Below are 72,089 nucleotides of genomic sequence, written 5' to 3' on the forward strand. Positions count from 1 at the left end.
CAACAGTGGCTTTTATTCCACATGTCACAAAGAAACCAACTTGTACATTATTTGATTTGCCCTAAGTGTCTAAACACTGGACTGAAAATCACCATAGACCCCCACCAACCAGGGATTGTGTAATTCTGTCATGATAGAATGTGCACCCTGAGAAGGTGATCGTGATGCATTTAGGAGGAGTGTTTCCACTTCCTCCAGGCTGCAGGAGGGCTCCAGGGGAGATGTGGCATTTTATATAAATGTGAGGATGGTTCTTCTAGCACACGAACTTGGACTTGGTTATGCAGCTCTAAAGAAAATAAACAAAGTCCTAGGGATTCCTTCCTTGAGTCACAGCTCATATCAGAGACATGACAGGAGAGTGACAGGTCAATAAAAAGGGAGAGTAGCCCATTATTGTCAGGTGACTTGCTGTGTATAAATAATATTTAGTAGCCAACTGGGATTACTGAGAAATTAGCTTTAAATAAAGTAAATGCATGCTGATATGCTAATATGTACATAGGGTAACATGCTGATATGCTAATATGTACATAGGGTAACATGCTGATATGCTAATATGTACATATGGTTAACATGCTGATATGCTAATATGTACATAGGGTAACATGCTGATATGCTAACATGTACATAGGGTAACATGCTGATATGCTAATATGTACATAGGGTTACATGCTGATATGCTAATATGTACATAGGGTAACATGCTGATATTTAGTCCTGCAGTTATGACTGTAATGTCTACAGACATCATAATAAGTACTCTTTCCCCCCACTTTAGTAGCAGAGATTCAGAGAGGGCAACAGCCAATGGGGAGTGCTGCAAAGCTAATTAGAATATGCAGATATAGACCCAGACATAGCAGAGTTGCTGAAGGAGGATGAGGATGCCATCATAGACATTCATGGATCCTTTGATGGCTCTTGGAACAAGAGAGGATTCACTTCCAACTACGGGATAGGTGTGTACATTGGTGCTGGTACCAACCAGCCCTAGAAAATGGTGAAGATCCACCCAGTCGCAAAAAACATGGAGGCCATACATTCTTTAATTGAGAGGATGCACAGAAAATGGTACCTGTATATCATAGGATGTCAAATGAGTGAGCCACTGCTATATCAAATGTGCTGGACTAATTGTGTATTGGCAGCACTTTGGTGACACTGGAAGCAATCAGAGAGGAGTTGTGAGAGCTGATGCTGCTTCAATGGAGTGTGACAAGGGGAGGCGCAGGTCACATGACACAGTCAAGAAAGTAAAGCAGCACCAGCAACAACTCAAAGAGGGCCGTACATATGGGGCAGGCATAGCTGATTACTGTTCTGCACATTTCAACAGCCATACAAAAGCCTTGGATGTGACAAATTGAGCAAAGTGATATGAGAATTTGGCCAAAACTGCATATTTGCCCTACAGACCAGTATTCAAAGCATATGCTCTATTGCTTGAAACAAATGTATTAAACATGCTGATGTATTTGTAAAAGGTATATTTGATGTTTATTTGTCAGTTTAGAAGTGATATATGAAAAAGAGATTACTTTAATTTGACGTAAATGGTCATATTTATGGAAAGTACATTTTTAATTGTAGTCTGTGGTGTTTGGCATTACAGTTGTTCTCAATTGCTAAAACACAATTTCTGAAACCTTGCTCCATTTCCTGAAAACATTAAACACAAAACCTCATCTTCAAGCACTATTTACAAAACCTCTGACTCCTCTCGCAAAATAAAACATTCGCCCTTAAAACAGTTTTTACCTGTGTTCAAAATCAAACACTGCTCTCAAATCATAAACAAAGTGATCAAAATGATAAACACTTTCAAGCAGTCAGTAAACAATACACCGAAAAATAGAAAACACATTGTTCAAAACATACAGTTCTCAGGGAGAAGTACATTTTAATACTCAAAACAAATTTCATATTTTTCAGTCATTGTCTTTTGATGAACGAAAACATGTTCTGTCATAGTAGCTCAAAATTGATCAGAAATTACTACTCTGCTTTGCTCTTTGCAATTTAGTTTTTTGTTCTTCCTCCTCCTTGTACCCCTATTTTTACAGTACTGTACCCTGCATCTCACAAACTTGTCCTTTGTCTCTGTGAAACTGTAATTCTTGTTCTTTGTTGATATGAACCTGCAACCAGTCCAAATCTATTGAGCAGTCAGTACTGTTAACAAATGGAAAGCACAATGTTCAGGGCCATACAATGTGTCCATTGTCCAGTATACAGCCTACAATGCACTGTACTACAGTATACAATACTAAAAGGGACACAAATCAAAGGAGTAAACATGTGATCAATGTGCTTCTTCTTGTCTTTGGGCTGGGTCAGGCCAGAGCACTTCGTCCACATCACAAGCAATATTGTCCCTCCTGAGGCAACGTGGGAAGAAGCCTCTTGTGTGCCGTATCCAGCCCTGACATGATTCCTCACCTGTATCACCACAGGCTAAATCCATGGCTTGCAGCAGATTTACTCTGGTGTAGGGTTGTCTATCATACACTTTCCATCTCCAAGAGGAGAAAAACTCCTCAATCGGATTCAGGAAAGGCGTGTATGAAGGGAGGTACAAGTTCATAAACTGACCGTTGATGTTAAACCATTCCCTTACCGGAGCAGCTCGGTGGAAACTGACATTGTCCCACACGATCACATAGGTGGGAATGGGATTCTCATTTAGCTCTTGACCCTGCTGCTCTTGAACCTGCTGCTCAAATAAAATATCTCTTAGATTGGCAATAGATCTTAGAAGGTGCAGGGTGTTATATGGCCCGAGTGTAACATGGTGATGTAGAACGCCATGGTTGCCGATAGCAGCACAGATTGTGACATCGCCACCTCGTTGACCAGGGACTTCAACAACGGCCCGCTGTCCAATCATGTTTCGGGCCTCTCCCTTCTCCTCTTTGTTAGATTGAAGCCTTGATTCATCGACAAAGATGAACTCATGGGGTCTGTCCAAGGATTCCAAGTAGTCAAATATTGTCTGTGTAGAAATACAATATACTGTATGTAGGATTTTGTAAGTGGTCCAGAGACAGTGCTATACTGTAGAGTACAATTAGGCCTACTGTATGCACTTCTGATTCACATACATTGGATGTACTGAAGAGTAATGTAATTCACATAGTATGTGTTAGTACTGTAGACAATCTGGATTACAGTAAATGTTTCTGAATGTACACTTACTTGCACATACTGAGCTCGCAGTTCTTTCACCCTTGGTGAGTTGTGCTCAAAAGGTACTCTGTATACTTGTTTCATTCGCATCCTGTTACGACGGAGGACACGGTCCATTGTGGAAATGCTCACACTGTCGATTCCCTGGAAGTGTGTGTTGTCTTGTATCACCCGTTCCTGGATTTCTCTGAGTCGTATTGCATTATCTTGAAGGACCATGCCAACTATAACGGCCTCTTGCTCCCGAGTGAATATAGCTGTCCTTCCACCTGCATGTGGCAGCCTTGCAATTCTACAAAAAGTAGTTGTGCAGTTACAAAACATATTCATGCAGTACAATACATACAGTGATTCACTTTACAAACGTCTATTGAAACAGCTGCATATAGTGTAGTACAGTAAATTTGCAATTACAAAACTACAGTAGTACACTGTACCTGTTCTCTTCTCTGAATGTCCTTACTATGGTGGACACAGAACATTGGCTCAAATTGGGTTGCATTCTAAGTCCTGCTTCCCTCATTGTCAGTCCATGGACAAGAACATGGTCTATGACTGTTGCTCGAATTTCATCAGATATTTCCACTCTTTGTCTTCCTCTTCCTCTTCGTCCTCCTCTTCCTCTTTCTTGCCCTCCTCCTCCTCTTCCTCCTCATCGCCCACCTGGCATACGCACTCGTCCTCGTCCTCTCACATTGTTTCTTCTATCCATTCTCAGACTTTCTCCTTCCCACCTTCAACAACCTGTTTGCTCTCTGAACTGCCTTATATTGGTTGTGTCGCATCATTTGAAACAGGTTAAATCCATTTTGAGTGGTTGTGTTCAATCAATGACATGTGTTCTCTATTTGTGTTTGATTGTTGCCTCTTGTGTTTACCAGTATGGATGACATGTGCATTAGAGTGCAGAATGTGTTTGGAGAATGAGAACGTGTTTAGAGTTTTGCTGAAAAGTCTAAGTGAGATCTGCATATTGTGTTTTACCATGTGAAATGGTTTAAGGTATTGACAACAGACTGCATAATTAGCTAAATGAGTCCAGGCAACTGATAACTTTGTTCAGCCAATGGGTTTTAGTGTTTTAGCAATTTGCCCTTTTATAAACGCATTCATGCAATTCCACGTCATTTTACTTTAATGAGTTCAAGACAACTGGGAAATGGGGAAAAAACGAGCTCCGACTGGAAACATTTGTTTTAAACTGTCATCCAACTGGAAATTCTGGCCTCTTTCCAGAGCTCCGACTGGAAACATTTGTTTTAAACGGTCATCCTACTGGGAATTCTGGCCTCTTTCTAGAGCTCTGACTGGAAACATCTGTTTTAAACGGTCATCCAACTCGGATTTCTGGCCTCTTTCTAGAGCTCTGACTTTCCTGATTTGAAGACCACTGATGTCATGATTCTACCTCATTTTTTCCCGAGTTCCCATTTGTCTTGAAAGCGCAAATGATCGAAATGACAGGCTATTTTTGACACTGAAAAACTGAGAATCTGAGATCAATGAAAACGAACTTGAATCCATCAATAGCCTATGCCTGGGTGTGTCTAGACATGTTGTATGCTACAATATGAGGAGGAAATTATAGTCCTAAAAATGTTTTAAAGTTTCTCTGACAGATTTGCCGTGCGTTCCCCACAGTATGGCTTGTTATTGTGCTACACTCCATTTACATTTTAGTCATTTAGCAGACGCTCTTATCCAGACCGACTTACAGTTAGTGAGTGCATACATTTTCATACTGGCCCCCCGTGGGAATCGAACCCACAACCCTGGCGTTGTAAACACCATGCTCTACCAACTGAGCTACACGGGGCCTAGGTTATTTTTAAAATAAGCTATTTATCCTCTGTGACTACATTTTAGGCTTTCTCATGGTGTAGTAGGCTATTTTGAATTATTTCATGTATTTCTGAACAGACAGCAGTAATTCTATAACTTTGTAAAATGTATTTGAATTGATCAGGCGAGCTGCAGCTCCTCCAGAACCCTTGGCGTGGCTCTATAAATGATGTGCAATGCTGGAGAGATGAGAGTTGGAGGCTCATGTCTGTCAGAGCAGAGAGAGTTCTGGGAGAGATTATTAGAATTTTTACATTGCTAAAAGTGACAATTATCTTTCATGCCAGGAGAGGTACCGGATCCGGCCAAATAGGTTCCTGAACGAAACAGTCCAAAACGGAGAGGTGCCGGATCCTGTTCCCGGCAGGATCCGGATCAAATTAAGCACTGATAATACACTATAACCATCATATCGAAGTAAACATGGAGTCACGCGATATGTTGCGTGGTCCTCCCACTACGACTCGGGAAAGCATGCAGTTTATTAGGCTACAGATGAAATAAGTTGTGATGAACACAGGTTGGTGAAAGTGCAAGGTGACGAGCTTGATGCTCCTTTCCAATAAATATTAAGGGTCTTATTCAGCTAACATGATGATCGATGCTTAGCTGCCATTTGTGAAATACAAATAATATCGATATAGCCATACCCACACTGTATCTGTGAGTTGTTGGCATGTGTCATGGCCAGAGTGGGCACATTTGCTATATAATGCAACAGCTTTAGTGACAAAACCATCAGTAGAGTTGAAGATGCGATGGAAACCCATTTAACTTGTGTTTTTCATGTGGTACATGGGAATTTAACCACAAAAGTAATTACGTTATCATGTACAGTCTTTTATCCACAAAAAATCAGTTTGAGGGAAAATGCGCATATTGTTTTATGCAGATTTTAGAATATTCGCATGGAAACCTTTCGAATATTGGATGAAAACCGATCTATTGACCAGAAACTCCATTGGCCGCTCTAACAATGAAAATAATTGTTAGTCGAGAGGAAGCAAGATCAACAGAACCGAAAACCAGAAAAAAATGTTTTCAAGGAACAGCAACAGAACCGAGAACGAAAGTGATCGCTACTGTTCCAGAACAGAACTGTTATTTTAAAAACAACTGGTTAAAAAGTGTTATTTTACGAGTCCCACAAAAAAACGCTATAAAGTGCTTATGCAAAGCCCTCACTCTGTCACTCCAACTTATTCCAGTGTCTGCCTGCCAGCTGAAAGTATTTACCAGTGGGTGTGTTTAGCTGTAGCTCAATTGGTAGAGCATGTCGCTTGTAACGCCAGGGTAGTGGGTTCGATCCCCGGGACCAACCATATGTAAAAATGTATGCGCACATGACTGTAAGTCGCTTTGGATAAGAGCGTCTGCTAAATGGCATATTATTATTATTTAGGCTACCTGCCCCTCCCCTCTCTGAAGCAGAGGCTGCTGTGCTGATGTTACAAGCTTAATACAGAAGATAGATGTTTTATTTGCTAGAGAAGAGAATGGTGGTGTCAGGAAGAGTGGGGTGTGCCGGACACAACAAAAGTTTCAGATGCTTTTAGTGTCTCCGGCACTCTAGTCCACAAGACGTTCAGGCAGGAGGGGGGTTAACTGGCGCTCTAGTCCACAAGACGTTCAGGCAGGAGGGGGGTTAAAGATGGCGGCCACCTGTAGTCTCTTGTGGGGGCGTGGCCTCACTGGCAGAGTCCAGAACTCTCCTGAGGAGTCAGTAGAAGGAAAGCGAAACACAGTTTAAGTGGGAGAGTCGGCCTGCTGTGGCTGTCTTCCTAACTGCTCCACCTGAGTGAGGTCCAGCCTGCACTCTTGGGCCAGTCATTTGATTAGGGAATGTCTTGCAGGTGTGCTGATTAGTAATCCTGCACAGGTGTGTTGGGTGAGCAGAGCAGAGCTACACACAATATCCCACAATGACAAAGTGAAAACAAGTTTTTTTGAAATGTTTGCAAATGTATTGAAAAAGAAATACAGAAATATCAAATGTAGATACGTATTCACACCCCTTAGTCGATACACAGCTCTGTCAAGTTGGTTGTTGGTCATTGCTAGACAGCCATTTCCAGGTCTTGACATAGATTTTCAATAGATTTTAAGCCACTCAGGAACATTCAATGTCGTCTTGGTAAGCAACTCCAGTGTATATTTTGCCTTGTATTTTAGGTTATTGTCCTGCTGAAAAGTGAATTTGTCTCCCAGTGTCTGTTGGAAAGCAGTCTGAAGCAGGTTTTCCTCTAGGAATTTGCCTGTGCTTAGCTCTATTCCGTTTCTTTTTATCCCCCCAAAACTCCCTAGTCCTCGTCGATGACAAGCAGACCCATAACATGATGCAGCCACCACCAAGAAAACAGTGGCACTCAGTGATGTGTTGTGTTGGATTTGCCCCAAACATAACACTTTTTATTCAGGACATAAAGTGAATTTCTTTGCCACATTTTTTAGCAGTTTTACTTTAGTGCTTTATTGCAAACAGGATGCATGTTTTGTAATATTTGTGTCCCGTGTGGCTCAGTTGGTAGAGCAAGGTGCTTGCAATGCCAGGGTTGTGGGTTTGATTCCCACGGGGGACAATAGCTACCTGCTAAATGACTGAAATGCGAATGTATTCTGTACAGGCTTCTTTTCACTCTGTCAATTAGGTTAGTGTTATGGAGTAACTACAATGTTGTTGATCTATCCTCAGTTTTCTCTTATCACAGCCATTCAACTCTAACTGTTTTAAAGTTACCATTGGCCTCATGGTGAAATCCCTGAGCGGTTTCCTTCCTCACCGGCAACTGAGTTAAGAAGGACGCCTGTATCTTTGTAGTGACACACCATCCAAAGTGTAATTAATAACTTCACCATGCTCAAAGAAATATTCTGCTTTTTATTTTATTTTTACACATCTACTAATAGGTGCCCTTCTTTGCGAGGCTTTGGAAAACTTCCCTGGTCTTTGTGGTTGAATTTGTGTTTGAAATTCACTGCTCGACTGAGGGACCTTACAGATAATTTTATATGTGGTATACAGAGATGAGGTTGTCATTCAGAAATCCTGTTAAACACTATTATTGCACACAGGTGAGTCCATGGAACTTATTATGTGTCTTGTTAAGGACAGTTTTACTCCTGAACTTATTTAGGCTTGCCATAACAAAGGGGTTGAATACTTGTTGACTCAAGACAATTCAGCTTTCGTTTTAAATTAATTTCTAAAACATTATTCCACTTTGACATTATGGAGTATTGTGTGTAGGCCAGTGACACAAAATCTCAATTTAATCAATTTTAAATTCAGGCTGTGTAACAACAAAATGTGGAAAAATTCAAGGGGTGTGAATACTTTCTGAAGGCACTGTATTACAGACCGTTCAGACTTCAGTAGGGGACGTTGTTGGGCATCTCCTTTAGCATACGCATCAGATTCATCTACTGGGTTGTTATCAATCTAAATAAATACCATCTAAAAAATATATATTGCTTGATTGAATGCAGTCATGTCTTAAGAATATTTTGTTACTTATTTTGAATAGTTGTATATTTAGAAGTACATAAAATGCATGTAAGGATATGTTTTATATTATAACCAATCAGCGTTCAGGATTAGACGTTATATAATATTCTACAAAGGCCTACTGAAACATGTAGCATATTTTCGTTTCCCATACAATAAAAACATGACAATGTAATACATTTGATAAATAGTATTTATAGATGTGATTAGTAATAGAGTTATAGTAAGTAATACAGTCCAGTAACAGCTTCTTTTTACAAAGTAAAACGTAAAAGAGAATTATATCAACCCGCAAGGCTCACGGTCATATTATTTGCTGTAAACATGAGTGCCAAAGCTTGATAAATAGTGCAGAAACAATTGTAAAGGATGAATTACATAAATAAATATCGGTGAAAAGATATGAAAACAAGAGTCATTTATTGATTGTATGGGACCCTGTATTGTGGCCTTAACCGTGTTTTAACTCATGAATCAATCTCATGAATAATGCTTCAGTTCGGCTGGCGCTGAACTCTGCTAGCCAAACCCAACGAGTGTTCTAGAATACTCACTTAAGAAGACCTTAAAAGACCTTCGCTTGAAAAATTTGAAAAGAGCGGCAATAGTACTGTTTGTCCATTTTGAGACGCCGTAGCCAGTATACACTTCCTCAAAATAGTCTGAATTAATTACGATAACTCAAGAAATCTTGGGAGCCCCCCCCCCCCCAACCAAATCTTGCTCAGGGCCCCCAAAAGGCAAGAGCCGGCCCTGCTTTGGCTGCCTCCTCTGTCTCAGGTAGGCCTGTTCTGGTTCTTCTTCCTCCTCTGTCTTAGGTAGGCCTGTTCTGGTTCTTCCTCCTCTGTCTCAGGTAGGCCTGTTCTGGTTCTTCTTCCTCCTCTGTCTCAGGTAGGCCTGTTCTGGTTCTTCTTCCTCCTCTGTCTCAGGTAGGCCTGTTCTGGTTCTTCTCCCTCCTCTGTCTCAGGTTGGCCTGTTCTGGTTCTTCTTCCTCCTCTGTCTCAGGTAGGCCTGTTCTGGTTCTTCTTCCTCCTCTGTCTCAGGTAGGTCTGTTCTGGTTCTTCTTCCTCCAGGCTCGGCCATCTGAGGCTCAAAGTCAGCATCAGATGAAGACCCTACAATGTCATCAGCATGTTTGATTCCAGGCTTAATATCCAATCCTTCATTAGACTCCAGCTCATCGAAATTCTGTAACATCTGCAATGCTGTCAGCGTCCATTCGTTTGGTTCGGCTTGCCATTGTGAACTACAGATGTTGTACATTGTACTCAGGGTCTGATTTGATTCTCTCTGAGGGGAGATTACATACCCTTTCCAGCCTTTCTTATAAAATAAGTAGACCACCCACAACACCCACAATTCTTCATCATCATTACACCATTGTTCTAAATAAATATCACCCTCCTCATCGTTCAGTTCATTCAAATGTAATTGTAAAGTAACGTGCCCCATTATCCGTTTCCATCGCCCGTTCATCCATTGGCATCATTCAACCAGTGAGGAGAGAGACACATTATCACCTGGGTACCGACGTCTTACAGCGCATTTGTCTTGGCCCCTTAAGATAGTACATTCTTTTTACATGTTTAGTCATTTAGCAGACGCTCTTATCCAGAGCGACTTACAGTTAGTGAATACATATTTTTTTATACTGGCCCCCCGTGGGAATCGAACCCACAACCCTGGCGTTGCAAACACCATGCTTTATCAACTGAGCTACATCCCTGCCGGCCATTCCCTCCCCTACCCTGGACGACGCTGGGCCAATTGTGCACCGCCCATGAGTCTCCCGGTCGCGGCCGGCTGCGACAGAGCCTGGATTCGAACCATGATCTCTAGTGGCACAGTTAGCACTGTGATGCAGTGCCTTAGACCATTGCGCCACTCAGGAAATGAGTACTAGGTGTGGAAACATTGCTTTCACCTGTCCAGTTCTCTCAAGTAGTTGAGATGAAGGAGAGGAGACAAGGAGAGGAGACAAGGAGAGGAAGTCCACGTAGAATGTTGATATGCCCCCCAGGAGTTGTTGATGTCCTGAGATGTCTGTCTGTTTAGTGCTGTATGCTTGATGTCCTCCTAATATTCTATATTTCTTAATTCCATTGTTTTCCTTTTTAGATCTGTGTGTATTGTTGTGTATTGTTAGATATTACTGCACTGAGCTAGGAACACAAGCATTTTACTACACCCTCCATAGCATCTGCTAAATATGTGTATGTGACCAATAAAATAGATTTGCTGAACCCTTATTGGGAGGTGGTTAACTAGTCAGTATATTCCACTGATTCATATGGATACCAGTCCATACATTGGCTGTAAAAGTGGATAAAACCTGACAAGCGTATAACTGTAGCTATGTGGTCTTTACTTGAGTGTGTTTCAGCAGGGTGAGGTCAGAGAGGGTGAGGTCAGTCAGTATTTTTCTGAACTCCTAAAATCCGTTACACAATCTGATGGGATGAATGTTCAACCCCATTTAAATAACCATAAGGTCTATATAGTACCTTTAAGTTAAGACCTCACAGATCTGTTCATGGCAAAGCAGTTCATTTAATGATATTAATTGATTCTTAAAGAATATAACTTTTAAATCATGAGCCTCATCTTGAGGAGTCACCTGTGACAGTATTCATAAAGAGTAGGAGTACTGATCTGGGATCAGTTTTGCCTTTTAGATCATAATGAAACAGATTAGATGGACAGGGGGGACCTGATCCTAGATCAGCACTCCTCCTCTGGGAAACTGCATGTATGAAACCGAACACATAGTCGTAGTCTAGTTACAGCAGGTGTTTACTGCCATCTAGTGGAAGATACCAATAAAACACTTTTATCAGGGTGTGGAGACGGCTGAGATGAAACAGAACATGGAATAGCCTTCATTTCTCAGAACAAAGAATAGACTGACAAGTTTTAGAAGAAAGTTATTTGTTTCTGGCCATTTTGAGGCTGTAATCGAACCTACAATTGCTGATGCTCCAGATACTCAACTAGTCTCAAGAAGGCCAGTTTTATTGCTTCTTCAATCAGCACAACAGTTTTCAGCTGTGCTAACATAATTGCAAAGGGTTTTCTAATGATCAATTAGCCTTTTAAAATGATAAACTTGGATTAGCAAACACAACGTGCCATTGGAACACAGGACTGATGGTTGTTGATAATGGGCCTCTGTACGCCTATGTAGATATTCCATTAAAAATCAGCCGTTTCCAGCTACAATAGCCATTTACAACATTAACAATGTCTACACTGTATTTCTGATCAATTTGATGTTATTTTAATGGACAAAAAAATTGCTTTTCTTTCGAAAACAAGGACATTTCAAAGTGACCCCAAACTTTTGAACGGTAGTGTATATCAGAACAAATAGCAGCAGGAATGGTTATACAGCTAGAGACACAATACTGTTAAAATATATATATCAGAAAAAATAGCAGCAGGAATGATTATACAGTTAGAGACACAATACTGTTAAAATATATATCAGAACAAATAGCAGCAGGAATGATTATACAGCTAGAGACAGAATACTGTTAAAATATATATCAGTATATTATGGAAACTAGTTATTGCAGGTAAATACAATTATTATAATAAAATCAGTAAGGTACACATTTGCACTAAATGATCATGAATGGGCAATCTGTTGGGTAAAACCCACTGCAGTAGTTATTTTATGGTAACCAGCTGTCAATAGTTATTTGCTACATATGAATATGCATAAAGGAGCCAAAGGCACCTTGATTACATAGATCACACAGAAGAGAGGTTAATATGTTCATTAAATTATGTTTTCTAGGTGGAAGGTTTACCCTGTGTGTGAGATTACAATGTATCAGCTGATGATTAGGATTGTTAGATGAACCCACTAAGTTCCTGATGAACTCAACTGGTGAGCCTCTTTAGCAGCTAGTTCCATGGACACACTGATTTCAATGTCCTTTGCCAAGGTCAGATGACTTTCAGTCAACAGTCTCTTTTGTGTAGCTTCACTCCGTAGCCCACATACTAGTCTGTCTCTAATGATGTCATTTAGAACAGCATTAAACTCAGTGTTCTGGTAGTTTCTTTAATGCAGCAGCAAACATTGTTACTGATTCTCCCTCTTCCTGATGTCTCCTGTGGAACCTGAACCTTTCAGCATTAATTAGTGGTTCTGGTGAAAAATGTCCTTTAAGTACACCAAGAAGCCCAATAACAACAAGATCAATGATTTATAAATGAAACCAGTTTTTACAACACAGTGTGGTGATTCATTATATTAATGAATGTCTCTAGTTGACAATGTCTGTCAACTTCTATGGTGTTTATTCATGAATATTTACAATCATATGTTTACACACTAGAGAGATATTCTACATTGTTGCTCCAGTGTGTCTTACTGAACATGACCATGATCAGAGTGAAACATCATGTTATGTTTGACACAGGGACACTGAGGTGCCCTCATACCAAACATAAAACCCTGGATAGAGGGGCTCAGTGAATGTGGAGTGGAATGTGTACAGGTGGGTCAGTGTGTCAGAGGAGACTCTGTAGAAGGACAGAGTGCCGGCTGGCCAGTCCAGATACACTCCTACTCTGTGGGAGCTGGAGGAGGGGACGTCTATGGTAGTGGACTCATTATTGTGCCTGAAAATGTTTTTAGGGCAGAACAGACTCCAGGACTTGTCATTGTATCCAAGCCCACAGTCTCTATGCTTACCTATCCTGCTGATTCCTTTATATGTCACTCCTATGTAAGAATCGCTTCCACTCCACTCTGCCTCCCAGTAACAGCGCCCAGTCAGACCCTCTCTACAAAGCACATTTCCACGGTCCATAAATCTCTCTGGGTGATCAGGATACGGCTGCTTCATCATCCTACTACATGTCACCTTTCTGTTCTCCTCAGACAGAGATAGATATCTGTATGCTGTGTTTGGGTCCAGTGTGAGATCACAGGCATCTGATGGATGAAACCAGACACAATATTAGAAATCATCATCATTCACATTAGAACGTTAACTCACTTAATTTAGGGCCTGATCCCGACGTAGGAATTCTCAGTATTTGGTATTCAGACTTCTCTGCAGGTGTGGCTACCTCTGAATAAACGTCATCCAACAGCTGAAAACCCTCCCACTTGCTGGCCAACAGATTTTCTCGTGGAGTTTTCATTCAATGGGGTTTTTAGCGCATTTATCTTCGGCCATCCCTTTAAATACAGTGTACCTTTCAGTTAGAATGTTGTCGACAGATTCAATAGAATATATGGAGAGAATATGGAATATATATATAATATATTATTCCCATCTGCATGATGTATTGAGAACCCAGCTGGCTTTATGGACGGGGACAGTATATCCGGAGAGAGCCATGATTCCGTGAAACAGTCAAAAGTTTGGACACTCCTACTCATTCAAGGGTTTTTCTTTATTTTGACTATTTTCGACATTGTAGAATAACAGTGAAGATATCAAAACTATGAAATAACACATATGGAATCATGTAGTAACCAAAAAAGTGTTAAACAAATCAAAATATATTTTATATTTGAGATTCTTCAAAGTAGCCACCCTTTGCCTTGATGACAGCTTTGCACACTCTTGGCATTCTCTCAACCAGCTTCATGAGGTAGTCATCTGGAATGCATTTCAATTAACAGGTGTGCCTTCTTAAAAGTGAATTTGTGGAATTTCTTTCCTTCTTAATGCGTTTGAGCCAATCAGTTGTGTTGTGACAAGGTAGGGGTGGTATACAGAAGATAGCCCTATTTGGTAAAATACCAAGTCCATGTTATGGCAAGAATAGCAAAAATAAGCAAAGAGTAACAAAAGTCCATTACTTTAAGATATGAAGGTCAGTCAATCCGGAAAATGTCAAGAACTTCAAAAGGTTCTTCCAGTGCAGTTGCAAAATCCATCAAGCGCTATGATCTGGCTTTCATGAGGACCGCCAAAGGAAAGACCCAGAGTTACCTCTGCTGCAGAGGATAAGTTCATTAGAGTTACCAGCCAACTTTTGACTGGTACTGTACAATCGCCCACCTGAGCTGCATCAACCCACCCTCCAACCCCTCCTGGGACCACCCCAACCCACCCCCAACCCCTCCTGGGACCACCCCAACCCCGCCTGGGACCACCCCAACCCACCCTCCAACCCCTCCTGGGACCACCCCAACCCACCCTTCAACCCCTCCTGGGACCACCCCAACCCACCCTCCAACCCCTAATGGAATCACCCCAACCCACCCAACCTGATCTCCATGAAGTTAAATACAAAATTAAGTTGTGATACAATCTGTAAGGCACACACTTGCATGAACATGTTAGTGAATGGGCAATCTGTTGGGTAAAAAACACACTTTTATGATTTCAGCTACAGATAACCAGCTGTTTATTGTTGTTTGGCTAGCCCCATGGAACCTAGCAGTGGATAGTTCTAAATAAATTATATCTATAAAAGTTCTGATCCAATGAGGTGTGGTGGTTGCCATCTTAGTTCCAAACCTGACAACATTATATGTCTTTGCTGTAATGACAGTGGTGAATTATCATTCAGTAATAACAGTTTGGGGAACAAGGTATGAGGATACCTCTTTCCAAAACATGTCCTCCTGGTCACTCCCAGTACATATGATTAAAGGAGCCCAAGGCACCTTGATTACATAGATCACACAGAGGAGCGGTTGTGATTTTTATTAAATTATGTTTTCTAGGTGGAAGGTATACCCTGAGTATGAGATTAAAATGTATCAACTGGTGATTAGGATTGTTAGATGAACCCACTAAATTCCTGATGAACATATTCAAACCGTTCTGTATATGAGATCCACTGCTCAATACTTTCATTAAACTGTCCAACGTTTCCAACAATTACGGACATCACTCACTTCAATATTGTCCTCAACCACGGCAATGGTTTCCTCAGTCACGTGATCTTCATTCACTTCACTCACAGAAGTTTCATCCTAAATTAGCTCATTTAGCAGTTTTAATTAAAAGGTTTGTCTTCACAGTTGAATAAATGTCCTTTCCTTTAATCACTGTATGTTCCTCCCTTTTAATCACGTTGTTTTCCTGCTACGTCCGTCTCTATCAGAACTCAGGATAAGACCCAGATGCAGACAGTTCGAATCACAGATGTTGATTAACAAAACAGGGGGCAGGCAGACGATAGGTCAACGCTACCAGCTAGCAGTACTATAGCAACTAAATACAATATAATTTTAGCCAGCTACATTCGTTCGCAGCGACGCCGTTTTTCAAACAAAGTCAACACAGCAGCCATTGCTAGCTAGCCAACACTACCAGCTAGCAGTACTGTAGCAGCTAAATACAATATCTTTGTGCTAGCTAGCCAACGTTTAATTATTGCTGCGTTATGAAAGGAACTAGACACGGACACGAATTATCTGTTTTGTGTGTTAACACACTATTGGTAGTTTGTTGTAACCAAGTATTGGTGCTAAACCGTGTGTTATTGGATGCTAGCATGCTAGTTAGCTATGTCGTCATAGTTAGCTAGCTGAATAAACTAAGTTGAGTCTATTCCTTGAAACATTGAACCGCTGTAGTTTACAACAATTCTAATTTCTAAAGTGGAAGTTGGGAGAGTTTTATTCGGGTGTTTCAGTGAAACAATTATAGTTTCTGAGGTGGAAGTTGGGAGAGTTATATTTGGGAGTTGTGGTGAGGGAGGCCCCGCTCTCTCCTTTCCCAGATGTTTTGTTCATTTCATTCCGATCTCCTCTGCATTATTGTAGCCATTTGCTACAGCCTGTCAACTATGCCTCTGCCTATCCCTGCTCTCTCCTCTCCGCACAGGCTACACAAACGCCTCACACCGCGTGGCTGCTGCCTCTCTAACCTGGTGGTCCCTGCACGCACCACACACCTGGAGTTCCAGGTCTCAGGCAGCCTCTGGAACTGCCATTCTGCTGCCAACAAGGCTGACTTCATCCCAGCCTATGCTACCCTCCAGTCCCTCGACTTCCTGGCGCTGACGGAAACATGGATTACCACTGAAAACACTGCTACTCCTACTGCTCTCTCCTCGTCTGACCATGTGTTCTCGCATACCCCGAGAGCATCTGGTCAGAGGGGTGGTGGCACAGGAATCCTCATCTCTCCCAAGTGGACATTCTCAATTTTTCCCCTAGCCCATCTGTCTATCTCCTCATTTGAATTCCATGCTGTCACAGTCACTAGCCCATTTAAGCTTAATATCCTTGTCATCTATCGCCCTCCAGGTTCCCTTGGAGAGTTCATCAATGAGCTTGACGCCTTGATAAGTTCCTTTCCTGAGGATGGCTCACCCCTCATAGTTTTGGGGGATTTCAACCTCCCTACGTCTACATTTGACTCATTTCTCTCTGCCTCCTTCTTTCCACTCCTCTCCTCTTTTGACCTCACCCTCTCACCGTCCCCCCCTACTCACAAGGCAGGCAATACGCTTGACCTCATCTTTACTAGATGCTGCTCTTCTACTAATCTCACTGCAACTCCCCTCCATGTCTCCGACCACTACTTTGTATCCTTTTCTCTCTCGCTCTCCTCCAACACTACTCACTCTGCCCCTACACAGATGGTAATGCGCCGCCGCAACCTTCGCTCTCTCTCTCCCATTACTCTCTCCTCTTCCATCCTATCATCTCTTCCCTCTGCTCAATCCTTCTCCCTCCAATCTCCTGATTCTGCCTCCTCAACCCTCCTCTCCTCCCTTTCTGCATCCTTTGACTCTCTGTGTCCCCTATCCTCTCGGCCGGCTCGGTCCTCCCCTCCAGCTCCTTGGCTTGATGACTCATTGCGAGCTCACAGAACAGAGCTCCGGGCAGCTGAGCGAAAATGGAAGAAAACTAGACTCCCTGCGGACCTGGCATCTTTTCACTCCCTCCTCTCTACATTTTCTTCATCTGTTTCTGCTGCTAAGGCCACTTTCTACCACTCTAAATTCCAAGCATCTGCCTCTAACCCTAGGAAGCTCTTTGCCACATTCTCCTCCCTGCTGAATCCTCCCCCCCCCCCCCCCCCCCCTCTCTGTGGATGACTTCGTCAACCACTTTGAAAAGAAGGTTGACGACATCCGATCCTCGTTTGTTAAGTCTAATGACACTACTGGTCCTGCTCACACTGCCCTACCCTATGCTTTGACTTCTTTCTCCCCTCTCTCTCCAGATAAAATCTCGCGACTTGTGACTGCAGGCCGCCCAACAACCTGCCCGCTTGACCCCATCCCCTCCTCTCTTCTCCAGACCATCTCCGGTGACCTTCTCCCCTACCTCACCTCGCTGATCAACTCATCCTTGACCGCTGGCTATGTCCCTTCCGTCTTCAAGAGAGCGAGAGTTGCACCCCTTCTCAAAAAACCAACACTCGATCCCTCTGATGTCAACAACTACAGACCAGTATCCCTTCTTTCTTTTCTTTCCAAAACTATTGAGCGTGCCGTCTTTAGCCAACTCTCTTGCTATCTCTCTCAGAATGACCTTCTTGATCCAAACCAGTCAGGTTTCAGGACTGGTCATTCAACTGAGACTGCTCTTCTCTGTGTCACGGAGGCTCTCCGCACTGCTAAAGCTAACTCTCTCTCCTCTGCTCTTGTCCTTCTAGACCTGTCTGCTGCCTTTGATACTGTGAACCATCAGATCCTCCTCTCAACCCTCTCCGAGCTGGGCATCTCCGGCGCGGCTCACTCTTGGATTGCGTCCTACCTGACCGGTCGCTCCTACCAAGTGGCGTGGCGAGAAGCTGTCTCCGCACCACGTGCTCTCACCACTGGTGTCCCCCAGGGCTCAGTTCTAGGCCCTCTCCTATTCTCGCTATACACCAAGTCACTTGGCTCTGTCATATCCTCACATGGCCTCTCCTATCATTGCTACGCTGACGATACACAACTAATCTTCTCCTTTCCCCCTTCTGATAACCAGGTGGCGAATCGCATCTCTGCATGTCTGGCAGACATATCAGTATGGATGACGGATCACCACCTCAAGCTGAACCTTGGCAAGACGGAGCTGCTCTTCTTCCCGGGGAAGGACTGCCCGTTCCATGATCTCGCCATCACGGTTGACAACTCCGTTGTGTCCTCCTCCCAGAGTGCGAAGAGCCTTGGCGTGACCCTGGACAACACCATGTCTTTCTCCGCTAACATCAAGGCGGTGACCCGATCCTGCAGGTTCATGCTCTACAACATTCGGAGAGTACGACCCTGCCTTACACAGGAAGCGGCACAGGTCCTAATCCAGGCACTTGTCATCTCCCGTCTGGATTACTGCAACTCGCTGTTGGCTGGGCTCCCTGCCTGTGCCATTAAACCCCTACAACTCATCCAGAATGCCGCAGCCCGTCTGTTGTTCAACCTTCCCAAGTTCTCTCACGTCACCCCGCTCCTCCGCACACTCCACTGGCTTCCAGTTGAAGCTCGCATCTGTTACAAGACCATGGTGCTTGCCTATGGAGCTGTGAGGGGAACGGCACCTCCGTACCTTCAGGCTCTGATCAGTCCCTACACCCAAACGAGGGCATTGCGTTCATCCACCTCTAGTCTGCTGGCTCCCCTTCCTCTGCGGAAGTATAGTTCCCGCTCAGCCCAGTCAAAACTGTTCGCTGCTCTGGCTCCCCAATGGTGGAACAAGCTCCCTCACGACGCCAGGACAGCGGAGTCACTCACCACCTTCCGGAGACATTTGAAACCCCACCTCTTTAAGGAATAGGATAAAGTAATCCTTCTACCCCGCCCCCCCCCCCTAAAAATAAATAAATTGTAAAGTGGTTATCCCACTGGCTATAGGGTGAATGCACCAATTTGTAAGTCGCTCTGGATAAGAGCGTCTGCTAAATGACGTGAATGTAAATGTAATGTAAATGTCAAGGGCAGGCAGAGGTCGGTAATCCAGGGCAGAGTCAGTAAGGTACAGAACGGCAGGTAGGTTCAGGGTCAGGGCAGGCAGAGTGGTCAACACCGTAAAAACTAGAAAAACTGGGGCTAGAGAGAAACAGGAGTATGAGAAAGAGGAGACAGAAGGCTGTGAGACAGAGGTTTAATCATTGATACATGAAAAGTGAATACGGAGGGTGCGGGGCAACAGAAGACGAACAGCAGAGGGGCTATGGATCTAAAAGATAGGGATAGGGCCGATAAAAAACGGGGGCAACGTTTGTGGGACTTCACCCGAAGGGGCAGATACCAAGTGGACAGCCATACCCTCTGCCCAAGACGATAACGGGGAGCCGGGGTCCGGTGGCGCTCCGTCTGTCGTCGATACCTGGAGGTGGTCTTGAGAAGAGCAGACCGGACTCTCTTCCAGGTACGGCGACAGCGGCGGACGAACATCTGGGCCGAGGGTATGTTGACCTCTTCTTCTTGCTCAGGGAAGAGCGGGGGCTGATAACCCATCGAACACTCGAAGGCGAGAGACCAGGGGCTGAGTAGGGGAGGGTGTTGCGTGCGTATTTTACCCACATGAGTTGCTGGTGGAGGACAGGCTGGCCGACGACCCAATGAAGGTGCAGAATGCCTTCCAGAACCGGGATGAGAACTGAGGACCACGGTCGGAGACCGTGTCCACCGGAAGATCATGGATCCGGAAGACGTGGTGCTACATGAGCCGGGCTGTCTCCTTGGCAGAGGGTAGCTTGGGGAGGGGAATGAAATGGGTGGCTTTGGAAAACCTGTCCACCACCGTGAGGATAGTGGTGTTGCCATCAGACAGAGGGAGACCAGTGACGAAGTCCAGGGATATATGTGACCAGGGACGGTGAGGGACAGGAAGAGGTTGAAGGAGGCCAGCCAGAGCTTGCTGAGGAGTCTTATTCTGTGCACAGACAGTTCAGGCGGCGATGAAAGTGGAGACGTCAGGGACCATGGTGTGGAGACGTGGAGACGTCAGGGACCACCAAAAGTGTTGTCACACAAAGGCCAGGGACCGACGGGAGCCAGGCAAGCCTGGAGGAATGAGCCCATTCAAAGACCAGGGAGCGGGCAGCGTCGGGGTCCGGCTGGGAACGCAGAGCCTCAGGGACCTGGTTCTCTATTCCCCAGATGAGTGTAGCCAACAGACACAAGGTAGGAAGGATGGTCTCAGGGTCCGAGGGTGTAGCAGCGGGGCTATAGCAGCGTGAAAGCGCATCCGGCTTAACATTCTTGGACCCCTGGCGGTAGGAGATGGTAAAGTTAAACCGGGTGAACAGCAGGGCCCATCGAGCTTGCCTGGAGTTGAGACACTTGGCGGTGCGGAGATATTCCAGGTTCTTGTGATCCGCCTCCACTCCTCCAATGCCATATTCACCGTGAGTAGTTCTCGATTCCCCACATCATAATTCCTCTCCATGGAGTTAAGACGATGGGAGAAGAAGGCGCAGGGATGGAGCTTAAGGTCCAGGGCAGAACGCTGGGACAGGACTCCGACATCCGAAGCGTCTACCTCCACCACGAACTGACGGGACGGGTCCGGATGGATTAATATGGGAGCTATGGTGAAGCTGTGTTTAAGGTCCAGGAACGCCCGGTCAGCAGCTGGGGACCACGTGAACAGGACCTTGGGAGAGGTCAGTGCTGAAAGGGGGGAATTCAGGGTGCTGTAACCAGGGTGCTGTAACCAGGGTGATGTAACCAGGGTGCTGTAACCCCAGATAAAACTGCGATAGAAATGAGCAAATCCTAAGAAGCGTTGCAGCTGCACTCTGGATGTGGGTTGGGGCCAATCCACCACCGCTCTCACCTTTCCGGGATCCATCTGCACATTACCAGCAGCGATGATTTATCCAAGGAAGGAGATGGTGGAGCGATGGAATTCGCATTTTCCTGCTTTGTCAATAAAGCTGGTTCTCCAGGAGCCGCTGGAAGACCTGTGGACGTGGAGAACGTGTTCTTGAGCTGAGCGGGAAAAGACGAGGATGTCGTCGAGGTAGACAAACACGAACCGGTTCAACATGTCGCGGAGAATGTCGTTAACCAGGGCCTGGAACACAGAAGGAGCGTTGGTCAGACTGAATGGCATCACCAGGTATTCGTAGTGTCCGCTAGCAGTGTTGAAGGCTGTCTTCCACTCGTCACCTTCCCGTATCCGCAGCAGATGGTAGAAGTTCCGCAGCTCTAACTTAGAGAAAATAGTGGCCCCCTGGAGTGGCTTGAATGCCGAGGCGATTAGTGGTAGCGGGTAGCGGTTCTTAACCGTGATGTCATTAAGGCCTCGGTAGTTGATGCACGGACACAGGGTTTTGTCCCTCTTCTCCAAAAAGAAGAAACCTGCGCCGGTGGGAGAGGCAGAAGGACGGATACACCCTGCAGCCAGGAAGTCCTCGATGTACGTCTCCATAGCCTTGGTCTCCGGACCCGACAGTGAATACAGCCGTCCCTGGGGTGGTGTAGTGCCCGGGAGAAGGTCGATCCCGCAGTCATAGTTTCGATGCGAAGCGAAGTGGCCCGGACCTTGCTGAAAACCTCCCGGAGGTCCTGGTACTCCGCAGGAATGACGGAGAGGTCCGAGGCTTCTTCCGAGCACACAGGAAGATGTCCGGGGCAGGCGGCGCCGACTTCAGGCAATGGGTGTGGCAGAACGGGCTCCAGCCCATGATAGCACCAGCAGTTGTTGTGGAAAATAATCACTTTACTTTATTAAAAATCTAAGTTCTTCCAGAGTTTTTGTAGAATCAAGATTTGACTTTATTTCAATTCAACAAAGCCTGTGCTGTTCTGCAGAGTAGCCCACTTTTCTCTCTCTCTCTTCCCCAGCTATACAGTCCCATTCACATCACTTCTAGCTCAAAATCCCTCCCTCTTCAGTTTCCCGCTCTCTATCACTCCGCCCACTTCCTTTGTCTACAAAGGCGGCTAAATTCGACTTTCATTCAGTTCAGAATCAATAGTAATACAATCAATCAATCCCTTATCTTGCAAAAACACTTATGTTTAGTTTAAACTCTGTTCAACCCCGGCTCTCCCGGGCTTGACCTGAAGACTGATTGTTGGACATGACAGGTCCATACTTAATCTTTCAAACATACACAAACCCCACCCCATCATGCTGTAATCAATCAAGACGATAGCCAAGGAGAGACAAAGATTTAGCCTGAACTCTGTTCAACCCTGGCCGCTCTTTCCACTTTGTTTGAGGAGAGAGGCAAAAGGCCACAGTCTGGTTTCAGTCTCTGATGAAGTAGGACAGCCATGGATTTAAGTAAGAACGAGCAATTCGACCCGAGGTCAGATTCCCACTTCACACACACACAGTGAAATGACCCAATTAAGTTATTGCCTAGCAACAGAGAATTCTAACTATATTTTCGTGATTAACTCAGTTTTATCTCATAGTCCACTAAAAAATCTACCTCACAGTTCAGTTGATAAGGGAATTGTGTCGCTGGAGCCAAGAAAACCCCAATACCACGGGAACCTGAGGAGACTTGATGAGCTGCATTCCCTGACACTCGCGGGTTGATAGGAGGATTAGTGTGGGTGACTCTGCCTATAGAGTGCCCATCCAGCTCTCTAAGGTCCATGGGAATGGAGAGGGGCTGAGTGGGGATGCCCAGATCTGACACCAGGGTAGCGTCCATGAAACTCTCATCGGCCCCAGAGGTCTGATTCCGGGGACTTCTGGGATTCCTCGGATGCGAGGTGGGATCATTGGGCGAGTGGGACCGGAATCAGACCTCTTCTCCCTCCTACATTCCCATAGCTTCCCATCGATCCGGATGGTCAAGGCAATGAGTGAGTCGAGATCCGTAGGCAGCTCCCGGACTGTGAACTCGTCTTTAACCTCCTCCAATAATCCATGAAAGAACGTGTCGAACAGGGATTCAGGTTCCAGGCACTCTCGGAAGCCAATGTGCGGAAATCAACTTCATAGTCCGCTACACTGCGGGAGTCTTCACGAAGCTGGAGTAACTTCCGGGCAGCCTCTCTCCCAAACCTTTTTCACCTCAGCCACAAACTCCTCCATACTGAAGCACACGGCAGATTGCTGTTCCCACACCACCGTAGCCCAGGCGAGAGCCTTCCCGGACATTATGAGGTGCGCTATCTTCGAGCAGTCCGAGGGGAAGGACGAGGGCTGCAGCTCGAAGATGTGGAAACACTGGGAGAGAAATGCCCGACAGGTTCCTGACTCTCCAGCGAAGCGTTGCGGAGGAGGTAAGCGAGGTTTTCGGGAATCCGGGGTGGCCTGGAGAGTCGCGCTGCTGACAACGGAGTTACTGAGGGGCTGGAAGGTTACTGTCATGGCCGGCTGCCTAACAGATAATCAGCGGAATTGCTCCAGCAATGTTTTCAAGACACGGTCATGGCGTTCCGCCAAGGTCTGGAATCCTTCCATAAGACCTCAAAGTAACTTCTCGTGCCTCCCAATGGTGGCTCCTTGGGAGGAGACGGCGTGGCGGAGCTGGTCCGAGTCTGCTGGGTCAGTCATGGCCAGTTCGCACAATCAGAACTCAGGATAAGACCCAGATGCAGACCGTTCGAATCACAGATGTTTCATAACAAAACAGGGGGCAGGCAGACGACAGGTCAAGGGTGTGTGTGTGTCCCCAGTGTTTGTGTCCAGTGTGTGTGTGTGTCCAGTGTGTGTGTGTGTCCAGTGTGTATGTGTGTCCAGTCTGTGTTGTGTGTCCAGTGTGAGTGTGTCCAGTGTGTGTGTCAAGAGTTTGTGTGTTTGTGTCCAGTATATGAGTTCGGTATATGTGTGTATGTGTGTGTTTCCAGTGTGTGTGTCCAGTGTGTCTGTGTGTTTCCAGTGTGTGTATGTGTCCAGTGTGTGTGTATGTGTGTGTGTCTGTGTGTGTGTGTGTGTGTGTGTGTTCAGTCAGTGTGTGTGTGTGTCGAGTGTGTCTGTGTCCAGTGTGTGTGTGTGTGTTTCCAGTGTGTGTGTGTGTGTGTGTGTGTGTGTCCAGTCAGTGTGTGTGTCCAGTGTGTGTGTGTGTGTGTGTGTGTGTGTGTGTGTGTGTTTCCAGTGTGTGTGTGTGTGTGTGTGTGTGTGTGTGTCCAGTGTGTGTGTGTTTGTCCAGTGTGCGTGTGTGTCCAGTGTGTGTGTATGGGTGTGTGTATGGGTGTGTTTTCAGTGTGTGTGTGTGTCCAGTGTGTACGTGTGTGTGTGTGTTCAGTGTGTGTGTCCAGTGTCTGTGCGTGTGTGTGTGTGTATGAGTGTGTGTGTCCTGTGTGTGTGTGTGTGTGTGTGTGTGTGTGTGTGTGTTCAGTGTGTGTGTCCAGTGTGTGTGTGTGTTTAGTGTGTGTGTGTTCAGTGTGTTTGTGTCCAGTGTGTGTGTGTGTCCAGTGTGTATGTGTGTCCGTGTGTCCAGTGTGTGTGTGTGTCCAGTGTGTGTGTGTGTGTCAGTGTTTCCATGGTTATTATTTACAGGGACACTGAGGAGTCAACATCATAAACCCCACCTGAACCCCAGGTGTTCAGGTGGGTCAGTGTGTCAGAGGAGACTCTGTAGAAGGACAGAGTGCCGGCTGGCCAGTCTAGATACACTCCTATTCTGTGGGAGCTGGAGGAGGGGACGTCTATGGTAGTGGACTTATTATTGTGCCAGGCAGAGTAACTGTTGTCAGAGCAGATCAGACTCCAGGACTTGTCATTGTGTCCAAGCCAACAGTCACTACCCCTTCCTCTCCTGCTGATTCCTTTATATGCCACTCCTATATCAACCCTGCTCCCACTCCACTCTATAATGTATGGTAATATAAAATGCACTTATTCCCATTAATTAACACACACACATCCTGAACACACACACACACACACACACACACTGAACACACACACACACACACACACACACACACACACACACAACACACACACACACACACTGAACACACACACACACATCCTGAACATACACACACACACAGGACACACACACACACACACACACACACACACACACAAACACACACACACACACTGAACACACACACACACATCCTGAACATACACACACACACAGGACACACACACACACACACACACACACACACACACACAAACACACACACACACACTGAACACACACATACACATCCTGAACATACACACACACACAGGACACACACACACACATCCTGAACACACACACACACCCTGAACACACACACACACACACACACCTGTATGCATGCAAGCATGAACACACACCCACACACAAACACACATTTCTAATGTAACAGGAATACGCCACACACATACACAGACACACACATTGTCAAAGCAACTCTTTGTAAACTTTGGTGTCCCTGATTTCTGCTTCTGTAGAACTACAGTTAATATTTACAGTTTTTTACAATCACTTTTTCACTAATTTCAGAACCTTCACGTAATTTTTTTTCAAAACTCTAGACACAAAACTCACAACCAATGATCAAAATGCAAATTTTTCTAAACTCTAACACTTTTTTTCAATTGCTTGGATACAATACACATAACACTAAGATCATTTGTTCATTTAACAAAAATCACCTGTTCAATATGACACAACTTAACATCAAAGTACTACTATTTCAAAAGGCAATTCACACATTACATTTCAGATGAGTGTCTATTCATTTCATTACAATTATTGTAGATGCTAAGCTACAGGACTGTTTTGCTAGCACAGACTGGAACATGTTCCGGGATTCTTCAGACAGCATTGAGGAGTACACCACATCAGTCACTGGCTTCATCAATAAGTGCATCGATGATGTCGTCCCCACAGTGACCGTACGTACATACCCCAACCAGAAGCCATGGATTACAGGAAACATCCGCACTGAGCTAAAGGGTTGAGCTGCCGCTTTCAAGGAACGGGACTCTAACCCGGACGCTTATAAGAAATCCCGCTATGACCTCCGACGAATCATCAAACAGGCAAAGAGTCAATACAGGTCTAAGATTGAATCATACTACACTGGCTCTGACGCTCGTCGGATGTGGCAGGGCTTGAAAACTATTACAGACTACAAAGGGAAGCACAGCCGCGAGCTGCCCAGTGACACAAGCCTACCAGACGAGCTAAACCACTTCTATGCTCGCTTCGAGGCAAGCAACACTGAAGCATGCACGAGAGCACCAGCTGTTCCGGACGACTATGTGATCACGCTCTCCGTAGCCGATGTGAGTAAGACTTTTAAGCAGGTCAACATTCACAAGGCCGCAGGGCCAGACGGATTACCAGGACGTGTACTCCGAGCATGTGCTGACCAACTGGCAAGTGTCTTCACTGACATTTTCAACATGTCCCTGACTGAGTCTGTAATACCAACATGTTTCAAGCAGACCACCATAGTCCCCGTGCCCAAGAACTCTAAGATAACCTGCCTAAATGACTACCGACCCGTAGCACTGACGTCTGTAGCCATGAAGTGCTTTGAAAGACTGGTCATGGCTCACATCAACAGCATAATCCCAGAAACCCTAGACCCACTCCAATTTGCATACCGCCCCAACAGATCCACAGATGATGCAATCTCTATGGCACTCCACACTGCCCTTTCCCACCTGGACAAGAGGAACACCTACGTGAGAATGCTATTCATTGACTACAGCTCAGCATTCAACACCATAGTGCCCTCTAAGCTCATCACTAAGCTAAGGATCCTGGGACTAAACACCTCCCTCTGCAACTGGATCCTGGACTTCCTGACGGGCCGCCCCCAGGTGGTAAGGGTAGGTAACAACACATCTGCCACACTGATCCTCAACACGGGGGCCCCTCAGGGGTGCGTGCTCAGTCCCCTCCTGTACTCTCTGTTCACCCATGACTGCATGGCCAGGCACGACTCCAACATCATCATTAAGTTTGCCGACGACACAACAGTGGTAGGCCTGATCACCGACAACGATGAGACAGCCTATAGGGAGGAGGTCAGAGATCTGGCCGTGTGGTGCCAGGACAACAACCTCTCCCTCAACGTGACCAAGACAAAGGAGATGATTGTGGACTACAGGAAAAAAAAGAGGACTGAGCACGCCCCCATTCTCATCGACGGGGCTGTAGTGGAACAGGTTGAGAGCTTCAAGTTCCTTGGTGTCCACATCACCAACGAACTATCATGGTCCAAACACACCAAGACAGTCGTGAAGAGGGCACGACAAAGCCTATTCCCCCTCAGGAGACTAAAAAGATTTGGCATGGGTCCTCAGATCCTCAAAAAATTCTACAGCTGCACCATCGAGAGCATCCTGACTGGTTGCAACACCGCCTGGTATGGCAACTGCTTGGCCTCTGACCGCAAGGCACTACAGAGGGTAGTGCGTACGGCCCAGTACATCACTGGGGCAAAGCTCCCTGCCATCCAGGACCTCTATACCAGGCGGTGTCAGAGGAAGGCCCTCAAAATTGTCAAAGACTCCAGCCACCCTAGTCATAGACTGTTCTCTCTGCTACCGCACGGCAAGCGGTACCGGAGTGCCAAGTCTAGGTCCAAAAGACTTCTCAACAGCTTCTACCCCCAAGCCATAAGACTCCTGAACAGCTAATCATGGCTACCCGGACTATTTGCACTGCCCCCCCACCCCATCCTTTTTACGCTGCTGCTACTCTGTTAAGTATTTATGCATAGTCACTTTAACTCTACCCACATGTACATATTACCTCAACTACCTCAACTAGCCGGTGCCCCCGCACATTGACTATGCAACGGTACCCCCCTGTATATATAGCCTCCCTACTGTCACTTTATTTTACTGTATATATAGCCTCCCTACTGTCACTTTATTTTACTTCTGCTCTTTTTTTCTCAACACTTTTTTGTTGTTGTTTTATTCTTACTTTTTTGTTTAAAATAAATGCACTGTTGGTTAAGGGCTGTAAGTAAGCATTTCACTGTAATGTCTGCACCTGTTGTATTCGGCGCATGTGACCAATAACATTTGATTTGATTTGATTTGATCCAACTATCAATTGATACAACTGCTCAAAATGATAATTAACTGTTGCATTACTCTTAATGCATAGTTGTATGGAAACAGACAAACAATATGCCATGTTTAGATCATGAAAGTTTCAAGATAACGAGATTCATTGTGACCAATTAGCGTGGAGCATGAACCAATTAGACTACATTATTTATGGATGTAATATTTCATCATCATTCTTTATCAGACACCGTTTCTATGGTCCCATGTACCACCTTTTCAGACTATTTACAGTATTGACAGTACTGCACTGTATGGATGCAGGCCCTTGTAATTGCTTGACCAATTCTGCCAACTCATTACTGATGAGTTCACATTGTGGAACGAGTATATAAAGAATTGATTGGGATCCACTTGCAACAACATAGCGATACGTACTGTAACATGGAGCCGGCAGGTGATCCAGGTCACAATAGAGGTCAAGCAGTGGTGGGAGGAAGATTAGGAAGACGTGTTGGTCAAAGGAATGGCAGGGGACAAGTACCCCTTCTGAGAGGGGGTCATGGGGGAACGTGGTAGAGGACAAGGCCACGGACCAAGACAGCGGCAGCAACAGCAAAGAGTGTCCAATGAAATCTGAGCAATAGTTGTAGACCATGTCATAAATCATGGCATGACAATGACTGAGGCGGCTACAATGATACAACCAAACCTCAGAAGGTCAACCGTGGCCTCAATAATCAGAACTTTCTGCAATGAGAACCGGTAAGTCGTCAGCATGCACTAAACATTATGCTACTCTCAATTGTCAAATGACTGCATACCAATGTGTATCACAGAGTAGGTGATGTGACCAAGTTTCTTCTTACTGTAATGTTCCCTGTAGAATTGAGACTAGGCCAAATATGGGAGGCAGAGGCAAAATTCTGACTGACCAACAAGAGCAGGCTGTGGTCGATTTGGTTCGGGCCAGAAATTATATTCGCCTTACAGAAATTCGCCAGCATATCTTGGACAATGAAGACATGTTTAACAATGTGGAATCCATAAGTTTGCCGACTATTGCACGCATGCTGAAAAGGCACCAGGTGTCTTTAAAACAACTATACCGTGTGCCTTTTGAAAGAAATGCAGACAGAGTGAAGCAAATGAGGACTGAGTATGTTCAGGTATGTTCAGTTTCAAGATGGCTGTTGTAATAAAATTCCCTAATACTGTAATTCTACATTGTACAGTAATCAGATAAATATCTTTCCAAAATGTATTTTTAGAGGGTGATGGAGCTGGATGCTGATGACAACCATCACAAATGCATATATTTGGATGAGGCAGGCTTTAACCTGGCCAAGACAAGGAGGAGAGGTCGGAATTTCATTGGCCAGCGGGCAACCATCCAAGTACCTGGACAACGTGGGGCCAACATTACCATGTGTGCGGCTATAACAGAAGATGGTGTGGTGGGACGCATACCTCGTATTGGATCATATAATGCAGCTCTCCTTGTAATCTTCCTTGATGAGCTCGATGAGGTCTGTAGAGCTGATGGCGTGACCTATGTCATTGTGTGGGATAATGTCAGGTTCCACCATGCTCATATGGTGCAAGCATGGTTTCAGGCCCATGCACAATTTACCACCCTGTATTTACCCCCGTACTCTCTTTTCCTTAACCCGATTGAGGAATTTTTCTCCACATGGAGATGGAAGGTTTATGATAGGTGCCCTCATGAACAAGTCACTCTTCTCCAGGCCATGGATGACGCATGCAATGACATCACGGCAGACCAGTGTCAGGCCTAGATTCGCCCGAAGGTTTTTTCCAAGATGTTTGGCTAATGAAAACATCCATTGTGATGTAGATGAGAACCTGTGGCCAAAAATCCACAAGACAGAGTTGATGAAAATGTAGAAGTACAGACATCACTCCTATGCTTTTCTTTTTACAGTACAAGCAAGTTGAAGAACACTGCATTTGATGTTTTACAGTACTGTATTGTTTTTCATCAATATATTTCTGATTTTGTTCAATGATTCCACTGTGTCTGTAGTATTCTCTCTACTACTGCAGTACTTTTACAGGGATGTATTTACATGTAGTACCATAATGAAACATGTATCACCTATTTTGTACTACAATATTTCATGATTGTACGAACAATGACACAGTGAAACTATCGGTTGCTTGTGTGTGGGTGATCTAAATTAACGTTTCATTGGTATTTCACAATACATTTGTTTTTTGAACCAATGATTGTGCAAGTGCAAGATTTCTTTAAAGATATGAATGCACAATGCAATGTTTTGAACATTGGACAGCCTGTGTAACAAGTGATGACCGTTTTGAGTTTTGTGTCTAGAGTTTTGAAAAATGACGTCAAGGTTCTGAAATTAGTGCCAAAGTGATTGTAAAAAACTGTAATATGACCAAGTAAGTAATGATGGTGGTCTTTGACTTTGACTTCACTTGAAGTAATACTTATTCTTAGTCATATTCTTCCCAGCAGTCAACACTCACATTTTCTAAGTCCAGGTTTCATTGTGTTCTCTCCACCATGTTCCACACTGTAGCGGAAAGCAGAAGAACAGACAGTCATTGAGGGATGATGTCTCACACACACACACACACAGTCAGCATAAAACTTTGTGTGTGTCCAGTGTGTGTTTGTTTGTGTGTGTTTGTGTGTCCAGTATGTGTGTGTGTGTGTCCAGTGTGTGTGTGTCCAGTGTGTTTAGGTCCAGTGTGTGTGTGTCTGAGTCCAGTGTGTGTGTTTATGTTTGTGTCCAGTGTGTGTGTGTGTCCAGTGTGTGTGTGTGTGTGTGTGTCCAGCGTGTGTGTGTGTGTGTCCAGGTCCAGTGTGTGTGTTTGTGTGTCCAGTTTTGTGTGTGTGTCCAGTTTGTGTGTGAGTGTCCAGTGTGTGTGAGTGTGTGTCCAGTGTGTGTGTGTGTGTGTGTGTCCAGCGTGTTTGTCTGTGTGTGTGTCCAGCGTGTGTGTGTGTGTGGGTCCAGTGTGTGTGTATGGGTCAAGTTTGTGTGTGTGTGTCCAGTTTGTGTGTGTGTGTCCAGTGTGTTTGTGTGTGTGTGTGTGTGTATGTGTGTGTGTGTGTTTCCAGTGTGTGTGTGCCCAATGTGTGTGTCCAGTGTGTTTGTGTCCAGTGTGTGTGTGTGTGTGTCCTTTGTGTGTGTGTGTGTGTGTGTGTGTGTCCAGTGTATGTGTGTGTGTGTGTGTCCAGTGTGTGTGTGTGTGTGTGTGTGTCCAGTGTGTGTGTGTGTCCAGTGTTTGTGTGTGTGTGTGTGTGTGTGTGTGTCCAGTGTGTGTGTGTGTGTGTGTGTGTGTATGTGTGTGTGTGTGTGTGTGTGTGTGTCCAGTGTGTGTGTGCGTGTCCAGTGTGTGTAGGTCCAGTGTGTGTGTTTGTGAATGTCCAGTGTGTGTGTGTCCAGTGTCTGTGTGTGTGTGTTCAGTGTGTGTGTGTCCAGTGTGTGTGTGTGTGTGTGGGTCCAGTGTGTGTGTTTGTGTGTCCAGTGTGTATGTGTGTGTTTCCAGTGTGTGTGTGTGTGTCCAGTGTGTGTGTGTGTGTGTGTGTGTGTGTGTGTGTGTGTGTGTGTGTGTGTGTGTGTGTGTGTGTGTGTGTGTGTGTGTGTGTGTGTGTGTCCAGTGTGTGTGAGCGTGTCCAGTGTGTGTAGGTCAAGTGTGTGTGTGTGTGTGTGTGTGTGTGTGTGTGTGTGTGGGTCCAGTGTGTGGGTCCAGTGTGTGTACATTATGTGTCTCCAGTTCGTGTGTGTGTGTGTCCAGTGTACGTGTCCAGTGTGTGTGTGTGTGTGTGTGTGTGTCCAGTGTGTTTGGGTCCAGTGTGTGTTTGTGTGTGTGTGTGTGTTTATGTGTGTGTGGGTCCAGTGTGTGTGTCTGTGTCCAGTGTGTGTGTCCAGTGTGTGTGTGTGTGTGTCCAGTGTGTGTGTGTGTTTGTGTGTGTGTGTGTTTGTCTGTGTCCAATGTGTGTGTGTGTGTGTGTGTGTGTGTGTGTGTGTGTGTCCAGTGTGTGTGTGTTTCCAGTGTTTGTGTCCAGTGTGTGTGTGTTTGTGTGTCCAGTGTGTGTGTGTGTGTTTGTGTGTGTGTGTGTTTGTCTGTGTCCAATGTGTGTGTGTGTGTGTGTGTGTGTGTGTGTGTGTGTGTGTGTGTGTGTGTGTGTGTGTCCAGTGTGTGTGTGTGTGTCCACACACACTGGACAAACACAGACAAACACACACTGGACACACACACACACTGGACACACACACACTGGACACACACTGGACACACAAACATACTGGACACACACACACACACACTGGACACACACACTGGACACACACACTGGACCCACACACACACACACACACACAGTCTTTATATAATTTAGTCCAAGTGGTGGTCAGAATGTTTGTCTTAACTAGCCTGATAACTCCAACATGTCTGATATGAACATTGCCATAAACCCTCTACATACTTGAGTTTCTCCAGTCTGCAGTGTGGATCCTCCAGTCCAGCAGAGAGCAGTCTGACTCCTGAGTCTCCTGGGTGATTGTAGCTCAGGTCCAGCTCTCTCAGGTGTGAGGGGTATGACTTCAGAGCTGAGACCAGAGCAGCACAGCCTTCCTCTGTGACTAGACAGCCTGACAGCCTGCAAAGAGTCAAATCATATTAAAACCACACTGCTATTCTTTGGTGGTCAAAATAGTGGCAGTATATTTTTTCAACATATTCAGATATATCAGTGTCCTGAAACTTGACATATCTATTCATAAATGAATGTATCATTATTAGAAATTACCATAATATTGCTTGTAGAGACAAAAATGTATAGTACGAATATTTGAGTAGACTGACCAGAGGAGTTTAAAAAGCAGTATCAGTCAAAAGACAGACAGTGAGGTATCAGATTTAGATTGTATTGAGTATCCAGTCCAAACCATATCTATTTTGACAGTGAAGCTAACATTTTAAATGTGGCTCTATACTCCAGCATTTTGGAATTGAGATCAAATGTTTTATATGAGGTGACAATATATTATGTTACCTTTTATTTTAGGGTATTTTCATACATATCTGTTTCACCGTTTAGAAATGAAAGCACTTTATGTATCTAGTCCCCCCATTTGAAGAAGTCATAAGATTTCTGACAAATTAACTTACAGTGTATTAAAGTAGTCAAAAGTTTAGTATTTGGTCCCAAACTCATTGGTTGCATTTGCAGTTTGTTTTGGTTGTGTTTTGGGTTATGTTTTGTCCGATAGTAACTGAATGGTGGATGATGACTGGATTAATCTTCTGTCTAAGTGAGTAGATAACATGTTTCTAAACACTACTAAATTAATTAAATTAATTAAGAAAAATCATGAATGAATCATGAACAATTATGAATGAGAAAGTTACAGAGGCTACAACAAAACATGCTAACCTCTCACCATTACCAATAACAGAGGGGGTATGATCCTTGTTCCTCTGTAACTTTCTCATTCATCATCATTCACGATTCATTCATTATTATTCATAATCATGGTAGCATCCACATGAATGTAGAAGTGTTCAGAAACATCTTCTATTCTTACTGACAACACAAGTGAAGTGACTCCAAAATGACAGGACATTATTCACCATTCAGTTTCTATTGGGGAAAACATCATCCAAAACACAACCAAAACAAACTGAAAAAGCATTCAACAAGTTTGTAGAATCACAAGCTTGATGTAATCACTGCGGGTAAGGAATATGGGACCAAATACTAAACTTATGACTACTTTAATACCATAAAATTGAATATGTCCAAATCACCTAATATGAAACATTCTATCTCAAATCCAAATTGCTGGAGCATAGCGCCAAATAAAAACTGTAAGCTTCACTGTCCAAACACACATGGTGTGGACTATGTGTGCCTGGTAAACACATGTGGATCTGGTGAACAGTTATCACTTGTTGACCAACTACAGGAAGACTGACCTCAGAGTCTCAAGTTTACAGTGGGGATTCCCCAGTCCAGCAGAGAGCAGCTTCACTCCTGAATCCTTCAGGTCATTGTTACTCAGGTCCAGCTCTCTCAGGTGTGAGGGGTTTGACTTCAGAGCTGAGACCAGAGAAGCACAGCCTTCCTCTGTGACTAGACAGCGTGACAGTCTGCAAAAGTAAAATCATATTAAAATCACACTGCTATTCTTTGGTGTGAAAATATATTCTTGCAACAATTTCAGATACATCAGTGTCCTGAAACCTGCCAAATCTATTCATATATGTATATATACACACTACTACCAGTCAAACGTTTGGACACACCTACACATTCAAGGGTTTTTATTTATTTTTACTATTTTTTACATTGTAGAATAATAGTGAAGACATCAAAACTATGAAATAACACATATGGAATCATGTAGTAACCAAAGAAGTCAAATCCAAATATATTTTATATTTCAGATTCTTCAAATAGCCTCCCTTTGCCTTGATGACAGCTTTGCACACTCTTGGCATTCTCTCAACCAGCTTCATGAGGTAGTCACCTGGAATGCATTTCAATTAACAGGTGTGCCTTCTTAAAAGTTAATTTGTGGAATTTCTTTCCTTCCTAATGCGTTTGAGCCAATCAGTTGTGTTGTGACAAGGTAGGGTGGGTATACAGAAGATAGCCCTATTTGGTAAAAGACCCAGTCCATATTATGGCAATAACAGCTCAAATAAGCAAAGAGAGACAACAGTCCTTCATTACTTTAAGACATGAAGGTCAGTTAATACGGAACATTTCAAGAACTTTGAATGTTTTTTCAAGTGCAGTCGCAAAAAACATCAAGCGCTATGATGAAACTGGCTCTCATGAGGACCGTCACAGGAATGGAAGACCCAAAGTTACCTCTGCTGTAGAGGATAAGTTCATTAGAGTTACCAGCCTCAGAAATTGCAGCCCAAATAAATGCTTCACAGAGTTCAAGTCACAGACACATCTCAACATCAACTGTTCAAAGGGGACTGTGTGAATCAGGCTTTCATGGTTGAATTGCTGCAAAGAAATCACTACTAAAGGACACCAATAAGAAGAAGAGTCCTGCTTGGGCCAAGAAACACGAGCAATGGACATTACACCGGTGGACATTTGTCCTTTGGTCTGGAATCCAAATTGGAGATTTTTGGTTCCATCCGCCGTGTCTTTGTGAGAAGCGGTGTGGGTGAACGGATGATCTCCGCATGTGTAGTTCCCACCGTAAAGCATGGAGGAGGAGGTGTTATGGTGTGGGGGTGCTTTGCTGGTGACACTGTCTGTGATTTATTGAGAATTCAAGGCACACTTAGCGAACATGGCTACCACAGCATTCTGCAGCGATACGCCATCCCATCTGGTTTGGGCTTAGTGGAACTATCATTTGTTTTTCAACAGGACAATGACCCAACACACTTCCAGGCTGTGTAAGGGCTATTTGACCAATAAGGAGAGGGATTGAGTGCTGCATCAGATGACCTGGCCTCCATAATCACCCGACCTCAACCCAATTGAGATGGTTTGGAATGAGTCGGACGGCAGAGTGAAGGAAAAGCAGCCAACAAGTGCTCAGCATATGTGGGAACTCTTTTAAGACTGTTGGACATGCATTCCAGGTGACTACCTCATGAAGCTGGTTGAGAGAATGCCAAGAGTGTGCAAAGTTGTCATCAAGGCAAAGGGTAGCTATTTGAAGAATTTCAAACATAAAATATATTTTGATTGGTTTAACACTTGTTTGGTTACTACATGTTTCCATACTTGTTATTTCATAGTTTTGATGTCTTCACTGTTATTCTACAATGTAAAAATGTTTTTTTTTTAAATAAGAAAAATAAAGAAAACCGTTGAATGAGTCCAAACTTTTGACTGGTACTGTATATAAATGAATTAATGTATCATTTTTAACAGTAGATAACATGTTTCTAAACACTACTAAATTAAAATGTGTGTGTGTGTGTGTGTCCAGTGTGTGTATGTGTGTGTGTGTGTGTGTGTGTGTGTGTGTGTGTGTGTGTGTGTGTGTGTGTGTGTGTGTGTGTGTGTGTGTGTGTGTGTGTGTGCCCAGTGTGTGTGTGTCCAGTGTGTGTGTGTCCAATGTGTTCATTGAGTGAAACAGGAATACTGACCTCAGAGTATCCAGTTTACAGTGGGGATTCCCCAGTCCAGCAGAGAGCAGCTTCACTCCTGAATCCTTCAGGTCATTGTTACTCAGATCCAGCTCTCTCAGGTGTGAGGGGTTTGACTTCAGAGCTGAGACCAGAGATGCACAGCCTTCCTCTGTGAATAGACAGCCTGACAGCCTGCAAAGAGTCAAATCATATTAAAACCACACTGCTATTCTTTGGTGTTGAGTAATTTCCTTTCTGTGAGTACATAACATGTTTCTAAACACTACTAAAGTAATCATGATGATGCCATGATTGAGAAAGATCATGAATGAATCATGTATAATAGTGAGTGAGAAAGTTACAGAGGCTACAACAAAACATGCTAACCTCTCACCATTACCTTTAAAAAAAAGGTGACATTCTGTATTGTTGCCTAATATGAAACATTTTATCTCAAATCCAAAATGCTGGAGCATAGCACCAAATTTTAAACTGTAAGTTTCACTGTCCAAACACATATGGTGTGGACTATGTGTGCCTGGTAAACACATGTGGATCTGGTGAACAGTTATCACTTGTTGACCAACTACAGGAATACTGACCTCAGAGTCTCCAGTTTACAGTGGGGATTCCCCAGGACAGCAGAGAGCAGCTTCACTCCTGAATCCTTCAGGTCATTGTTACTCAGATCCAGCTCTCTCAGGTGTGAGGGGTTTGACTTCAGAGCTGAGACCAGAGAAGCACAGCCTTCCTTTGTGAGTCCACAGAATGACAGCCTGCAAAGAGATCATCATGATTTCACAAACACACTGTTAATTTAACACCAGTAGTGTAGAAGGACAATGGCAGATGCATTTGGTTTATTCTCTTAAACAACATATAGATTCATCTTCTGTCTCCTAGAATTGTATGGTCATATTGTTATACTAATGTGAACACCAATGCACCGATTCAGTACGTTTTTCAATGTAATACTATATATTATATACATATTATAATACATATATTTCTCTAAACTGAATATTTCTTCCTGATGATTAGTACTTAAATGTCATTTTATGTACTCACTGAGCAGCTCTGGAGGCTTTGACCATTGGCAGCAGCCTCAGAAGACCTTCCTCTGATCTGGAGTATTTCTTCGGGTCAAACACATCCAGCTCCTTTTCTGAAGTCAGCAACACAAAGACCAGAGCTGACAACTGTGCAGGTGACAGTTTGGCTTCTGAGAGACTTCCTGATCTCAGGTAGCTTTGGATCTCCTCCACTAGAGAATGGTCATTCAGTTCATTCAGACAGTGGAACAGATTGATGCACCTCTCTGGAGAGGGATTCTCCCTGATCTTCTCCTTGATGTACTTGACTGTTTTTTCATGGCTCTGTGAGCTGCTTCTTGTCTTTGTCAGTAGACCTCGTAAGTGCTTCTGATTGGACTCCAGTGAGAGGCCCAGAAGGAAGCGGAGGAAAAGGTCAAGGTTTCCTGTCTCACTTTGTAAGGCTTTATCCACAGCACTCTTGTAGAAAGTAACTTCAGGCTTGTCTCTGAACAGCACAAAAAAGTATTTGGACAATGATTGAGGTTCATCCATTAGATTTTCATTGTTGTTTATGAATGAGAGGAACACATATACAGCAGCCAGAAACTCCTGAATGCTCAGATGGACGAAGCAGTACACCTTGTCCTGGTACAGCCCACATTCCTCTTTAAAGAGCTGTGTGCACAATCCTGAGTACACTGAGGCTTCATTGACATCAATGCCAGCCTCGATCAGGTCTTCTTCATAGAAAATCAGATTGCCCTTCACAAGCTGTTGAAAAGCCAGTTTTCCCAGTGACAGAACGCTCTCTTTATTCCAGTGTGGACCTGTCTCTTCTTTCCCAAGATACTTTTCATTCTTCTGTTTGGTATGAAACACCACAAGGTGTGAGTACATCTCAGTCAGGTTCTTGGGCATCTCTTCTCTCTTGTGTTTCAACATGTGTTCAAGGACTATTGCAGAAATCCAACAGAAGACTGGAATATGGCACATGATGTGGAGGCTCCTTGATGTCTTTATGTGTGAGATGATTCTGCTGGCCAGGTCCTCATCACTGAATCTCTTCCTGAAGTACTCCTCCTTCTGTGGGTCATTGAACCCTCGTACCTCTGTCACTTGGTCAACACACCCTGAAGGGATCATATTGGTTGCTGCAGGTCGGGTAGTTATCCAGAGGAGAGCAGAGGGAAGCAGATTTCCCTTGATGAGATTTGTCAGCAGAACATCCACTGAGGTTGACTCTGTGACGTCCCAACAGATCTTGTTCTTCTGGAAGTCTAGGGGCAGTCGGCACTCATCCAGACCATCAAAGATGAACAGAACTTTGTACTTGTCGTAGTTGGAGATTCTTGATTCTTTGGTTTCCTTTGAGAAGTGATTGAGAAGTTCAATCAAAGTGTGTTTTTCCCATTTCATCAAATTCAGCTCCCGAAAAGGGAATGAAAATACAAATTGGACATCCTGATTTGCTTTTCCTTCAGCCCAGTCCAGAATGAACTTCTGCACAGAGACTGTTTTTCCAATGCCAGCGACTCCCTTTGTCAGCACAGTTCTGATAAGTTTGTCTTGTCCAGTTAAGGGTTTGAAGACATCGTTACATTTGATTGCAGTCTCTGGTCTTGCTTGTTTCCTGGTTGTTGTCTCAATCTGTCTCAGCTCATGTTCATTATTGACCTCTCCTGTTCCACCCTCTGTGATGTAGAGCTCTGTGTAGATCTTATTGAGAAGTGTTGGGTTTCCTTGTTTAGCGATCCCCTCAAATACACATTGAAACTTCTTCTTTAGATTAGATTTGAGTTCACGTTGGCAAATCACAACAAGCTCATCTGAATGAAGAAATAACACAGAGGATATTAATATTAAGTCTGTTTTAATGCATAAAGTATTGTGGGACTGTGTTTTAAAGTTTGAAGAGGTCACTGATTTATCATTATTGGTATTATTGATGGTATTATTAATGTTCTCTCTCTCTCTCTCTCTCTCTCTCTCTCTCTCTCTCTCTCTCTCTCTCTCTCTCTTCCTCTTCTCTGTCTAAATTAATCAACACAACACATTCTGCTGCTACTTGACAAGGTCACTAGGTGTTGTGTTAAGGATGCTACAATATCATTGAGTTACACAGCTACTTTATCTGTACTTTAGCTACAGCTTTTAAATGTTTGTTATAAAACAGCATTCAACATGAGGCAGACAGCTCTTACTTTTCTCCAGTGTGTCAGCAAGCTCTTTCTGGTTCATTTTCCTCAGGACGTGCAGTGTGATCTTCAGAGCCCCCTCTCTGGCACTGCTCTCCTGCTTCTCATCTTCAGCATTCACCACTTCCTTATCCTGCTTCTGACTCTCAAAGCCTTCTGGGAGTTCTGGACTAAGAATCCTCTTGAACCTCTTCAGCTCGTTCTTCACAAATGTCATAATATTCTCTTCAAGCAACTGAAATAAATCAAGTAAATAAGTTAAGCTGGAGACAAAATGCTATCTCATTAACACATTAATTAATGATTGACAGATCAACTTTACTTGAGGTTAATAAAAACAAATGTACATAACAGGACCACATACACTGAATATGGAGGCCAGGTCTGTTTGATGACTCTGGGAAGACTGACCACTGAGAATCTTTGACTCTGATCTCTCCTGTTGGTTTCTGTGGACAAAACATCCAAGGAGTTCGCACACACACACACACACACACACACACACACACACACACACACACACACACACACACACACACACACACACACACACACACACACACACACACACACACACACACACACACACACACACACACACACACACACACACACAAACACAGGGAGGGAATGTTGTGTTTGTTTAATATCGTTTCAGGACTATGAAAATGGAAAAAATAATTAGCCTAAGGATTATGAAAACAACTAAAAGAAATGGGAAAATGGGAGAGGAGAAATGACTAGAGACAGTGTTGTTTAACTCACTGACCATGACCCATGAGTTCTTCTTACCTTTGTTCAGAAGAAAATTCTCCCTCTCTGAAGTTTATAGGTTGACCCATAGATGTGTCAGTCTTCATGGACACACAGCTGGGTACAGGGGAGGCTGGTCTCTCCTGCTTGATTGGGCTTCAGCACAACAGAGACAAACATTACGTCTCTCATCTACTCTGAGCTCAGATGGGGAAACATAAGAAGAGTTTCATTCCAAAACGCTATATATCCATTTTCAGAAATGTTGGTAAATTAGCTTATATTGATTAAATAAATTATTAAACCACTACAAGGCTTTATAAAGGCTTCTTATCCACTTAAAAATGTCAGACTTGATTTGCCCTAATGAAAAATGGATCAGCCCTTACAGAAAATGTCCCTTAATTATAATCCACATAAAAATGCACATTTGCTCTTACTGCAGGATTATTTTCCTGCTGTGAGAAACTGGTTCAAATTAAGATATGGCATCTGTAAGTGTCTGTGTATACATTGATCCATTTGCGCTAAACTGAAAACGCAAACCACCGCATTTAACCATGGCAAGGTGACTGGGAATATGGCCGAATACAAACAGTGTAGTTATTCCCTCTGTAAGACAACCAAACAGGCAAAACGTCAGTACAGAGATAAAGTGGAGTCGCAATTCAACGGCTCAGACACGAGACGTATGTGGCAGGGTCTACAGACAATCACGGATTACAAAGGGAAAACCAGCCATGTCGCGGACACCGACGTCTTGCTCCCAGACAAGCTAAACACCTTCTTCGCCCGCTTTGAGGATAACACAGTGCCACCGACGTGGCCCGCTCACAAGGACTGTGGGCTCTCCTTCTCCGTGGCCGACGTGAGTAAGACATTTAAGTGTGTTAACCCTCGCAAGGCTGCCGGCCCAGACGGCATCCCTAGCCGCGTCCTCAGAGCATGCGCAGACCAGCTGGCTGGAGTGTTTATGGACATATTCAATCTCTCCCTATCCCAGTCTGCTGTCCCCACTTGCTTCAAGATGTCCACCATTGTTCCTGTACCCAAGAAAGCAAAGGTAACTGAACTAAATGACTATCGCCCCGTAGCACTCACTTCTGTCATCATGAAGTGCTTTGAGAGGCTAGTTAAGGATCATATCACCTCTACCTTACCTGACACCCTAGACCCACTACAATTTGCTTACCGCCCCAATAGATCCACAGACGATGCAATCGCCATCACACTGCACACTGCCCTATCCCATCTGGACAAGAGGAATACCTATGTAAGAATGCTGTTCATTGACTATAGCTCAGCATTCAACACCATAGTACCCTCCAAGCTCATCATCAAGCTCGGGGCCCTGGGTCTGAACCCCGCCCTCTGCAACTGGGTCCTGGACTTCCTGACGGGCCGCCCCCAGGTGGTGAAGGTAGGAAACAACACCTCCACTTCACTGATCCTCAACACAGGGGCTCCACAAGGGTGCGTGCACCCATGACTGAGTGGCCAAGCACGCCTCCAACTCAATCATCAAGTTTGCAGACGACACAACAGTAGTAGGCCTGATTACCAACAATGACGAGACAGCCTACAGGGAGGAGGTGAGGGCCCTGGCGGAGTAGTGCCAGGAAAATAACCTCTCACTCAACGTCAACAAAATGAAGGAGCTGATCGTGGACATCAGGAAACAGCAGAGTGATCACGCCCCTATCCACATTGACAGGACCGCAGTGGAGAAGGTGGAAAGCTTCAAGTTCCTCGGCGTACACATCACTGACGATCTGAAATGGTCCACCCACACAGACAGAGTGGTGAAGAAGGCGCAACAGCGCCTCCTCAACCTCAGGGGGCCGAAGAAATTTGGCTTGGCCCCTAAGACCCTCACAAACTTTTACAGATGCACAAATCAGAGCATCCTGTCGGGCTGTATCACGGTAACTGCAGGGCTCTCCACATCACTGGGGTCACACTGCCTGCCCTCCAGGACACCTACAGCACCCGATGTCACAGGAAGGCCCCCCTCCTCTCCCTCCCCAGAGAGACTAATTTTAGAGGCAGGGCCCCCCTCCTTTCTCTCCCCAGAGAGACTAATTTTAGAGGAAGGGCCCCCCTCCTCTCTCTCCCCAGAGAGACTCATTTTAGAGGCAGGGCCCCCCTCCTCTCCCTCCCCAGAGAGACTCATTTTAGAGGCAGGGTCCCCCTCCTCTCTCTCCCCAGAGAGACTCATTTTAGAGGCAGGGCCCCCCTCCTCTCTCTCCCCAGAGAGACTCATTTTAGAGGCAGGGCCCCCCTCCTCTCTCTCCCCAGAGAGACTCATTTTAGAGGCAGGGCCCCCCTCCTCTCCCTCCCCAGAGAGACTCATTTTAGAGGCAGGGCCCCCCTCCTCTCCCTCCCCAGAGAGACTCATTTTAGAGGCAGGGTCCCCCTCCTCTCTCTCCCCAGAGAGACTCATTTTAGAGGCAGGGCCCCCCTCCTCTCTCTCCCCAGGGAGACTCATTTTAGAGGCAGGGCCCCCCTCCTCTCTCTCCCCAGAGAGACTCATTTTAGAGAAAGGGCCCCCCTCCTCTCCCTCCCCAGAGAGACTCATTTTAGATCACTGACCCCTAAACAGAGATGCAGCATGTTGGTTGTGGTGAACACAGTGACAACTAATTCTAGAATGTCCATTGTTCTCTTTTATTCATTATCTCTTAGAAATAAAACATTTAGTAACAGACACATCCAAACAGTCAGGTTATTTAATGCAATTACTTTTTCTATCCCAATGACTACTCAAAACCCACCAACAAGGCCTGAAAACTAGGCCAAAACATAACCCCTGAAAGGCCTACAGGCCTGCTGGAATAGGCTATTGAGAATGGGGTCGTAATTTCAATCAATGAATGAAATATTAATAATATGGATATGAACTGAATAGGCCTATGCTTGTCAACAACAGCCAGGTTATTGTTTTACATGTAGCCTAATCTCTCTCTCTCTCTCTCTCTCTCTCTCTCTCTCTCTCTCTCTCTCTCTCTCTCTCTCTCTCTCTCTCTCACTCCCCCTCTCTCTCTCTCTCTCTCTCTCTCTCTCTCTCTCTCTCTCTCTCTCTCTCTCTCTCTCTCTCTCTCTCTCTCTCTCTCTCTCTCTCTCTCTCTCTCTCTCTCTCTCTCTCTCTCCCCTCTCCCCTCTCCCCTCTCGTCCCCTCCCCCCCGTAGGTTTAGCCTACGGATTATGAAAACAACAAAAATAAATGGGAAAATGGGAGAGGAGAAATGACTAGAGACAGTGTTGTTTAACTCACTGACCATGACCCATGAGTTCTTCTTACCTTTGTTCACTAGAAAAGTCTCCCTCTCTAAACATTATAGGTATATCCATAGACCAGTCACTCTTCATGGACACACAGCTGGGTACAGGGGAGGCTGGTCTCTCCTGCTTGATTGGGCTTCAACACAACAGAGACAAACATTACATCTCTCATCTACTCTGAGCTCAGATGGGGAAACAAGAGTTTCATTCAAAAACGCTATATATCCATTTTCAGAAATTTTGGTAAATTTGCTTTTAATGTTTAAAGAAATTATTAAACCACTACAAGGCTTTATAAAGGTGTCTAGAGTGTGTAATTTCCACTTACAAATGTCAGACTTGATTTTCCCTGATGAAAAATTTATGAACCCCTACAGAAAATATCCCTTAATTATAATCCACCTAAAAATGCACATTTGCTATTGCTGCAGGATTATGTTCCTGCTGTGAGAAACTGGGTCAAATTAAGATATGGCATCTGTAAATGCATTCATCTTAAGGTAGCTAGGTGAGACAACCACGTATCACAGTCAAATATACAGGATACGAACATTACATTCCAACTAAACAATGGTTTTAAATCACATCTCAAATCTACAATAGTTATATTGAAGGTACCCATTAGTAATCATTTCTGATGAAAAAACACAATTGTGATTTTCTTTTCTCCTATATAGCGTTTTGGAATATAAATTCTTAAACAATATTGTCAGCTCACCTCTTGTCTTTGGTGTCATGTTCCCCAGAGAGACTCATTTTAGAGGCAGGGCCCCCCTCCTCTCCCTCCCCAGAGAGACTCATTTTAGAGGCAGGGCCCCCCTCCTCTCTCTCCCCAGAGAGACTCATTTTAGAGCACTGACCCCTAAACAGAGATGCAGCATGTTGGTTGTGGTGAACACAGTGACAACTCATTCTAGAATGTCCATTGTTCTCTTTTATTCATGATCTCTTAGAAATAAAACATTAACTAACAGACACATCCAAACAGTCAGGTGATTTAATGCAATTACTTTTTCTAGCCCAATGACTCCTCAAAACCCACCCACAAGGCTGAAAACTAGGCCAAAACATAGCCCCTGATAGTCCTACATCTTATTTCAGACAGCCTCCAGTAGCCTGGGCAAGATGTAGGCAAGATGTAAGCTGAATGATTTAGCAGCTTACTTAGTTCAAATTGACAGATTAATTTATTTAACATGAATAGCAAGACGATGTTGAGGTAGGAAGTGCTTCTGTTGCCCAGTAGCCTGCTGGAATAGGCTACTGAGAATGGGGTCGTAATTTCAATCAATGAATCAAATATTAATAATATGGATATGAACTGAATAGGCCTATGCTTGTCAACAACAGCCAGGTTATTTTTTTACCTGTAGCCTAATCTGGCTGACTGTTACCTTCAATCTAATGCATTCTAACATCTGATCAGCAATTGCAATAGAACTGTGACCATGGTGACACTTGATAACTTCCAATTGAATTAACTAAACACGGCCATTAATAATTACATAATAACACAAGGCTACAACAACAATAAACTGAAGTTAAAGGCTATTTATTACATCTGTTTGCCAGCTCCAGGTTGGCTACACAAGTGGCACTAAATGATTTGCAACGACTCCAGTCATTTCAACATATTTATAGTATAAAATGGCAGGCTACAGTTGCCTAGACAGGCATATAAATTAATAGGCTACTTGATGGTCAACAGATCTATCATTCTCCACATTTAATGTCTGTTTCATTGTGGAGGTTTTTCTCATAACAGAAGCACATGATGGAGTTCCATAACTTCCATTTTCAAAATTTGCACTCACGAAACCCAAGAACTGAGCATGTGTAAAAACCTTCGCATGATATGGTTTTCCATAAGCAAAGTCGACATTAGAATGCAGTTTAAACCACCTCCGACAGAATGTATCTATCGTGCTCTAGAGCGCCTAAAGTAGTTTTCCTGTGATTTGTCACCTTATTTCTTGATGTGCATCAGTTCTACAGCGTTAATATGTTTCATGGAATAAGGGTTGTAAAATAGGTGTCTCCATAATGACAATGATAATAGTCTACCTGATAACACATAGACCTACTGATTAGTTTCCACTTTGAAAACTGCTGTATGTCAGCAACTAAGCTCAAGTAGCAGTTCTACTAACTAGTAATATCTCATTCCAGGTATTCATTCTCTTACTCTGTCCATTAGAATAGATTATTGTTCAGAAATACTTACTTTATTTTTCAGTTCTCTCAATATACTGTTTTCTGCTATGTCATCTCCAAATGGATCCTGTACTTTCAGTTTCAGCTCAGTCGCCTCCCCACCCTGCTAATCAAGTGTTTTATTGGTATCTTCCACTAGATGGCAGTAAACCCCTGCTGTAACAGCCACAACGTTTACATGCACACCAATATCCCGTTATTATTCAGGATACTTCAGTATTCTGTTTTTGAGTTGATGCATGTACACATCTTATCCCTGTTACAGATGTTTCTGAGGTCTGCTCAGGCTCAGTTTCACATATCATATGTGATTATGTTTTCATCTGATTGTCAAACAAATCCCTTCAAAAAGTAGGCCACCTGTGCAGCTTGATCCAGTCAGCCAGATCCTGTGCAAAATGTCCAAATGTCATCGGTTTGAACGGTTTAATAAGGTTGATAAGGTTGAAAATACTGTTTGCATAATAGTGTCAAAAATAACACCTTACAGTCTCATTCACATTATCTCAAGAGATACTGAAATGAATAACATTTATCCACCCCTGTTCCCGAGACAAAATTAACATTTGCTGTATCATTTAAATGCAAGAAATCCATATTTCTGCAGGAGTTAATATTATATTAGGTTACAGGCCTACAGTCAGTGTCCAGATTTCAGTTACTATTCCATTTAACATATTTAAAAATGCATAAAATTCCCTTTCAGGATCCATATTTTGGTATTTTTAAGGTAAATGATGAAGACCGCTGTCTATTGAAACGTTGGTCATCAGGTTATTTCATTATTTAATCTGAGCTCATAGAGTGTGAGACTCTCCTTTTATTTTACAAGTGTTCTACTCTGCTAGCCAGCACCTCTCCTAAACAGGTGTTCTCCTCTGTTAGCCAGCACCTCTCCTGAACAGGTGTTCTATTCTGTTAGCCAGCACCTCTCCTAAACAGGTGTTCTACTCTGCTAGCCAGCACCTCTCCTGAACAGGTGTTCTACTCTGTTACCCAGCACCTCTCCTAAACAGGTGTTCTACTCTGTTAGCCAGCACCTCCCCTAAACAGGTGTTCTACTCTGCTACCCAGCACCTCTCCTAAACAGGTGTTCTACTCTGTTAGCCAGCACCTCTCCTACACAGGTGTTATACTCTGTTACCCAGCACCTCTCCTAAACAGGTGTTCTACTCTGCAACCCAGCACCTCTCCTAAACAGGTGTTCTACTCTGCTACCCAGCACCTCTCCTACACAGGTGTTATACTCTGTTACCCAGCACCTCTCCTAAACAGGTGTTCTATTCTGCTACCCAGCACCTCTCCTAAACAGGTGTTCTACTCTGCTAGCCAGCACCTCTCCTAAACAGGTGTTCTACTCTGTTAGCCAGCACCTCTCCTAAACAGGTGTTCTACTCTGCTAGCCAGCACCTCTCCTAAACAGGTGTTCTACTCTGTTACCCAGCACCTCTCCTAAACAGGTGTTCTCCTCTGCTAGCCAGCACCTCTCCTAAACAGGTGTTCTACTCTGCTAGCCAGCACCTCTCCTAAACAGGTGTTCTACTCTGTTACCCAGCACCTCTCCTAAACAGGTGTTCTCCTCTGCTAGCCAGCACCTCTCCTAAACAGGTGTTCTACTCTGCTAGCCAGCACCTCTCCTAAACAGGTGTTCTACTCTGCTACCCAGCACCTCTCCTAAACAGGTGTTCTACTCTGCTACCCAGCACCTCTCCTAAACAGGTGTGTGTTTCTTTTGCCTCCAGTTTAAGGTAAAGGACACCTGACTTTATATTTAAAGCCTTTTGGAATCCACATTTTACTCTAAATAAGAAGTGATATTTCCTGGGGCCAGAAAAGGCTCTGCATGGTAGGAATGGCCCAGCAGCACTCCAACACTAGTTTGGTGAATTCCTAATGTTCCCTTTATTCTAGATTATTAACCTGAAATACTCACTTTACTTTCAAACTGCGTCGTAGTTTAGAGATTAAACTATGAGCTGCTCTGTCATCTCAAAATGGCCCCTGTACAGATACTTTGTTATTTTCTGTTTCAACTGCAGTCATGGCCTCACCCCTTTATATACCAATAGTAACCAGAGGGTGGCGCTAACAGTCAGTTGCATGCGATTGCAGTAACTCCTGACATTGTGTTAAATCTTGCTTTCTTTTTTTTTATAGTCCTTCGTCAAGACATCTCTTATATTATTTTAGCTAAACTTATAATTTACTAGAAACCAGGTATAGTTAAGTGTTTTTTTCTCTCCAAAAAACGATTTACTGTAGGCCTATAACAATTGTTAACAGTGCTCAAATAAACTGTCTTAAAATATTTGATGATTAGTTGAATCAGGTGTGTAAGTCCTGGGCAAGAACAAAAAGATTGAGAAACCCTGAGATAAACATCAAACCATATCATTAAAAAGCTCCTGCCCCATCTTCACCAGACGTTTTGCTGATAACAGAACCCAAGAACTGAGCATGTGTAAAAACCTTCGCATTATATGGTTTTCCATAAGCAAAGTCGACATTAGAATGCAGTTTAAACCACCTCCGACATAATGTATCTAACGTGCTCTAGAGCGCCTAAAGTAGTTTTCCTGTGATTTGTCACCTTATTTCTTGATGCGCATCAGTTCTACAGCTTTAATATGTTTTATGGAATAAGGGTTGTAAAATAGGTGTCTCCTTAATGAAATCTAAATAACATTTATAATAGCCTACCTTATATCTCATTCCAGGTATTCATTCTCTTACTCTGTCCTTTAGAATAGATTATTATTCAGATTATTGTTCAGAAATACTGCTTTTATTTTTCAGTTCTCTCCATATAGTGTTTTCTGCTCTGTCATCTCCAAATGGATCCTGTACATTCAGTTTCAGCTCAGTCGCCTCCCCACCCTGATAATAAAGTGTTTTATTGGTATCTTCCACTAGATGGCAGTAAACACCTGCTGTAACTAGACTACGACTATGTGTTCGGTTTCATACATGCAGTTTCCCAGAGGAGGAGTGCTGATCTAGGATCAGGTCCCCCCTGTCCATTTAATCTTATTCATTATGATCTAAAAGGCTAAACTAATCCCAGATCAGTACTCCTACTCTTTATGAATACTGTCACAGGTGACTCCTCAAGATGAGACTCATGATTTATAACTTATATTCTTTAAGAATCAATTAATATCATTAATTGAACTGCTTTGCCATGAACAGATCTGTGAGGTCTTAACTTAAAGGTACTATATAGACTTTATGGTCATTTAAATGGGGTTGAACATTCATCCCATCAGATTGTGTAAAGGATTTTATGAGTTGAGAAAAATACTGACTTGGAAGCATCTCTCTGACCTCACCCTGCTGAAACACACTCAAGTAAAGACCACATATCTACAGTTACATGCTTTTCTGTTTTTACCCACTTTTACAGCCAATGTGTGCACTGGCATCCATATGACTCAGTGGAAAATACAGACTAGTTAGCCATCTCCCAATAGATGGACCCCACGCAGAACTTTCAACAATGCAGCATCTTCAGTAAGCGAGTATTCCAGACACTCTCTTCTTATGAACCAGTTGCTATTAAATGAAGGTTTTTTGGACAGAAAACCTGCGGCTACGGTAGGATTCTAGGCTAATCTGGGCTGGCACATCTGTTCCAAGATAGTCAGGAACAGTCGGAGGTGGAGGGGGCTGTGGAGCCATTATCCTGGCGGTGCTTGTGGAAGGGTGGGTAGGCTCTGCACACGGAGCTAACTGGAGCTCGGCAGCATCATCACTGTTGGGCTTGCCGGCGGCCTCACTGGTTTGATGATGCTGCTGCTGCTCATCACTCTCCTTTGGCTTTGTTTGGCTACTTTTTGTACCATTGTCTGAAGAAGCCTATAGTGGTGAAACGTCAGGAGTACTTTTAAATGAGCCACATGGATGCTAACTAGACAAATACACCTTTTTATTTTGGTATTTTGGGGACCAAATAAATGTATACCAACAGTGGACAATTCCCAGCAAAAGCATGGAGCTCCAACTCTCTAGTGGAGAATAGAGGGAGTATTCCCCTTGGAGAATCCAGAGTGGCTCACTGAAGAAAAACATACAGGAGAATAACAACAATCTCAATCTGAAGCTCTAAAGAAAAAAGGGGAATTCCTCTGAAAATCAGGAACACCATTCTTCCTTCTGCCCCACCTATTGTCCCTGTATGAATATTAGTTGGCATCTAATTGAAGAACATGCTGCTTTATAGATCCCAGCCTGACAAACAATTGTTTGGGCCTTACTTTGAGCACTTTGCACTGTGCCTCCATTGAGTCTCCATGTGTCAAGCAGTGCAGAGAAACGCCCTCTAGATGACAGCAGAGGCCTGCTCTTGGATCTACCCTGTCTAACCACCAGTTTAGTGACCTTGTTCCATCAATATGTCCATTCTACTTCACAACCGATTTGAGGTGTTGACCAGCAATGTCCCATTGGGCTCAACCAAGCCGAGAGTGAGGTTCTAGAAAGAGGACTGACTTTCATACCAACTCCTAAACAGGTGGACTGCGGGGAGCTCCGGAGGGATCTACACTTCTATCATAGAAGATTGAAGTTATTACATCATTTTGATTTTGAAACAGATTTTCCTCATATACTATTTCCAAACCCCTCACATTGGGAACCTCAGTTGGAGTCAGTGTCAGAAACTATACAGACTGTTATACGTAGGGATGTGGCTTCCTTTTCACAATTCAGAACCAGACCTGTATATCAGCTTAACCTTACACATTTTTTTTAAAAAATCAAGCTCTAGAAACATTGAACATCAGAATATAGTGATTAAACCAGCAGATAAGGGGCCTCAGATTGTTGTAATGGATCAAGTGAATATCTTCTTGAAGCCAATAGACAATAGGATAATGGTAAACACTATGTTCCATTGTCCCACTCAACACAACCGGAAAACACAAAGATGAATCCAGGAGATAGTGAGTAAACTATATGAGGATAAGTACATTACAGATAAACAGATGGTCTATCTTTTTGGGGCAGATTCTCCAAGGCCTAGGCAGTTTTACTTACTGCCTAAAATACATATCTCCTGAGACGTTGGCGGTTCCCTACGGCTGACCAATAGTAAGTGATTGTGTCTCAGAATCTTCCTGTATTGCTGATTATATTGACTTTTATATCAACCCTCTATCCCAGAAACACCCCAGGTATGTTAAGGATAGTTATGAATGCAGGGTTTATTACTATTGTATTACTCTTTATATTAACATAGCTACTGACTTGTTCTATTGTTGTTGTCAAGAGGTTAACCTGCTAGTCAGCATTTCATTGCACTGTTAACTCCATGTATATGACAAATAAACCACCTTGAACTTAGAAGGGAAGGGGGAGGGCAGCCAGAAAGGGAGGGGAAAAGATGTCCAGCTAAATTACAGTATGTGTCCTCAAATGTTATGTCATTTAAAAAATCTCACATTAGCTGGTAGAACTGACAAATGAAACGAATCATAGAGGTCTTATAACTTATTCCATTCTACAGGTCCATTGTTTTGTCACATGTCTCTTTATATTCATATACCCTGGGGACCATGTAGCTGTATTGAAATCACCTTGTTTTATAACCTTCTTTGTTGCTCAGTGGTACTTCAATTGGCCGGACCATGCCCAATTCTTTCACACAGTAATGCTCCAGCATCCACTCAGAGCTTATGCATCTAATGCATTCCTCAAATACTGCAGAGTTGTTAAGCAAGTCCCATCTTCATCCACGTTTATTTGCTTATTTGTAAGATGAAACCTGAGAGGATCACTGTAGTGTGTCATAAATGCATCAAAAATGGTTCTGAGGTCCTCAACAATGCTATTATGTACCGTAGCTGGGATGCTGATTCCTGATTTTCAAAATAAAAAGACAGATATTGTTTTTGAGACCTTCAATTAGCTGCTCAGTGTTGATCTCTGTGGCTTGAACATATTCAGCCTCTGGCAGACTCTCTACATCGCTCATGTCGTCTTCAATAGGATCAGTCCCAGTCTCAAATTCATCATGAGGGCAATTCTCATCTAATTTGGGGCTTAAAAGCTCTGTGGTTTTGGTAGATGTGTGACCGATAGGCGCTGAAACATCTATTTGTTTTCCCACACCCATTAAGTCCACAGGTAATTAGACAATGTGGTTCATGCTGGTGATAGAGGCCAATATGTGTGAGTCGTCTGGACACAGAGAAAGTATGCTCGTTGCAAAGTGGACAATTGAAGAGATTTGGCATTCTTCAGAAAGATTGTGAACCTTGGAATGATGGGATGGAATCATGGAGATCATTGGTACTCAGCCACTTGCAGACATCATCAAGGGACCAGTGTTCCACAGCCACACTCAAATTAAAGTTGACACATGAAGCAAAAGTGAGAGAAAAAAATGTGTCTTTCCAGACAACCACCTTTCCTCCTAATTTGTATTTATGGTTGTTCCATAAAGAAGCAGAGCTTGTCAGGAAAGGTGAAGATGTCTGTCTCTTATGTATCTGATGCCATATTTCTTAGCATGGGACATTATGGGATTCTGCAGCCCCACATTTAAGTGTTGACTCAGATAATATGATGATCCAAATGAGGCATTAAGTTCTTCTTCCATGTCAACCCAAATTGGCCTATTAGAGTTCTCAATAAAGAGAGCCTATCTGGGCAGTTATAAAGGCTTCTTGCTATAATTACATGTTAGGGAGCTTTAATCCTCCCTTCTAAGTATTTACCTGTAATCTAGCTTGGTTCATCCTGGCCCTTTTAATAGTCCAAATGAATCATTTTGTCTATGGTGTTAAAGGTGTAGGCAGGTATGGACAGTGGAAACATGCTGATGATGTAATTCAGTTTAGGAGCTTTAACCATCTTCATAACATGTGGCCTACCCCACAATGTGATTTGTAGCTTGTCCCAGTTCTTCAACTGGAGTTGAATTTTGTTCAAACACTGTATTGATTGATTGATTGATTCACTGTAAATACATTCATTCACTATTCAGTTAGTATTGGATTGACAAAGGAGTAACACAGAACACACTATAATCACACTTCAAATACATCCAAATACTTTATAGAGGCTAACCTGTTAGTAGATCCATAGCGAGTGTCGTAGTAAATATAAATTGTTATAGATTGGTCTGACTAAAATGTTCTGTAAGACCCATTTGGAGCCTGTTTTCAATAAATGCTGTTCCAGGTCAGAGATCAAAGGACAGAGGAGAACACCATATCTCTCACCAGATGACCTAGTCTTGCAGGAATGCGATAATAGGACAACACCCCCTCTCCGGCCATAAACTACCAGATACTCCCCACCACTTTCCCTTGACACACATCAATATTTCATCTGCACACACACTCATTCTCATGCCTCACAAGTTCTTTGACACACACAGACATTTAACTGTGGACGCACACTCAAACTCCACTTCCTTCTACTGGTCGGGTGCCAAGGGCAGAGGACTCTGCCGTGCACCAATGGGGTATCTGCTCTGGACAGAGCAGACCCGCCTCCTACGCCTCGGGAACCAATCAAGGGACTAGAAGAAGGACCCCTTCCTTTATGTTACATTGTATAAAATAATGCTGTAACTGTTTATCCATCCCTTCTCAACTGTCTCCATAAGAGGCAATTGAAATGGGTCCATGCATGTAGCTTGAGCAGTACCAGCTATCTCTGTTTTAATAAACTGCCTTTTGCTTAAGCAAATTCCTCTCTGTCTAGCGTCGTTGGTTTTGTACTTCCTCTCCAATTATGTGTTCACCAACAAATTGGTAGCAGAGGATGGTTTCTAATTCGATCTAAAGAGTTGGTGCGAGAGGAAAAGGCAAATCATCGATCTAAAAACAGACGGAAGAGTGACCTGAAATCCAGGAGACATCAACTATTCGTCTTGCCTCAGGAACCTGATCAGAGCGCGCTCTTCTAAAAAGGTATGCAGAGCCTGTTAAAACGAAATCTTGCATATTGTACTATAGACTATACCAAATTTTGATCAGAAGTACTGAGCGTGAGTATGAATACTTGTTAAATAATTTCCATCCTAAATGAATTAAGGCATAAATGAGATATCTCGTACTGTGATTTATATTAATTAATCTATGTGAAGGTATAGTGGAATCATAGTATAGATATATGTGGAATTAATCTATGTGAAGGCATAGTGGAATCATAGTATAGATCTATGTGGAATTAATCTATGTGAAGGCATAGTGGAATCATAGTATAGATCTATGTGGAATTAATCCATGTGAAGGCATAGTGGAATCATAGTATAGATCTATGTGGAATTGGCAGTTTTGTTTTGCTGTGTTTATATTTTAACGTGTCTTTGCTGTGTTTATATTTTAACGTGTCTTTGCTGTGTTTATATTTTAACGTGTCTTTGCTGTGTTTATATTTTAACGTGTCTTTGCTGTGTTTATATTTTAATGTGTCTTTGCTGTGTTTATATTTTAACGTGTCTTTGCTGTGTTTATATTTTAACGTGTCTGTGTTATATCGTAAACGTGTAATGGATGATGGGAAGTTATAGTGAGACTTATGAAACTGAATACTAATCTGTGGAATTGAGTAACTTTGACCTAGGCTTTCAGGAACCAGGGATGGGGAGACTGATATTGGATCTGTGCATATTCTTGAACATGAACTGAGACAATTGAAGCGTGTTGTGTGCTGTGGAGGAATTACTGCATTGGTATATGTGACTGGAATTCTGATTCTTATGATAATAATTGCATTACAAATTATATAAATTAACTCTTTATATACGAGGGTGTAATACATGAGATAAGTCTGTATTTGATACCGATAATACATCCTTGGAAATAAAACACCAGGGACGGGATAAGTGTATAAAGATAGAGAAAGCAGGATGGCAGGGCCAAACATAACTAAACCCAAATTTAATGAATACCTAGAACAACGAATGACAGGGAGAGTAATGCCAGGTACACCAAGGGAGGGAGGTCATATGCCCGCCCTTGATGTACAACAGATAGAAATGACTGATTATGTGAAGAAATTGACGGAATTTTCTGCAGCACTCTCTTCTCAGGTGCGGAAGGCCCAAGAGGGGGAGCTATCGGGAAACACGCCACCACTGAAGGTAAAAGTGGGAGACTGGGTGAGGGTGAAAGTCCACAAAAGAAAGTGGCTGGAACCCAGGTGGACTGGACCGTACGAAGTGAAGGAGGTTACTTCACACTCAGTCCAGGTCAGAGGTAAATCAGGAGCACCCTGGCACCATCTAACACATTGCACTCCAGCCCCCACTCCTTCCAGACCATTGTCTGAAGTAAGAGCTGATTTGAGCAGCGAGAACCAATCCTGACAACACAATGAAGAAACCCTTATGGGAACAACAATCTCACTCAGGGAGAAGGATAACTTTTTCCCCCTGGGAGAGATTGGGAGTGTCTGAATGTTTGTATGTATGTTTTCTGATAGGAATTGGACTCCTGCTGGGAACTCCTTATGAGGTGTTGTTGTGTGAAGCTATTTTGAATTACTTGTTAAATTGACTTGTAATATAGAAGAGGTGGCTAAGGGATTTTTAACAGTACCAACCATGGGGGGGGGCAAATCCTCACAAGAGGTCCCAGAATTTACTGGGGACGAGAAATGCTTGATGTAATTAAAATGGAATCCAGGGATAGAAGAAATCTCCATTATATAACCAGGTGGAGGGAGAGGTATGGGTTTGAGGGACGTCTGGACGCAGATAAACTCGAATCCATGCTTAAAACAGATACATAAGGTGTGTAAAGGAGAAATAAGCAGTGAGAGAGAGAGAGAGAGAGTAGGAGGGGGCCAGTACCCACTGATAGCCTTACCTAATCTATTGGCGGGGAATGAAAGGGGCCCCAGCAACCTTAGATGTATACAGTAATAATAATAATATGCCATTTAGCAGACAGGCCATGAACACAGAGGACGTGGCCAGAGCGGTAGAAAGAATGACCCACCCCAGAACAGGAATAGTAAGGTTTGGGCTGCCGTTAGAGGGCAGTGGGTTTCAGGGGATGCCCAGAGGACACTTTTGCCATGGGCTGATTACGGAGAGTATGTTGGGAAAATAACTGAATTGTGTAATAGCCTCAGAGAGACATGCAATCCATCATGAGAGAAAGTGAGAGAGGAGTGAGTGGAAGTGTTAAAATTGTGACAAAACTGGAAATTTTGCTAGAGAATGTGAGGAACCGTGTAGTTACTGCAAGGAAAGGGTACCAGTTAAGAAACTGTAGGCAGAAGGGGAAGAGAGAAATCAGGAGTCATCATCATGACCTGGCTGTTTGGTTGTTGTTTTTTAATTGGGGTTTTCAAATAGAAAACAACACACCTAGTATGATGTTTATAAAGCCTTGTTGTTTCAATTTTGGAGGGTTTTCAGCAGGTCAAGGGTGATGGTCTTAGAGGAGCACACAGTGAATTTTATGGAGTTTTTTTAGCTTTTGGCTGAGTTTGGGGTATATATGATTTCTTATGAGAATGAATGTCATGAGGACTTAATGAACACTTGGGATAACTAACATTTATGAACTATTTAGAATAATGGTAATGTTTAGTATACTATGGGATTAAACAGTTCGTTAGATGATTTCAATTGCATCTGAACTCTGTTTTAACATTCTGGTGTTAATTAATCATCCACACTAGTAAATTCTAAAGGCATGAGAGGAGGACTTTAAGATAGTTTATTTTACTAAGTTGAGGGTCATTTGTAATACTGTGCAAATTGTGAAGAAGATTATAGTTTGGTAATAGTATATTTGATTTGAACCATAAAATAACAAAAGAAAGAGTGGAGGAATGGCAATTGGATAATGAATTACCAATATTACCAAAGTGATTGTTTAGGTAGGTGGTAATATTGACACATGGCCAAATCATGTGTCAAAAAGGGGGATGGATGGATTAAATATTAAATATATACGAAGGAGAGGACAAAATACTTAAAAAAAAAAAAAAACTGAAAAACATGTATGATAGTTTATTAACCACACCTGTATGTCAGAGGTTTTGTGCCCCACAGGTGAACTAAAGGAGAAGGTGACCCACTCTATCTAACCAGGAGACTGAAGCAGGCCTGGCGGGAAGGGCCCTACCAAGTACTGCCTTTGCCAGCAGAATAGCTGAGAGATCCATCTGGGTGCATGTCACACACTGTAAAAAGGCAAAACCAGCTACACCTGACGAACAAACACAGAGTTAGGAGAAAGATCCGATCACCACTAGGGTTCGGGGGTTGCCTCCTTAACGAAGATTCCCTTACCCTGTCTGATCATCCCTGTGTGAGTTCGATAGAAGGTAAAGCAATGGGTTGGCCTCTGGCATCTGACATGTTCTCAGGGCAAGGGTGGGGATTCACAGGTCTCCCGACAGTAGGTAGCTGTCTGATTGTGGGGGCCATATTCCTAACACACACGGACCCTCCTGTTTCAGCCAGAAGTGGTAGTTAACCTAAAACAAGTTGAAAAGGCATAGGAGACAGCTAGACGTAGGGAAAGGGGAAATACTAGGGACTTTAGGGAAGGACATCACCAATCTCCATACACAGTTTAGGGTTGTGAAAGTAGGGAATTATCAGAAAATGGCAGTGTGACCCATATGAGGGTCTGAAAGTCTGAATTATGCTAAAACAGGTTACAGACCTGACAAGTGAGATATCCTCTTCAACTGGGGCACCCTATAGAGTAAACCTCTCTGAGGGAGGTAGTGAGACCGGGGCTGTGGTAAAGATAGTGCAAAACTATAGACCTGAAGGAAGTAGTACAGGTGGAAACGGGGTATAGAAATCTTAACCTGTGGTTGGAATGGATTCAGTATACGGCAAAAACGATGACTGTTTTGCCTGTAGGACAGCCAAACCAAGGTTAACAACTACTCCGTTCCCCTTGACAGGCTTTGACTCTCTGTCAGGTTTATCCTCCATGCAAGCCACCTGGGAATGTGGTGGAAGAGTCTTATGGTAACTTGCACTATCTGTTTCCCCCGATAACAAAGTCATCCCGACCTGGGTTGCCTCAGTTTGAAGTCACAGGGGATTCTAATTGTTTTTCTAGGACTAGTAAGGATAGGATACAGGGTAGGGCCTTTTAGCTCCTGCTCCCACACAGAGAATGTCACACCTAAAGAGACCATGACTAATCTCTCCTCTTTGTTGCAGCCAGAGGATTTTAGGAGCCAAAAACCAGACCCGTGCTGACATCTGATGGATGTGTGGTGATAACTGATTGTGAACTCACCTACATACGCAAACAATCAAACGTGTCAGAAACTGGTGAGTTGTCACATAGAAAGTAGGACCTCCTCCCGGGATCCTTTGATGAAAGGATATATATTGATGGGATCCACAATCAGATCGCAGCTGGGTTTGAATCAAGTATTTTCTGGTGGTCAACAATTAATAAAAATGTAGATTGGATAAATTATATTTAATATAACCAGCAAAATATTTATAAACCACACTCGTGATGCAATAAAGGGATTAGCTGAGCAGACAGCGGCAACTAGCTTAATGACATGGCAGAATAGAATAGCTTTAGATATGCTTTTGGCTGAGCGGGACAGGGTTTGTGTTCTGTTTGGATATATGTGCTGTACTTTCATCTCCAAATAATACTGCTGCAGATGGAAGTTTGACAATTGTTTTGGAAGGTTTGAAGACTCTTAATGATAAAATGAAAGATCATTCTGGGGCTGATACCTCTATGTGGGATTCCTGGATGGATGTTTTTGGTAAATATAAAACCCTTATTTCATCTGTATTGATTTCTATTGCTGTTTTTCTATCAATTCTTACATTGTGTGGATGTTGTTGTATTCCCTGTGCCCGCACTCTGATTAACCGTATAATAACCACTGCTATTGAACCAATTCACAATAACCAAGCCCAGATGTATCCGCTTTTGGGAACTAATGATTTGGAACTGGACGATTTTGAAAGTGACTATCCTCCCTTATGTAATATTAAAGGTGGACCTCTTGATTGTCCTTTGGGGAATCCTGAATGCCTGTATGGTGTTGTCCCTGGGGGTGGATGGGCCTGTCATGATTACAAACCTGAACAGCGACAATTGGAGGTTAGCGATTTCGAAGACCAACTCTGATTGTTGTAGTCACTCACTAGAGGGGGACTAACATTGTTTAATTAACTGGCCATATAATTAGTATGCTAGAGGGGGATGGTTGAATGTTTTTTACCATTGTATTATGCGTTATCATGTTTTGTTTTCTTTCCTGCATTATTGTTTTTCTTTTAAGACTGATTCAACTATGCTTCATGCCACCATAATTAATTGATCACGTCTGGGAGACGTGAAGAGGGGGATTTGTCGTAGTAAATATAAATTGTTATAGATTGGTCTGACTAAAATGTTCTGTAAGACCCATTTGGAGCCTGTTTTCAATAAATGCTGTTCCAGGTCAGAGATCAAAGGACAGAGGAGAACACCATATCTCTCACCAGATGACCTAGTCTTGCAGGAATGCGATAATAGGACAACACCCCCTCTCCGGCCATAAACTACCAGATACTCCCCACCACTTTCCCTTGACACACATCAATATTTCATCTGCAAACACACTCATTCTCATGCCTCACAAGTTCTTTGACACACACAGACATTTCACTGTGGACGCACACTCAAACTCCACTTCCTTCTACTGGTCGGGTGCCAAGGGCAGAGGACTCTGCCGTGCACCAATGGGGTATCTGCTCTGGACAGAGCAGACCCGCCTCCTACGCCTCGGGAACCAATCAAGGGACTAGAAGAAGGACCCCTTCCTTTATGTTACATTGTATAAAATAATGCTGTAACTGTTTATCCATCCCTTCTCAACTGTCTCCATAAGAGGCAATTGAAATGGGTCCATGCATGTAGCTTGAGCAGTACCAGCTATCTCTGTTTTAATAAACTGCCTTTTGCTTAAGCAAATTCCTCTCTGTCTAGCGTCGTTGGTTTTGTACTTCCTCTCCAATTATGTGTTCACCAACACGAGCTTTAAACATTGTCTTGCTTTGGTCTGAAATACAGAGGACAGAACAATCCGCCCCAATACACCAACCTGTAAGACATCAATTAGACACAAACACAACATAAACAACATGAGTATTCAATATCAAATGGATCTAACTAATCTGATCTGCTTTATGTATTCTTCTTTTTGTCAAATCGAACATAATCTACATTGGGTCATCTGTGTGTGTGTGTGTGTGTGTGTGTGTGTGTGTGTGTGTGTGTGTGTGTGTGTGTGTGTGTGTTACCTGTTCGTGGCGGTTGATACATTTCTCTATCAGAGCTCACAGCTCCCAAACTCTCCACCACTTAACTGGACAGGGGCAGGATAAGCCAGGTACTAAAGGGAGGAGGATGGAAGGAGATGGTGAGAAAGTATATCATGGGTTTAAATGACTACAATTTCTCAATATTGAGTCTAGCTAGCTAAAGTTAGCTAACGTTACAGTAACTTTAACTAGCTAGCTACTGTAGCTAACGTTAGCTAAAACGTACCAACATTTATACAACAATTACCAGCTAACATTACAGGCTATGTAGCTTGGCTAGCTAATGAAAAACCAAGAGTACATTACATGATGTATTGTTTTTAAGTTATTTGATAGTAGTTTGATGAATTATTATCTTAGCTAGCGAATAGCTAAGGTTCACTCACCTTTCACGTCAATCCGTTGCAAGTCATCTCTTACTGGTCGCGTCTCTCCAACCATCCGCGCGCTTCCCGCTTCCAGTTGTCTTTTGACCAACGGTCTCAATTTGAATTCTGCGCTGGAGCGCCCTTTACTCACGAGGGCGCTGCTGGTTCCAAACCGAACCCCTCTTTTGAAAAGGCTTCTTCAAAGAACCCCTGAAGTCTACAACGGTTCAACAACGAGCTGATGGCAGAGTATAGGCTTGGAAAGTAATCTTAAGGTATATTTTTTAACCTTATATTATCCTAAAGGATCCTACAGGAAGCTTTTATTTTAAGAGTGTAGTTCACTTTTACTCATTTATCTGCAAAACCATGCCTTCCGAGTTGTAAAGGGGTGGCCAGCAACATAATTCGTTTTAAAAGTCTACCATGACAACAACTATCCCATTGACTATATCCAGTAATAGTTTCTTATTGTTCTAGTTAAGATCTCACAACACAGTTACGCTGCTACAATTAAGGCATAAGCCATAAGTATATATCATTTGAAAATGCAAACAAAATTGGCTTGAATTTGTCGTGTAATAACAATTTTAAAAAACACCAAAAAGGTCAATACTAATAATTCATCATAAAATGTTTGTCCTCTGTAGTTGCGAGTCTTAATTTTTTTGCTGAAATCCATACTTTTTCATTAAACGTTAATCAAATACAAACACCAACATTTTCCTCCTTTTTGTTTCTCGAAGGTGGAAACTGAGTGCATGTGTCAATTGAATATCCAATGACGTAGACCAAGGGCTCCAAATACTTGTTGTCCAATCAAATCACACAATCTACAGATGGGGCGTCAACCAAAGAAAACTTTATTGATTGGCACATTTTCTGTCCAGGGACACTGAGAAAAAACAACCAGGAAAAATAAATCATAGAAATATATTTTTCTTTTACATATTACAATAATTGTATAGCCTAGGTTTCATTTACAAACAGACACATTCACTACATTTGTTTAATTATTCACTTAATTACTTATTATTTTCAGTAAACTCTTATTCTATAACATTTATTGTTTTAACATTTACACTGCTAGTTTTACACTTTATATTATATATATATATATGTCATTTATAAAAATATAATATATAATGATCAATATATAACCATTTAATAGATATATAATGTACTATATATATATACACACACACACACACACAGCTAAGGAGAAGAAGGTGAGATTGGCTGTTACACCAGCTAAGGTGAAGAAGGTGAGATTGGCTGTTACACCAGCTAATGAGGAGAAGGTGAGATTGGCTGTTACACCAGCTAAGGAGAAGAAGGTGAGATTGGCTGTTACACCAGCTAAGGAGGAGAAGTTGAGATTGGCTGTTACACCAGCTAAGGTGAAGAAGGTGAGATTGGCTGTTACACCAGCTAAGGTGAAGAAGGTGAGATTGGCTGTTACACCAGCTAAGGTGAAGAAGGTGAGATTGGCTGTTACACCAGCTAAGGAGGAGAAGGTGAGATTGGCTGTTACACCAGCTAAGGAGAAGAAGGTGAGATTGGCTGTTACACCAGCTAAGGAGGAGAAGGTGAGATTGGCTGTTACACCAGCTAAGGTGAAGAAGGTGAGCTTGTCTGGAAGACCAACAAAGTCCCCTGTCCCCGAGGTGAAGAGGACACCTCCAGTCTATGGGTCTGGTCCCCTTGCCAGGGCCAGATATTACCTGGATTGCCATCAATACCTCCATGCTTTGTTTATGAGGTCACACGTGAAGAAGTACAAAGAGGACATCATCAAGAGGTAAGGTAGTAGAAGTATGTGATATGATTGATTGTTTTTTAGACTTGAGATTAAAATTCAATTGATATGCCATACCATATATCTACAATGTAGGATCATAGGTTTGTGTGATTTCTATGTACTTTCAGAGAAAAGGAGTTAGCGCAGGAAAAAGATGGTCCCTTGTCCCAACCGGTGGAGACAGAGGTCTTTCAGACCTTTTCCTGGAGTGAGACTCTGGCGTGGGGCAGACGAGAAGGCAACTTTGATGACCACCTGTTAGAGGGCAACCCTTCCCCAGACCAAAAACCTCAAAGTAGACCTCATCTAAAAGGTAGAGAAATCACCACAATGTGAGGATTAACCCAATATCATGTTCACACTAGCTGTCCAATATCAATCAGTTCACAATTTTCATGTTGTATATAGTTGTACCGTTTCTACAAGTAAATTAGTAAAGTAAGTACGCCTCTGACATGTAAGCCTTGTCCGAGACAAAAGACTAAACTAAGAGAAGAAACCTTCTAATGTCTCCTCTTTTCAGAGACGACTTTCAACGTAAGAAGTTGGACCTCCTTGACAGAGGGACATGGATGGTGCTATCAATGGCCTTGTTCACCAGCAGGCAAAATAAAATGAAGTTTGTACCAACATGCCTGGAGATGGAGCTGTGGAGGGGAGGATGCTGGGAGAAGATATTCTTCACTCTGAACTCCATGGCCATCTGCCTATGTTCTGATGCCACTAGAGGACATGTTAACAGGTTGAGGGTCGGCAATGATACCCAGATCATGAAGTGGAAGAAACAGGCTGAGGTAAGTGTGAGTCTTAAACATATGTAAACACAATCTGATTCAGCCTATTTCATAATTCTGTTATTTCAAGGTGATTACACAGGCTACCTTATTTATGAGTGGTTATTACGTGTATGTCAGTAATGTCAATGTTAATTACAGATTAAGATATTTAAGAGGAGACTGGCCTATTCACAGGAGGAAACTGTGATGTACGGAACGTTCTCAATGACCTGGGACAATGTCCAAGTATGTCCAAAATGTGTGATCTAACATTCTATTTATTATTGTGATGGTTCAGTAAAACAATAATATATCTTCCAAATGGCATTTCCCATATACAGTGCATTCGGAAAGTATTCAGACCCCTTCCCTTTTTCCACATTTTGTTACGTTACAGCCTTATTCAAAAAAAAAAATCAATCTACACACAATACCCCATAATGATGAAGCGAAAACAGGTTTTTAGAAGTGTTTGCAAATGTATTAAAAATAAAAACTGAAATGCCTTATTTACAGATGTATTCAGACCCTTTGCTTTCAGACTCAAAATTGAGCTCATGTGCATCCTGTTTCCATTGATCATCCTAGATATGTCTTTACAACCTAAATTGTATGGATACGTAATACATAAAAATGTCCGCAAAAATAAAATGCTAAAATGCAAATGAAATGTTCTCGTTATTTGAAATGGGTGAATTATTGTTATGGTCATCAAAGAGGCCAGAAGGATGGCTGAGCAGCTGATTAAAAACATGTATTATACCCCCTCTAACCCAGGGTCATGTATTATACCCCCTCTAACCCAGGGTCATGTATTATACCCCCTCTAACCCAGGGTCATGTATTATACCCCCTCTAACCCAGGGTCATGTATTATACCCCCTCTAACCCAGGGTCATGTATTATACCCCCTCTAGCCCAGGGTCATGTATTATACCCCCTCTAACCCAGGGTCATGTATTATACCCCCTCTAACCCAGGGTCATGTATTATACCCCCTCTAACCCAGGGTCATGTATTATACCCCCTCTAACCCAGGGTCATGTATTATACCCCCTCTAACCCAGGGTCATGTATTATACCCCCTCTAACCCAGGGTCATGTATTATACCCCCTCTAACCCAGAGTCATGTATTATACCCCCTCTAACCCAGGGTCATGTATTATACCCCCTCTAACCCAGGGTCATGTATTATACCCCCTCTAACCCAGGGTCATGTATTATACCCCCTCTATCCCAGGGTCTTTGGGTGGGAAGCAGAGGTTCCAGACAGCTGCAGCTGAAGAAACAGGCCGCAGGTTAAACGATGACCAAGTGACCGATTGGCTAGCAGAGCAGGATGCTTACACTTTGCATAAACCTGTGCGAAAAACAATTTTCATCGAAATATAGTTTTTTTCTATTCATCCCTTGTCACAGTTTCAGGCTGATCTATGTGACATGCTAACGGTTATAGACATTTTACTCTAAAATAGTTTTTGTAAGGGTCTTAAAAAATAAGAGTGGGGCAGAGGAGACTCGGGCCTTTGACTCTATCTTGGGGGAAGGAGGAGCACCCAAGAAAGTCCAGACTGACGGTGGTAAATAATTTTTCAGAAACTCGTGAAGAAGCACAATATCGTGCATTTTGCTACAGGCTCGGATTTGAAAGCTTCAGTGGTCGAACGCTTTAACGGGACTTTGAAGGAGAGGATGTGGAAATACTTTACGGCTCACAACACCCGTAGATATGTGGCTATAGTTCAAGATGTAGTAAAGGGGTATAACTACAGCTACCACAAGAGTATCCGTATGAAGCCCTGTGAGGTGTCTTTGGATAACTCTTTTCATGTCTTTAAAAATCTGTATGGGTTGATCCCCTTCACCGTAAGAAAGACATTGATTTTAAATTCATAGTTGGTTACTTGGTACGTATCTCCAAGTTGAGGGGTGTTTTTAGACAAAACATATGAGCAAGGTTACAGCGATGAGCTGTTCACAGTTACAGAATGTTCACCCCATATACCTCCTGTCTACAAGTTAAAAGATGATGATGGGGAGCATATAGAGGGGTCCTTTTACGAGAAGGAACTCCAGAAGGTAAAGATGGGTATAGACAAAGTCGTTCATGTTGAGAAGATTCTGGATCAAAAGAGAGAAAAGGGGAAAAAATGGGTATTAGAGGAAGAGGTCGTGGAGGCAGGGGGTGTAAACTTAACCCCTAATGCATGATAAACACACTTCCATTCCAGTGTATACTGGAGTGCATCATGGAGCACAGTGGATTTTACCCGACTCTCCCCAGTAATTCGTCTGCAGATATATATAGGAATAACACAAGTTGGGATTTTACAACCAATTTTCCAAAACCTATCGAGTTATCAGAGGCCTGGGAAGTAGGTCTCAGCGAGATTACATACCCCCATAGTTGGTATAATGTCAAGGAAAAAGACGGTGATTTTTATTTTTAAAGGATATCTGAACCCCCTAAACCTGTTAAGCTTAAAAAAAAGGATTCTGTAGAACTGTAGAGAGGATGGTCTTTGAGATGAACGGCCTCCTAGCCCTGAATCATATGAAAATAGTGTTGACCTACAACCTTATTCAACAACGTGTATAAATCACAGGGGGTGATGAGCTAGCTATACAGACCAGTGGTCATTTATCCTCCATGTTGGGGACGACGCCCAATAAAGGGGTGGCTGTGACAGATAGATTATTCCCATACCCTGTGGATATACATGCAGGGCTTTACACCATGTTGGGGACGACGCCCAATAAAGGGGTGGCTGTGACAGATAGATTATTCCCATACCCTGTGGATATACATGCAGGGCTTTACACCATGTTGGGGACGACGCCCAATAAAGGGGTGGCTGTGACAGATAGATTATTCCCATACCCTGTGGATATACATGCAGGGCTTTACACCATGTTGGGGACGACGCCCAATAAAGGGGTGGCTGTGACAGATAGATTATTCCCATACCCTGTGGATATACATGCAGGGCTTTACACCATGTTGGGGACGACGCCCAATAAAGGGGTGGCTGTGACAGATAGATTATTCCCATACCCTGTGGATATACATGCAGGGCTTTACACCATGTTGGGGACGACGCCCAATAAAGGGGTGGCTGTGACAGATAGATTATTCCCATACCCTGTGGATATACATGCAGGGCTTTACACCATGTTGGGGACGACGCCCAATAAAGGGGTGGCTGTGACAGATAGATTATTCCCATACCCTGTGGATATGCATGCAGGGCTTTACACCATGTTGGGGACGACGCCCAATAAAGGGGTGGCTGTGACAGATAGATTATTCCCATACCCTGTGGATATACATGCAGGGCTTTACACCATGTTGGGGACGACGCCCAATAAAGGGGTGGCTGTGACAGATAGATTATTCCCATACCCTGTGGATATACATGCAGGGTTTGACCCCATGTTTGTGCATACCGACATCATATCCTATCAAAGGGTTGGAGACAGTTATGTACCCCTCCTGAGAACAGTTCATATAGATGGCAAGGATGGGGATGTAGTCAGTGTTAACTATGACAAGCCACACTACGTAACTGTAAGAAATAAATATATTGAAAACATTCAGCTTGAGATCAAAACGGATCAGAACCAAAATATAGAGTTTACTTCTGGAAAAGTGATTGTAAAACTCGAATGTAGACCTGTCAAAGCTTCTCTACATATCTAATAAAAAACAAAAACAATAATAATGATAATAATAATAAAATATATATATTTCAATACAAAAATAAAATGGTTATGGTAGACAAATACCATCTCGATCCTAACCACTATGTATCATCCTATGTTGATCAAGTGGGTAATGGATTTCCCGGTTATTATGGAACCCAGACCATGTATGGTTTGGGTATAGGGGGTATATATGGTAACCTCTTTAGGATGGTTATACCCTTTATGAAGAGAGGCATTAGCATAGCCAAACCTCATTTAAAATCAGCAGCCAAAAACATAGTAAGTGAAGTGGTGGCTAATGCTATGACTAGACGTGGGTCATCAGATCCTGACCATCAAGAAGGATCAGGCCTCATGCTGTCATCTCAAAGACCAAAAAAGAGACCTCTGGGTTGAAGACGTATGTCCTCCCTTAAAAAGAGACCTCTGGGTAGAAGACGTATGTCCTCCCTTAAAAAGAGACCTCTGGGTAGAAGACGTATGTCCTCCCTTAAAAAGAGACCTCTGGGTATAAGACGTATGTCCTCCCTTAAAAAGAGACCTCTGGGTAGAAGACGTATGTCCTCCCTTAAAAAGAGACCTCTGGGTAGAAGACGTATGTTCACCCTTAAAAAGAGACCTCTGGGTAGAAGACGTATGTCCTCCCTTAAAAAGAGACCTCTGGGTATGAGACGTATGTCCTCCCTTAAAAAGAGACCTCTGGGTAGAAGACGTATGTCCTCCCTTAAAAAGAGACCTCTGGGTATAAGACGTATGTCCTCCCTTAAAAAGAGACCTCTGGGTAGAAGACGTATGTCCTCCCTTAAAAAGAGACCTCTGGGTATAAGACGTATGTCCTCCCTTAAAAAGAGACCTCTGGGTATAAGACGTATGTCCTCCCTTAAAAAGAGACCTCTGGGTATAAGACGTATGTCCTCCCTTAAAAAGAGTCCTCTGGGTATAAGACGTATGTCTTCCCTTAAAAAGAGACCTCTGGGTAGAAGACGTATGTCCTCCCTTAAAAAGAGACCTCTGGGTAGAAGACGTATGTCCTCCCTTAAAAAGAGAACTCTGGGTAGAAGACGTATGTCCTCCCTTAAAAAGAGACCTCTGGGTAGAAGACGTATGTGCTCCCTTAAAAAGAGACCTCTGGGTAGAAGACGTATGTCCTCCCTTGAAAAGAGACCTCTGGGTAGAAGACGTATGTCCTCCCTTAAAAAGAGACCTCTGGGTAGAAGACGTATGGCCGCCCTTCAAAAGCGGAGGTTAACCGCTGGAAGAAAGTCAGTAAGTCAAAGACGACGTAAAGTGAGGAGGTCTCGACCAAAAACTGCTAAAATATATACTCAGAAGCGTTTTCTAAAAGAACAATCAACATGTCTCTTTTACACCGCATGTCCTCTGGAGCTCTAAAGACAGAGCTCCATCTTTTCACGGCCCCCTTAACCCAGTTTCCAATAGATAGGTCCTGTTATGTGGAGATAGCCCCACTCTCTGCCATTACAGACAATGGACCTATAGAGTTGTCCATCCCAGGCCATGGTGACAACTACCTGGACCTCAACAACACAGACAATGGACCTATAGAGTTGTTCATCCCAGGCCATGGTGACAACTACCTGGACCTCAACAACACAGACAATGGACCTATAGAGTTGTTCATCCCAGGCCATGGTGACAACTACCTGGACCTCAACAACACAGACAATGGACCTATAGAGTTGTCCATCCCAGGCCATGGTGACAACTACCTGGACCTCAACAACACAGACAATGGACCTATAGAGTTGTCCACCCCAGGCCATGGTGACAACTACCTGGACCTCAACAACACAGACAATGGACCTATAGAGTTGTTCATCTCAGGCCATGGTGACAACTACCTGGACCTCAACAACACAGACAATGGACCTATAGAGTTGTTCATCCCAGGCCATGGTGACAACTACCTGGACCTCAACAACACCTTATTACCTTTGCGTCTCAGAGTGGCCTAAAGAGATGGGACCAATATTGCAAATGATGCCAAGGTGAGCCTCATTAATTACCCCTTGGCTACCATCTTCTCCCAAGTGGATGTGACTTTGGGTGAACGCCTTATCAGTCAAAGCAGTGCCACCTATCCTTACAGGGCTATCCTGGAATGTTTACTAAACTACTCCGAAGACACTTTGAAGACACAGTTCAGCGCTGGGCTGTTTAGCAAGGATACTGCTGGAGCTTCTATGGAAGCCATAGACGCCACGACTGGTGAGTCTTTTATTTCGTTCATAATGCATCTAACATTTCTCCGGTTACGTGCTGGAACATGTGTCCACATGTCATGCAGAACATTATCTTCAACATGTATTTGATCTTCAACCTGTAAGGTCTCCGGTCCAGGCATTACCAGGGCAGGCCTCTCTCTATGCTCTTCCTCCTTTAAGAGTTCCGGTAGGGAAAGCGATAAATGGTTGGTCTCTCTCTCACCTTGTTTTACCAAGGCCAAATACCTTTGCAAAGAGGTTTGTGTATTTTTGGACCTTATCATAGGGATTAAATACTTTTCTGTTCAAAATACACTTATTTTTTAGAGACAGTAAACCAAAACCTTGTATTAATGGACCTAACATTGAGACAGTAAACCAAACCTTGTATTAATGGACCTAACATTGAGACAGTAAACCAAACTTTGTATTAACGGACCTAACATTGAGACAGTAAACCAAACCTTGTATTAATGGACCTAACATTGAGACAGTAAACCAACCCTTGTATTAATGGACCTAACATTGAGACAGTAAACCAACCCTTGTATTAATGGACCTAACATTGAGACAGTAAACCAACCCTTGTATTAATGGACCTAACATTGAGATAGTAAACCAACCCTTGTATTAATGGACCTAACATTGAGACAGTAAACCAACCCTTGTATTAAGGGACCTAACATTGAGACAGTAAACCAACCCTTGTATTAATGGACCTAACATTGAGACAGTAAACCAAACCTTGTATTAATGGACCTAACACTCACGTCTCCTGAGTGGCGCAGTGGTCTAAGGCACTGCATCGCAGTGCTAACTGTGCTACTAGAGATCCTGGTTCGAATCCAGGCTCTGTCGCAGCCGGCCGCGACCGGGAGACTCATGGGCGGCGCACAATTGGCCCAGCGTCGTCCAGGGTAGGGGAGGGAATGGCCGGTAGGGATGTAGCTCAGTTGATAGAGCATGGCGTTTGCAACGCCAGGGTTGTGGGTTCGATTCCCACGGGGGGGCAGTATAAAAAAAAATAATGTATTCACTAACTGTAAGTCGCTCTGGATAAGAGCGTCTGCTAAATGACTAAAATGTAAATGTAACATTGAGACAGTAAACCAAACCTTGTATTAATGGACCGTTATGATGAGTTTCTCGGGTATCAAAGAATCAAGGATGCAAGGATATACTGAGACACTTTGTAGACAGTTAATGCAAATGTTTAATGATCGGTACCGGGTTCGTTACAACAATGACCAGAGCTTTGCCCTTGATGTTACGAACTATCTTGAACAAAGAAGACTCTACCTCATATACCCTTTATTACTACGTAAACAGAAAGGGGTGATTCCAGGTGTTATATACTTGTTATATAGAGGAGGTGGCTAAGGGATTTTTAACGGTACCAACTGTTATGATGAGTTTCTAGGGTGCTCAAAGAATCAAGGATGCAAGGTTATACTTAGACATTCTGTGGAGATTTCATACCAAGTATTTATTGAATCACGAGCTCGTGGGTTCATCTAACCAGCGGACGTGGCTTTGCCCTTCGTCGGTTGGACTCCTTTACAACGGAAACCCTCTACCTTATATACCCTTCTGTTACCATCTTCCTGGCATACATCTGGCAAGTCTCCATGGGCACTCCCTGTCTTTGGTGTTCATCACTCTTTACCCCAAAGTCAGTCTCCTGTCCATCCATCATGCTATCCTAAACATCACTAATCTCCTTTGACTTAATAGAATGTAGACTTTCTGTCTCCTAACCACTTATCCAATAACTCTTCCCTGGTGCCCACAACACTATGACATGACATCAGTATACCATAAAAACATCATATCAATCCACTCTTTTCTTTTTTTTTTCTTTTTTTTTGTGATAAGTGACATGACTTAACTTCAACAATTCACATATAACTTGATATAAAATACAATATTCTCTACTCAGTATCACATATATCTCTGACTAGATCCTAAACTATGCTAGATAACTGAGAATTGATCCCCTTCTACATTCTATACCTGAATCCAACCTGATTCTCCATATATTTAATCAACAAATGTATAAATTCTCAGTCATCTATCTTATGCGATATCAAACCTCTCAAACCTCTATAAACTCAGTCTGAGTAAAAGATAAACAGATAATTAACTACTATATATTCATGCTAATAATCTATGTAGTCAAAACCTTATTTTTATATATAAGGAAAAATCCCACATAGACATCATCCCCCCTTTTAAAATAACCCCTTTTTCTGATACATGCTAATCAAATATACCCATTACTTATTCATGCTACCAAGAAAACATACATCAACGAACTTGTGACCATCCTGACATCATCACTACAAATACAAAGATCCATGACACTTTGTACTTACATGGATATTATAATCTGAACACATGAATATAAAAATAACAAAAACATCCGTCTACTTCATCCACGCGCAGTCAGAGGAACCCCAAGTTTCTCCCTGGTCACAAGGGGCTCTATCTGATCCACTGAGATATCCATCTTCGATCCTGTAAACCTTAAATGCCATGGTATACATTTCCAACTTAACATTCCCATTCCTCAATCAACATTATCAATGGACTCTAAACTGGAACAAGATGACATAGCAGAATAATTAGTCCTCTCCCTCCTTGTATTAACATTAACTGATACATCTCTAACTGTAATAACTGGCATGTTAGTAATCGTTTGTACAGATCTTAAAATCAATCCCCGAGAAATTGGAAACAACACCCCATAACTATGGCTGTAATGATTACTATGGCCACTAGAGGACCTAGAATACTGCCATCCATGTTCCTATGGAATTACCCACTAAAACAACCTTTAAAAAACTCCAACAGCATTCAAATTACCATATCCTCCTCATCTTAATATAATAGCCTCCAATTCTATGTGATTATCAATTACACATTCTAATGATTAACATCTCAGACCCAATTGCTTAACAACCCATGATTGTTAAAATATACAATGTTCACCTCCG

At 43.1% G+C, this 72,089-nt stretch overlaps 1 protein-coding gene across 1 annotated transcript; it reads right to left on the reverse strand.

The window, feature by feature from the left end:
• Positions 1 to 12,845: 12,845 nt before the first annotated feature.
• Positions 12,846 to 39,552, reverse strand: LOC311125258 (NLR family CARD domain-containing protein 3-like; the record flags this gene model as incomplete). The annotated part of the gene is made up of 7 exons (XM_084199309.1): positions 12,846 to 13,484; positions 30,870 to 30,916; positions 32,836 to 33,009; positions 34,329 to 34,502; positions 35,951 to 35,973; positions 37,550 to 39,324; positions 39,546 to 39,552. The coding sequence occupies 7 exons, from the start codon at positions 39,550 to 39,552 to the stop codon at positions 12,952 to 12,954; spliced, it is 2,733 nt and encodes a 910-aa protein (XP_084055435.1). The 3' UTR covers positions 12,846 to 12,951.
• Between the last annotated feature and the right edge of the window lie 32,537 nt (positions 39,553 to 72,089).

The sequence above is a fragment of the Coregonus lavaretus genome (genome assembly GCF_964263955.1).
Source record: "Coregonus lavaretus genome assembly, contig: HAP1_SCAFFOLD_2391, whole genome shotgun sequence".
Taxonomy (NCBI): Eukaryota; Metazoa; Chordata; class Actinopteri; order Salmoniformes; family Salmonidae; genus Coregonus; species Coregonus lavaretus.